We start from the raw sequence: 72,089 nt of genomic DNA, 5'->3' as shown, positions 1-72,089 counted from the left end.
TAGATTAAATGGTGTAATTAGTTGCCCAGTAGTGCTTCTATCCATAAAGATAAGGCAACATACTATTTATTGACTGAAAGGTCATGTTTCTAATGTTCTTTGCAGTCGGCAGCATTTGCTTGCAGTGCAGCAATACAGGTTACCCTTGAAAATGTAATGTATGTCATTTGCTTGCACTTTAAATACATCGGGCAAATCTCCTGAGATTTTACATAAACTACCTGAAACACTGCATGCTTCTTCGAAAAAATGTCTTAATAGTCAGGTCTGACGAGTCATCTTTGGCAATTTAGTGATCTAACCAGGATAACATAATGGCCATATCAGATGTATGTGTGTGTGTACAAAATAAGTACCATTTCCATTATGGCAGGGCTCACAAAGTTGTGCAGATTTTTCCATTACACGTTTGCAAGGCCGGTACATATTCACCACAAGTGCGGCAGATATGGGACATACATGTAATAGGAAGCAATTGCACATTTTGTGATAATAAAACGAAATAATGACACTCCATTAAAAATATATAGTGAACATTGTTTTAAGGAGGGAACTAATCTGGAATAAAAACTGCATTATGGTGGCCACCTTAGAATTCAAAATGTCCACCATAAATCATAATACTGCATGCCTAATAATCTGAAATCCGAAGGCGTAGAGGAGGTGGATTTCAATCGCCATAGTCGCGTAATTTCGAGCCAAGAGAGATTGAAAAGGACACTTTTGTAATCGATCAGTCATCTTGTATGACGGTGGCTGCCATTTATTCAAGATGGTCATCATTTATAAATAATATTGAACATATCCCACTTGACCGTTTCCAGTCTACTCTTTACCATGATAATGAAATAAAATAAAAATTCTATCACTTGGTGAGAAAGGGAGGTGCTTGGTAATGCTCTTCCAAGCAAATTAAATTCAATATATGGACATTGGCAATGGGTGGCGGTGACTCTTAAGCCTGCAACCGTGGCAGTTTTCGAAGAGAGTAGCTAAAATTGCTCATTGTCTGAAGCATATTAAGTAAGAAGTATTTGTTAGTATAAGAACATCAGCTCGTCATAACACAACAGTCGCTGGTTATATAACGTTGGTTGTAAGACGTTGGCCATGCACCTGAGTCATTTTAGTTGCTTGCGTTGTTTGCCTTTCAATATATCCAGGTTAGATGAAAGGGATTGTATTCAAGACACTCTCATATAGATCAGTGCTAGCTAGAGTAAACAATATGTATATACTGTATTACAGTACAGCAAATCCAGCATCCAGAGAGCGTAAAAGCAGACATCTACAGGGAGGGATGCTCCCAGCTTGAACGAGAGTAAGAATTTACCTGTGTGAGTGATTTTTAGTGAATCTACTAAGGAAATAAAATGTTTATTTTGTGACGAGGCTGATGGACTCTGGCTCCCTTCTCAAATGTTGTACCTTTTCCATGGGGTACAGATATACGCAAGCGTATTCTCTGGTTACAAGACATTTGTTAACTTGCCAGGCATAGTGATGGAGCTCTTATAACTTAATAAAGAGGCAACGTGCCATGTGTGATACCTTGTCGGTATTAACTTTTTGCACACCAAGGTACTTTGAATTGGCAAATCAAAGTGTGAATTGCACACTCTAGCCATCCAGCATGTGACAATATTATCGCCAAACAAGCGATCGAATGTCAACAGTTCCAGTGTTGTCATATCACACGACAGCTTGAGCTGCTCATATCAGACCATTCCCACGATGCATCACATCTGTGATATGGCTCACTGCAGGATAAAAACAAAACATCTGCACTTATGTGTAGAGTTTGCCGAGGGGAATTTTGTCATTCACAGGACCCAGCACAAGTTCTGAGAAATTCGTATATTTGCCTTAGAATTTAGGTTTTAAGTATATTGGTTGCTGATGGTAGTAATTTTTTATTATTTTTGGAAATTACGAAACAATGCCTTAATTACGTTATTTCAGCTTGGTTCCCTGTATGGAAATATTTAGTATACAGTACAGGAAATATTTCATATTCCACCAACTGTCATGGTCTTGCCCCATAGTGGACAATTGTTTTACAAATCTCTCCCACGACATAATGTCAGTTTATATTGCCGGATGAAGATGGCAAAATGCCTGACATGACAAGGTATAAAACAAATACCGTCTAAGGGTCAACTCAACTCCAATGTCTCTGTAAGGGTCGATAAAATAAATACCACTTTGTAGAAAGGTGGTCATCCTATGGAGAGATTGGCCTTGTCACAGGAAAGTAGAATTTTCAAAACTGACTCAATGCCACCTACAGAGATGAGCATGGAGACACTTTGACGTTTGACTTTAACCATTGTGCAGACATCAGTTGAGTTATAACATGCTGTTTTTGCAGTCCAGCAGAGGACGCTCTGAGCCATTGAATGCAATTTGCAATGAACAGCTGAAGCATTAGTTGGTCTGCCTCGACTGTCACAACATTCTAATTGAATCATACATTTAAATGATTTCTGAAGCCATTCCCCATTAGCCTATCATCTGTTTTATGGTTGTAATAGCGTATACTACGAATAATATTCAACTTCATGCAATTATGTTTTTTTACATCTGGAGACACGTATAACATTTTTAAAAAGTCGTGTGCATTGTCTTCATATTAAGCATAAACATTTATATTTTCATTAAAAGGAAACATAAATAGAGGATAAGTTGCTTAATTTACACGATTCTGCTTGATGATTTCACCCTAACCCCTGCCCATCCTGGACCATTTAGAAATTGTGGCATGAATAGTGATGGAATGGATGTTTTCCATTCGCCCAACAAGTGGCCAAAATAATTACTTGAATAAGGCCGTTTGACTTTATTACAAATGCTAAGACCTATTAAAGGAACTCTTATTTTGACACTATTTTCCGAGGGTACAATATATCAAACAAGCAAAAAATGTAATGAAATTTTTTTTTATTTTACCAGGTAAGGCCCACTGAGCTATTTGGCCACAAATGATAGCCCAATTAAGTGGTTTGTCATGTGGACATTTATAGCATCCAAATACTCGAAATGCATGCTCCTAAATGTGGAGGGGAAAACCGGAGGACCCGGAGAAAAACCACGCGACCACTTGTAGAGCATGCAGACGCCAACTATTCAGCCATCAGGGTTAGTGATCGAACCCACAACCTTCTGTATACCAGGCGAGGTAGTGAACATCTCGCCACCGCGACACCACTATCAATATTCTACATAACTGAAGACATCATCATACATGTAGTACTAGACTATAGTTACTAACTTCTACTTATGCCTGTTAAAAAATAAGATCACAAACACTAATATTTTAACTGCCCTTGTGATTACACATCACATGCGCTATACAGTCTGACGTGTTGTTACGCCTGCTGTGTTCAGGGCAAGGTTTCCCAATGTATATTGCTAGCGACCCACCACGCTGCGTTTTTGCCGCGTTTTCCAATATACTCCCCATTGAAATACAAATTAACTCTAGATTTGAAGCTTTCGAGATTGCAAGGATTCATACTCTTAGGTTTTTTCGGTCAAGTCACGTAGGTAAAAAAATTTTAATAATAAATGAAAATAAATCAATTAAATCACGACGTTTCGGAGGCAACACAGTTATTTTGCTGTGCCTTTTTACACCTGATGAAGGAAGCTTGTGTTGCCTCCGAAACGTCGTGATTTAATTGATTTATTTTCATTTATTATTATTATTTTATTTTTTACCTACGTGACTTTACCGAAAAATCCTAAGAATACAAATTAACTTGTTCCACTCTGCACGAGCTCGATGGTTATTAATCACGTCCCGCGTGACGCGCTACGCAATTGAATGGCGTCTCCGTCGCCTGGAGCACGTGCTCACAAACGCACGGACGTCTCAGTCTTAACTTGAATCGGCTCTAGGAACGCGGACAGCGTTAATTGTGGCGCGTGTCACGTGGGACGTGTTTAACAATCATCAGGCGCGTGCAGCGCGGAACGGGTTAGATCTTATTTTTAGAGGGAATGGTAAACGTGGAACATTGTATCGTCATGGGTCACGAGGCCTGCCGTTTCGAAAATCCTGGATTAGCAACTGTGGGTCACCATGAACTTCGCAAGTCAAAGACACGCTTATAATTATTTTGATTCAATGGAATGGTCCAATGGTTTTATTTTGATATTTCTTAAATCAGAGGTTGTGTGTCTTTAAATGTATTTTCATAGCCTCATAAAGTATACCACTGTTTATTAATACTAATATTATTTTAACTACAGGTATGTAGGAAAAACTCACAAGTCAGTCATCTCCCTGGCACGACAGTTTGAAACAATCGGCACGGGTTTTTAAAAATAAATTTAAGAGTAGGCCAAAAACTATCCAGAGAGGTTTTCTAGAGCTCCCTCTAGTGGAGGCCCTTCCGTCAGCTGTGGCATGAGCAGGCAATTCGACAATTTCAGAACTGCAACTTTCCACTTAGTTACCGCTCCATGTATCTCAAAAAGATGCAAGCACGGCATGTTTAATGTGCAGGCCATTTACCAACACAAAGTAGTAGCTGGTTTTGCAAGGTCAAGCATTTAATTAAAAATGTATTTAAGGTCACAATGAGACAACATAACAGTTTTTAAAATATTTGTTTGCAGCTCATAAGATTATGGAGAGAAAAAACTATACACACAGCTATGTTGCTAATTTGCTTTCAAGCATGCAGGCCAGCAGAGGGCAACGTTTAATCAACTGAAATGATTAATGTTGGTGTATAAGCACCAAAGATTGTGGTTTAAAGGATATGCATTCTAATTTCCTTTGCTTAGGTGAGAACCCTTTAAGATGTATTCTTTTGCATTGGTGATAGGAATAATCATAGGTATGTAGATACATTCTGTGGGTTTTTGTATTTATTTAAGTAAGTTATATACTTTTATAGGTAGATATGTTTAGACTAGAACATAAGTTTATCATTTTCAACTTTTTTACGATTTCACCAGTTTTTCAAGAAATCGTTATACTGGTAATGTTCCCACCAAAACACCAAAGAGTTTCAGGAACTGAACCTTTGACACTGTGAAAACTGACCATGTGGTGCATGTGTAAAGACGACTTGACACACTTTCTTGAGATGGTTTATTTTATTGTAGACACGTTCACTTGAACAGGCGGAGACCCCACTGCAACAGCCCCGAGTCTCCCACGCATCTCCCTATATACGGTCCGAAGCTACGCCCCCATTCCCGAACTTGCTCGCTGGTTATAGACCGCTCTCTCTAACAGCAGGCTCTAATGTACTCTTCCGTCACCTGGCCACGCTCCTATTCTCGATCATTCCCGAAGCCACCAGTCCATTCATACTGCAAGCTGACTCCCCTGTCATTACCCCCCGTGGCCACTAGTCCATTCGTACTGCAAGCTGACTCCCCTGTCATTACCCCCCCGTGCCCACTAGTCCATTCGTACTGAAAGCTGACTCCCCTGTCATTACCTCCCGTGGCCACTAGTCCATTCATACTGCAGGCTGACTCCCCTGTCATTACCCCCCGTGGCCACTAGTCCATTTGTACTGCAGGCTGACTCCCCTATCATTACCTCCCGTGGCCACTAGTCCATTCGTACTGCAAGCTGACTCCCCTGTCATTACCCCCCCCCCCCCCGTGGCCACTAGTCCATTCGTACTGCAAGCTGACTCCCCTGTCATTACCTCCCATGGTCACTAGTCCATTCATACTGCAAGCTGACTCCCCTGTCATTACCTCCCGTGGCCACTAGTCCATTCATACTGCAAGCTGACTCCCCTGTCATTACCCCCCCCCCCCCCCGTGGCCACTAGTCCATTCATACTGCAAGCTGACTCCCCTGTCATTACCCCCCGTGGCCACTAGTCCATTCGTACTGGAAGCTGACTCCCCTGTTATTACCTCCCGTGGCCACTAGTTCATTCATACTGCAAGCTGACTCCCCTGTCATTACCCCCCGTGGCCACTAGTCCACTCACACCGTCGGTTGACTCTACTGTCAATACACTTACACGATTAACAACCCTCGTCACAGTAGTAGGTTTTTACCTTTTAAACTGGTACAAAACTGACACCTTTATACAAGGCATCATGTTTGCAATAACCGCAACACAAGCAGTCAAAATGCAAACAAAAAGAAACAACTCTGATAATGGAAATGATATGCACTGTCCTTGAAGTTGATTGGTCCACACCCGAGACAGCTTTCCTTAGAGCCTAGTCTCCATTAGTGACTAACCAGATGACGCCAAAAGGCGTACAACTTAAAAACAGTGCACTATCAGAGTATTGAGAGCTCGAGGTAAGCATTTACACTATGAGACCTCCTTTACCAGTGGCAAAATATAGTAGTAGGTTTTTACCCTTTAAACTGGTACAAAACTGACACCTTTATACAAGGCATCATGTTTGCAATAACCGCAACACAAGCAGTCAAAATCGTCACAGTGAACTACCAGGCAGTTTTTTTGTCGCTTTTTCAGACATTGAAAAGGGCAGAATAGGACTACGCACGATGTTTAATGACGGCGGCGAGTTAATGTATGAATGTTCAATACTGTCATCTTTCAGAATGATGTGACAATGGTATTGAAAAATATAATTTTAAATATAAGAAAATGTGACAGTTGTTTGTATGCGCTGAATGAGTACAGAGCTGGTTGCTGTGCTTTATTTGGTAACAATATTAATTCGGCTGGTAAGCATTGTAGTTCAAGTATCTGACCCACACTTGAAAGTTGATATTCCAGTGGGTTGTTGATTCTGGCCAACATCATCCTGGGGTTGATCAAAGTAGTTCTAATTCATGAGAAATCAACAGTGACTGTCCAAATGGGGGATTTTCCACGTTTGGCTCTGAGTCACCAAATTAGTTGAGCATCACCCTGTTGCTCGTTTTTACAAGGAGACACTTTAACGTTTTCACTTTGAGAAGGGATATTCAACGAGCATTTGGTGTTCTTGGATGTAATGTCTGCTCTGATAGTAATACGTATAACACAAAGTGATAAGCGTGGAAATTATGTTTTGCCCAATATGTGTGTCATGTTAAATTCCAAAATAATTACATTTAAGGAACGACTAATCAACAAACCATCCACCCAGTTAGATAAACACTTTATTTATTTTCAGGAAATCGTAATTGCTTTTTGTATAAATAAACGAATTAAATAAATTGTGGAAAAACTATACAGTATTTGTTTAGAATTCTGCGATTCAAAACGTAACGTTCAAGTGACTCCCTGCTTATAAAATAAAACTATCGTGTAGTGCTCTTTTCTATGTTTAATCCTGAGCTAGTGTTGGAAATTCCACATTTCCATGGTAGGGTCATTTTTCCACAGTGAAAACTGTCCCGTGGTGCCACAATGTGGTATCGTTTCTATCAACCAGACAGATACTAGACTGAGTAGAAGCATGTTCAGGATTAGAACTTGCAACCTTTTCCAATTGTGGGTCATGTGCTTTGAAGTACAGTGTCACCTGACCAGATGTTTATGATAATATTATAGTGCATAGACGACGATGCTAAACACGATTAAAAAGTGGTAGCTCTGATTGCTGTGTGTGGGCCACTTTAATCAATGTAGTGGAAAATGGTTTAATGGACGAGACAGATGGGCCGACCAGTACATATTGACATTAAATAATGTTCTGTCCTGTGAGTGGTGTGAATGCGAGCTTGGGACCACGTGACCTTTTGACAGCTGGTGCCCAGAGCCACATGGGAGCCACGTGGTTGAAGCCAAAAGGTGATGATGATGGATTATATTTGATAACGCCACCCCATGCAGAAAGATGTGGCATTTATGGGGTTACATTGACCTTCAATGCCATGTAACAAAGTGATATTTAATTTGTAATTGCCGAATATTAACGCAGCCAGGTGGTGCGTTTGTTAATGTGTTTGATTCACTTTCATAAGCAGGGCTTCATTTCAGTCTGGTCTGACTAGGTCAGCGACCCGGAAAATATTTCTGCATCCAGCAAACCACATCCCGTACGCCTCTTCCAATGGTTGAGGCAACACGTCACGTACCTATTCCAGTCGAATTGCAGCGACATGGAAATTATTCAGTGAGAAATCAATCCCTGGTCATAAGGTTGTGAATTCATATGTTGGTCTTCAGCTGAATCAGTTTGCCTTTACTTCTGTGGTCAAAAGAATTATCTCCACTTTATGGTAAGTCAACAGTGGTTCTCATATTGAGAAACTGGCCCCCATCATTCTAAAGTGGATTTTTATCCAATGGCTCAGGGTTACTTCATAACTGTTGTCCTCAAACACATTTTTAATTGGAATCGGCAAAAAGATGACATTGAAATTGATGTACCATGTATCACGTGAACTCCGGTCATCCTCGCAGCGGCTTTGGGTTGGCCATCTAACAAAGACGGCCACTGCATCGTTTACTTTCAAATGCGCTTCTGTGCATCTGCCGCCGTCTGGAACGCTCTTACTTCCGATATTCGGAAGCCACGGCAGCTATGCACTTTTAAATCTCGATTTTAAAAAAATAGAACTGCTTTTTGTCTTTAGTTTGTCCCCCCCCCCACCTCTGATGAGCAGTTGGCTACGCACGGTGCGAAAAAAGCTCAACACACATCCATTCATAATGTTTGTATCTCAAACAACTTATCTTATTTTCAACGTAAAAAACATATTAACTATTAATAACTGGAAGAGGTAGTCATCATCATCAGCCATGTTCTATTCACTTCTAAATGAGAGCTTCCACATCATTGTCGCTACTCACCATGGTCCCGCAATATCACAGTCCATCTCACTCCCGCTCAATAGCTAATCTGACCACTCCATCTCCACAGTGGTTGTCCTCTAGGGCAGGGGTCCCCAACCCCCGGGCCGGTCCGTGGCCTGTTAGGAACCGGGCCGCACAGCAGCAGGAGGTGAGAGCGGTGAGTCCGCACGTGGCCCGCCCCCATTATTTTATTATTTACCACTTCCATCCGCGCCTCTTTCCCGCACTGCGCACTTGTCTCAGTCACAGTGTTGGTGAGCCCACAAGCTCTAACCCCTAGTAGCCAACATGAGTTAAAAAACAAACGTCGCTGGAGAGCTTCTTTGAAAAGGGGGAAAGACCCAATGATGACCCCCCCTGGTCCGTGAAAAATTGTCTTCCACGAAACCGGTCCCTGGTGCCAAAAAGGTTGGGGACCGCCGCTCTCGGGCATGTACTTGACTTTTTTGCTGCGATTCAGTCATCAGTGTTGTCCATGGGGCATCAACCCGTTTCACGATCTGCCCTCCTCCTGCTCACTGATGCTCCTCGAGGGATGTCTCAACACGATGTCTCTGATTTGCGTTGCTCGACCAATGTGTTGCATACTTTTCAGATGTTGCTCAGTTTCATGATGAGTTGTCCATGTTTTGATCCGTATGAAGAATTAGAACATTTAACATGATAACATTTGCAAGGAAGAATACTGCGGCAACAGTATCAATTACCCATACTCTTAGGCTCTTTCGGTAAAGTCACGTCGGTAAAAATAATAAAATAATAATATATGAAAATAACTAAATTAAATCACGACGTTTCGGAAGCAACACAAGCCTCTGTCATCAGCTATTCAAGACACGTGGAGTCTTGAATAGCTTTCTTCACACGCTACAGTATGAATCCTTGCAGTCACGAAAGCTTCAAATCTAGTATAAATTACCCCTTCCGAGTTGCAGACTTTAATGATGACTTTGCTCAACATATCACCGTTAGGAGGCTACCAATGAAGGACTATAATCATAGAAACTTTCCCATCATTTGATGAGCATGTGTCACTTCATCATTCAGCATTGTACCACTGAAAATACAGGAACAGATTATATGATGATGATGCATTGGCAATGGTGCACAAGCATGAAGAATAACAACTCAACGCATATGTCAATAACACTACCTTAAAATGAAATTTTCTAATAGGTGCAATTTTGAGCAATGGCCCTTCTTTATAGCAAGCAGGAGTTATCAAGGCCTATAATGCTTCTTCTTGTTTCTTTCGGTAAAGTCACGTAGAAGGGAAGTAATAAAATAATAAAAATAAAACATAATAAAACAATTCTCACGACGTTTCGGCTACAACGCAAGCAGCCGTCTTCAGGTGAAGAATGAGACACTACCAAACTAGGAGCTTATATATAAGCTGCATTGGGGGTTGAAGAGCGCCTTAACAAAAAGAATGTGCATGTGAAGAGGGATTTAGCATATTCATGGAAAATGCGTAGGCGTTGGGCGGGGGGGTGTCAAAGTCATATTATGCCCATGCATTATGCAGGATCAGCAGCAACCAAGGGGGGTGCAGGGATTAGCAGTAACAAAGGAAAGGAATGTTAATGATATGTAGCTGCAGTTACTCAACAACCACGTAGAAAACTAAAGTATAAACTGCATCGCACCATCAGTATACTTACTATACAGCTTATTATAGAGTATAGTAAGTATACTGATGGTGCGATGCAGTTTATACTTTAGTTTTTTATGTAGTTTATACTTTAGTTTTCTACGTGGTTGTTGAGTAACTGCAGCTACATATCATTAACATTCCTTTCCTTTGTTACTGCTAATCCCTGCACCCCCCTTGGTTGCTGCTGATCCTGCATAATGCATGGGCATAATATGACTTTGACACCCCCCCGCCCAACGCCTACGCATTTTCCATGAATATGCTAAATCCCTCTTCACATGCACATTCTTTTTGTTAAGGCGCTCTTCAACCCCCAATGCAGCTTATATATAAGCTCCTAGTTTGGTAGTGTCTCATTCTTCACCTGAAGACGGCTGCTTGCGTTGTAGCCGAAACGTCGTGAGAATTGTTTTATTATGTTTTATTTTTATTATTTTATTACTTCCCTTCTACGTGACTTTACCGAAAGAAACAAGAAGATGAATCCCTGCAGTCACGAAAGCTTTAAATCGAAAAGCCTATAATGCTGTTGAGGCCGCTACACCTAACAATACTCATAAGCATATTTATTTGCAATTGCGGCAGCTAAACTCTGGAAGTCAGGACTTCAGGACAATACAAATCTTCATATCTCTAATAAAAACACGTGTTTAAAATGTCTTTCTCTCTTTAGTTACTTTTAACAGTTTTTCTCACTTCTTCTTTACTTGGTTGTTGTCAACTTTTCTCCTCCTTTCCATGCACAGCGCCCTGAGAACGATTGTTTAAGAGCACTTTAAACATTTGTATTATTATGATAACATTTCAAAGACAATGTCACGGGGCCTGTGGCGATACTCGAGTGTCGAGGCACTTATTTGCAGATCCCAAATGTTTTGCACAATTACTCGTGTAAAATCCCATTCTCCGGAGGAGATCTTCCCTTGGCTCTTGAGCTCTGGGTGCGCATCTCCAATACCAAGTCTCTATCACAGAACGGAGGATTCAGCGACGCTTCCTTTCGGATTTTGTTTAATGGAATGAGCCCAAGCATAACTGCGAACGCCTTGAAATACAATCACTCCTCTGTCTCATTATTGCCCGCAGCTGTTGCCTGGGATTTTAAAGACAACGGGTACAACACACCGCCCTGTGTTGTTATATATATGTGGTGTGTTCAGTCACCTTTGCCTTGACCTCAATTAACAGCAGCAACGACTCACAAGAGGCAGAGCTGGCAATGTTGGTTATTACTGTAGACTCACCAAGGTAAATCAGACACACCTTGATTCATTAAGGGCACACATGCAGGGTCACCGTCTGCTCTGCATTTCACTAAACGATTCCTTGCAGTTACTGCGTGGCATGAGACCACTCGCTTAATTCCCCCGTTTCCCAGCGCGCGGTCGTACCCTGGCTTTTTCAAGTCGATGCAACAGGATCTTCTGCTTTCGAGGGAGCAGCTGGTGCAGTTAAGTAGTGCACGCTACGAGATATTAGCCAGGATGTTATCAAGGCATGCGCGAACAATTGGTGAGTGGTCGCGTGGGAAGAATGAGCAGGTAGTGGATGAAACATTTAAAAGGGCGACGTGCACTCCTTGTATGACCGATTACTCTATGCTGCTGCTGATTGCACAATAAATTGTAATCGAAACATTAATCTGCAGCACATTCTGTTCGACACGGGTGATTGCAGAGATAATTTGTTCCAGCGTTTGTAAAATATAGATAACACAATTTCACGCTTCTGCATATATTAATTAAAAGGTTCGGGTCCTCTCATAATATCAACATTATTATTTTTGCAGACAAGCCAACAACTCAGAGGCGCGGAGCCGAGCTCAGGGCTGCTTGAAAGCGTGACCAAACACAGAGGCCTTTAGATGTTTACTTGAAAGTCAGAGTGCATTTCATGTTGCGGATGTGCAAAGGGACAGAGTTCCACACCGAGGGGGTGACTGTCAGCAGATAACCCACGTGAGGTTGTAAAAATTCGACACCTTGGTGTCCGAAACAGATTTTGAGTGACGCTAAAATAAGTACCGTCATTTTTAAATACCACGCTTTATTTTGATGCTTCATTTTAAGCAGTTACGTGTGTTTAAAATATACGCAAACCCATAAAAATCACGTCAAAGCATCTCTCTCAATGGCCACAAGCCATTGGTGGAAATTTCCAAAATACCATGGAGTGGACCGCGCTGTCTTTAACAATGATAGTCCCCACAGAGTAGTATCTATTTTATCCATCCTGAAGAAATGATGGGCTGAGTCTACCTCCAACCCAGAATTTATACTTGCAAATTTAAACAAGCGCTATAATTGTAGTACCACCAATCAGATAATATAAAAAATAAAAGCACGTCAATCCTGTATGGTATTTCGTAAAGGTATCAACAAATGTATACACAAGTAGCAGTGTCTGCTGAAGGTTCGCTTCTCAATGGAGCTTGATAATGACTTATGGAATAGTAAGGGCATTTTCATTTATCAAAATGTGCCTGCTAGTTGAATGATAAGGACGTTGTTCCAGTGTTTTTTCCTAGAAAGTTTAAGCATGCTGCTCATTTTCCTAACAACACAAAAAGTTAATTTGATTACTCAACCACAATAACCACACACATTTCACACTCACGTCTGCAATATTCACGATAAGCCCCGCAGAGACATACCGTGCCGCATTAAGTTCATATCTGCCGTCTTTGTCTTTTCCACGTTAATCCTCAGTCCTGCATCCTTTCCTGACTTATTCAGCATATGAACACTTTCCTGCAGTAATACACAGCTTTATTCCATCAGATCTATGTCATCCGCGAATCTCAGACACAGTTATACCTGTGCCGTTATCCTGAATGGCATCCATCACTCTTTCAATGACAATGCAATCGACGTTGAGTCTGAAATAGTGCAATACATAGTCATTAATTATCTGAATGTCGAAAAATAGCTCAACGTCATTCATTTTTAACTGAGATTTTTTCTTATTATCTGCCAAGATTATCATTCAGCGGCAGATTGACGACGAGCTTTGTCAAATAAATGTGCACGTTGGGGCTTTAAAGACGTGTACTACACTTCAATGGGCCACGCCACTGTATACGGTCTCAGGATACAGCCTTCAAGGGTGCAATCATGCGTGGCACAATCACCAAATGTTATGGTCATTGTCTGGAGGAAACTTAATAACAGGGGTTTTCCCCTTTTTTCTGGCAACAAAACTGAAACATTTTTACGAGGATTCATGTCTGCATTAACCACAATACTTGCAGTCAAAATTCAAACAACAAAAAAGCCACTAATATAATATATGCATTGTCCTTGAAACTGATTGGTCCACACCAAGGGACGGCTTTCTTTTGAGCCTCGACCCAATTGGTGCTCGACCAGAGGACGCCAAAAGGCGTACAGCTCAAAGACAATGCACTATCAAAGTAATGAGGGCTCGGGGAAAAACCCTATTATTAAATTTTGATACTGGCAAAGGAGGTCTAATGATGGAGGAAACCTCTTCAACCCTTTACGCGTACTGCGTTCAAAGCCTTGCTGCTACCAGATTGTACCCATATGGGACATCTCGATGCTCGCACAATATATATTTTAAAGAAGCCTCACAGAAGTTAGCTTAACAATGTGTGTTTTAGAAATTAAATGAGCATATTTTTTTAACTAGTGAAATGTGCAGTTAAAATGTACATTCCATAATTGTTTATGTAATACCTAAGGTTGGGAAATACATTTTAGATTTTGTACAAGACATAATATATTCGTGCGTTCTGTTTTACTGTACACTGAATAGTGCATTATTATTGAGCCCATTGTGTGTGAAATGTAGAACAGAGCAATGGTTCATAACCTTGAAATTTTGGAATCTGAATCCAAAGATTTACTTCATATTGCAAAGCTTACTGTTACAAAGTATTGTGCAGTATTGTTTAAAGTTGGTTAGTACCAGGCATTTCACATTAAACGACCATTTTGCATAGACGGCCTGAGACTAACGAACCGATTGAATGATTCAGTAATATTTCCAGAATCTGTCTGGTTCCCATGAGGCAACATATGTCTAGAATATGAAGTGAATTTTCACTTTCGTGACTGCAGGAATTAATATTCTATGGTTCTTTCGATAAAGTCACGTAGATAGAAAAAATAATAAGAATAATTAATAAAAATAAAGTTAATAAAATAATAATAAAAATATCACGACATTTCGATCGCAACACAAACAATCGTCATCAGGAGAAAAAAGATGACGATTGCTTGTGTTGCGATCGAAACGTCGTGATTTTTTTTATTCACTTTTTTTTATTTTTTTCTATCTACGTGACTTTACCGAAATAACCATAGAATATTAAGTGCATCTTGTAGGAGTAGAAGCTTGCACACACACATATACGCACTGTAGTTTACAAACTTAAGGCTGGCACTGCAGCATTAACACTTAATTAACGGTTCGAATTTTGCAAGTTGAAATCGGGTTTTGGTATCAACTCGGCCTATCATCCATCTGGGGTTGCTAAAGTAAGAACCACTTTGTCTGTAGTCTACGGAACTCAATTTGTGTTGAAACTCCTGCCAGTGGAATGTAGAATTTTCACCACTGTCTCATGGCCATCTACGGAGATGAGTGTAAACGAATTTCTCATTTGATTTGGGAGATCAACTTTATATGAAGGCATGTATGTAGACTTTCTTTCGCACCGTACTTAGCCAACCATGCTAATCATACATGGCAAAAAGTCTGAAGATGCAAGCTTGCCGTAAAATGTAAAAGCTAATACTAGAAACCGTATCGTGTCCACAACTTGAAAAGTCAAACACGTGCGGATGAACCCATTGGCTGTCCTCACATGAGTCGAGGTGCATAGTTATTTCCAAATGACCGTGAGTGAACTCGGTCGCTCGTCTCCCTCCGTCTTGAGCCAATGGCAGAAGGCGTCGTTCACACGTCAGAGCGACGCCCGAAACGCCGGGTTCTCAACGATCGCGTGACAGTTGCCTGCCATGCATGTTGTTGTTGCTGGCTGCGCAGGTGATGTTTTGATTTATAATGTGGCCATTGGCTTTAAAATAGTCACAGCACGAGTACACAACAACAACTATACCGGTCCTACTCAGATTGCCCGCTGAAACCTTGTGGCTCTGGCCATTGTTGCTTTATTTTGGTGATTTCGAAAAGTTTACTGGTTTGGCCATGTTTGTTTGCTGTAGTACGGAGTAAGACTGATGGCCATAATCTAAGTTGTCTTGTGGTTGTTGTTGTTGTTTGACCTGCATCCCACTGGGATTTTTGCACACAGCGTTGGTGTACGGTGTTTTTTCTGCAATATTTAGCTGTCTTTTCTTGGATTTTCTGTTTGCACTTAGTCACATATTCACTTTAAGATGTTTTCTTGTTCATGTTTTTTGTTTGTTGCGGTTGCACCCGATTCAAGAGCCGAATGGCTCACAGGGCTATTCCTAATAAATGAACTTGAACTTGAATCTCGGCAAAAGGGAACAAATGTCGAGTTGGATGGCTTATCGGTCTGCAAGGAAGTATCGGCCATAAAATATTACAGCTCCGCTATTTACTACAAACTTCGTGTTTTCCCTTTGTAGACCCTTTTATTATCTGACAGATAACCTCGCCTGTATAACTGAACCAAGGATGCAAGTTTTTATTTAAAAAGCAAAAGGCATTTATGGGATGCTGGGGTTCATGTCATAAGGTCATTGTGTGATAATATAGAAGTTTAAACGGTGAAGTCTCCATACTCAAATTAACATAGGCCTGTGCTCACCTCCTTTGGAAGCCCTGAAACGATGGAAATTCCACATTTCTTCTATTCTGACTCTCCCAAGTTTCCCTAGAGGGCAACCACTGTTGACTTTCCACAAAAGCGTTCCTGATTTTTTTGTGGGACCTCAAAGGGATGACTGCTGGGCTCATTGCCAATCAGAGTCTGAGCTCACAATCTTCTGATAGTGATTCAAACAAACAATCGAACCACAGGGCAACCAAAACAGAAAATGCAACACGAATGGATATACAGTAATGTCAAATATGTCGTATGTTCAAGTCAATCTGTGGTATTGTTAATGTATAGTAATATAAATGTGGCCCAGTGAGTTTGATTCTCGGCCAACAGCAAATAGGAGTGGCCAGTTATAGCTGAACCTGCCTCCACCAACCCCCCTAACCAACGTCAGAGGAGGGGGGGGGGGGTGGGTAGTGCCAGTGGCCTGTAAATAATCGCTTTGTAAATGTTAACATGTAATAGGCCATGCAATGTTGATTTAGTGTTCCATGGAACTGTTTCGTGCAAACAAAGTGGACAGAGCATCTAATAATACCCAGAATTCTCAGAGAGCATGTGCCTTGACGAGGAAGTCAATAACTTTGCCTGTCGCCATATTTTACACTCATTTGCTTGAATTAAGTCGAGTTTCTGTCTTTAAATGGGAAAGGAGCTTTAGAATTACTTTGTTGCTACGGTGGCGAGATGTTAACTACCTCACCTGGTATACAGGAGGTCTTGGATTCGAGCCCTACTCTGTCGATGCCTGTATATTTGGAGTTTGCATGTTCTCCCCATGGTCGAATCGATTTTTTTCCGAGTCCTCCGGTTTTTCCCTCATTTAGAAACATGCGTTTAGAGTATTTGACTGCTATAAATTTCCACACAATAAGCAACTTCGTTGAGCTATCACTTGTGGCCAGGTCACTTCTGAAAAAGAGCTATATAGCTCAGAGGGCCTTACCTGATAAAATAAAAATAAAATAGTTTAGTTCAACTTGAAGGTGGTGGTAGGATATATCTTCTGTTGAAATATTTTAGAAATCTCATCGTTCCATTATAGGTATTGACTGACACAACATTCTTTATCCAGGAATAAAATGCAGATGAATGAGCATCCAGCAGAAAATCATCGTAATGAATACAACCTATCAATAAAACAGTAAAGTATAAAGTAAATAAAACTGACAACTATGAATAATATTAACCATAAATAATATTTTCAGAAGCTCCGATTGCGAAATCTGTAAATGTATTATTTCTTCCCTCAACATTTAATTTGACTTGATCATATTTATGGGTCTATTTTATTATTGAATATATTGCCACACGCAATAATAGAATAGCCCCATAGATAATAAGGAGTTTAAATTAATTATTATGTAAATATATAATACATTTCCAGATTTTTTTCAACAGGAAAAGTTTTAAAATACGTTACATAATAAGGCACATTACCTTCATGAATTAGAACATTTAAACTATGACATAATGTGACCTAACTGAATAGTGGAGCAGAATCAATTTCTAATGACATTTACAAATAAAACGTGTAAATGTTATAGATTAATTGTATTTCTCACCTATAATAGTAAAAAAGCTTTAATATACATGTATGTGGGACTTAGATTTTTTTATAGCATAAAATATAAACATTAGCACGTGTAAAAAAAGTATGTATTCTTCCGGTATTCCTAGTAACAACAAAGTCTACAGACCAACACCGTTTTCACAGATGTCTACTGTAGGTTTTCCAAGCCAAGTGGAAACAACACATTTTGAACAGATTTAGTCAACAACTAACATTCAGGTGCCTATGAATCAAGTAAAGCGCTGCACATGGGACTCGGAAAACATTGCCACCCATTGGCACGGGAACATTGGGTTCGTGGAATTGAGGGTTGCTGGTCTTTACCCATGATGTAAAAACTCCACCCCACCGCTCACACTCTATTTATATGGACAGAGGAAACATGATGGTGTGAGGATCCGTAGCGAATCACAAAAAGCCAATCTCCTCTTGGTGGCCAGCCCCCAAGGTTGTGCAACACTGACCAAAGGGGAAGTTCGTGGGTTTATCTTCTGCATCGGATAATTATCCTCCCACGCCAGCGTTTCCATGCTTTGAGCTCGTGGTTTTAGCGTGGCGTTTAAGGGCTTGCTTTAAAAGTGTTATTGTTGTTTTTCTTTCGTGTATAACACTTGTTTAGATTGTTGTTGAAAGATTATATTGTGGGAGAATATGGCTCGTGCGATGACTTAATGCTTGGCATGGACATGGAGTGGCCCGTGGCAAAAATGATTGCAATTTCAAAAAAATACATGCCAAATTATGCGCTGTGAATATAAATAACCTCCGTGCCTCTGAGTGTCAGCATTACGGAGCTTAAATGTTACATTGATATAGGGACTCAGCACGTTTCAAAAATGTTAAGCTGCACACAGCTTTTGGGAACCGCATACAACGTGTAAGCAACCCATTTTACCTTGTTCCTCCTACATCAGTGGCTTTCACCCGGCGTAGGAGATTCCACCAAGTCAAACATCGCTCAATAATTTCGAGTGCCCAACTCGCAATTGAAAGGGGTTGACTCTGCCTCTCATTCCTCTAAGGTCAAGAAAACAAGTACCATTTTGTGTGGGCACAACGGTGGTCGTCGCCATACAGAGACAGTGGCATTATGTGGAATGTAGAATTTCCACTGTTGGTTCAGGTTTTGCATTCAGTGTAAATTAGGAGCCCCATAAAAGAAATGATGCTTAACTTGTGAGTAGACATTACAAATAATCATTAATAAGGTCCATGACCCATAGGAAGGGATGTAAATGCAATGTTGATTAGTGACCTTGCCCTCATGCCCCGATTATCAAAGCCCCGACTGATAATAAAAGTGTCTCGTTCCTTCAAACGTACATTGGTGCGGTGCCCCCTTTTTTTGGCAGTACTCAGGCAGTATTGGAGATGCCACATTCCCATGGTGGAGGTCAGCTCGGCCACATTGTTGACTACCCACAAGGTGGCGTTCACTTATCCATCCTGGAGGAATGATAGGCTGAGTCGACCTCTGATTGGAAATGGAACCTGCAACATTTAGTTTTTCAGTCAAGCACTCCAAAAATACTTCTATCGAACGAAATGCATGATAAACACTTGTTGACAGTCTGAAAAGTATTTATAATGCTTTTAGCAAGTAGAATTTAAAATAATTGTATTCTAATGTCATGACACCTTTTTAATGAACCGGGTCAGATGACAGTTATTCTGGATATTGTCCTGAAGATGCTTGGTAAACTTTCAAGCAGGACGTCAAATCTAATTGCTGAATTTTGTTGTGAAAATTGCTCAACTTACCGGTGAGCTACAACAAAAACTATTTGTGATGCTTGGACACGTGACAATTTTATTTGTTTGGCTATATCGAGTGGTGGGAGATTCCTATGACAGAAATTTGGCCAGACAATTACATGGCCTAACCCAAAGATTAAAAAACCCAAATCAATTTTGAATGTATAGTGTTGTTCGGAGGTGGCTTCGAGTCATCATTGACACGACGATATTAAGCCAAGTTTGGCAGACCCTGTTCAGACACAGCTGGATTCAAGATTTTTGGATCCAAAGTTTACACAAATGTCTCTGTGGATCACACATAGACCATTGTGTGTGTCTAACGCCCACTCGATGGGAAAAATGTGGAACCAGGAGATGGCAGGACAACAAGTAGGTTGCTGGCCTATATGCTTGTGGGTTTTCTCTGGGTTTTGTGTTTTATATATGAAAGATACTCGTAAGTACAAATTGGCTGAACATTCAGAGCATAACTTTCCTGGGTGCCATTGTGATCATTTCATGTTGATGACGTAAACTTGTAGCACTTTGTGGGAAGACAGCAGTGGTGGCGAGATGTTAACTACCTTGCCTGGTATGTAGGAGGTTGTGGGTTCAATTCTAATCTTGATGCCTGTATATTTGGACTTTGAATGTTCTCTCCGTGGTCATGTGGATTTTTTTTCCCACATCTAGAAACATGCGTTTAGAGTATTTTTGCCGCTATAAATTTCCACACAATAAGCCACTTCGTTGAGCTATCATTTGTAGCCAGATCACTTCTGAAAAAGAGCTATATAGCTCAAAGGGCCTTACCTGGTAAAATATATATTTTAAATAGTTGAGTATTCTTTTAAAGAGACTGATCTCTGTCACAGATATGTAGAATTTCTATCACTGCACCAAGCCACTTTGAGCATGGAAGCACTTTCACTTTTAAATAGTAATGAATATAATAATTAATTAATTTGTTGCCCTTTCTCAATCCACTGCTGAAGTCTTTCCCACGCCACGTTGGTCATGGGGGTTGTTCGACCAGACTTTACTTTGCTGGGAATTGCAGGTTCATGAACGAGGGCTCCAGGACGAGTTCAGATTCTGCTCGCCAATGATGTTATCCACGATCTGGATCCGAACTCAGCTGCATTTGTTAAATAGTCGTGCGCTAACCGCGTATTAGTCTTTGGTTTTTTTCGGTAAAGTCCCGTAGGTAAAAACAATCAATCAAATAAAATAAATGAAAACAACTACATTGAATCACGACGTTTCGGAGGCAACACAAGCTTCCTTCATCAGGTGTAAACAAAAGGCAGCAAAATAACTGTCGAAAGTAAATTCCCACTCAGCTTGTGTTGCATCCGAAATGTCGTGATTTAATTTAGTTGTGTTAATTTATTTTATTTTATTGATTGTTTTACCTACGTGACTTTACCGAAAAAAACAAAGAGTATGAATCCTTGCATTCACGAAAGCTTCAAATCTAGAATTAACCATTTATTATTTGTCTGAAGACCAGGGCTGGATAAAACAATGCCGTGTCCTATATGTGAAGGGTTTTTGGGCACTCTTGAGAATGGCCTATGATAAAATCAGTCAGAATGACCCTAGTCTCATCAGATATTGGAAGTTTAAGCAAGTTTGAGCCTGATTAGGGTTTGGATGCGTAGTCACGATCAGCAAAAGACAGGTGCAGTTGGTGTTGTAGGCAGCGGAGGGCAGTGAAACAAACTCCATTGTTCGGGAGTGGTGAAATATAACTAACTTCACAAACTGGCCAAATAACCCTCATGCTACACAAGGTGTGGAGTAAGGCCGTCATCCAGCAGTGCATTTACTAAACGGGCTGTATATGTTGTTAAGGCCATAGACATGTGCTTGGCACGCCTGTGTATTCATCCAGCACTGTAATTAATGACCGTGCTTGTTGCTTCTGGCTTGATGTTCTCCATAGGCTTTAATTACATCAATTTAACTAAAATGCGAAATGATGGGTGGCACATCTGGATGCGATTGCCACCAAGCAGCATTGGGAATCTGTGTCAACTTTTAAATGTTTTTAAACAAGTAAATTCCCACTCAGCAGTGGAATGAGAAACACTGTCGTAGCTGTTTTTAATTCATGAACTCATACCACAGTGTCAAATTCAGTTTCATTAAACAGTTAATGACACGGAACGTTTACACTGGCAGGGCAGCGGGTCAACTATTGTGTCTGTCGCAGCCTAATCTGGAGTGGGGGCGATTAGGAGTTCAGCGAAGGTTATCTGATGGACACGTGCCCAGCAATTGCAATAGAACGCAATCTCACTGACTCGGTGACCGAAACCAGAGCCAGGTACATAGAGGTTGTGTACCCACACACACACACACGCGGGCTTTCATATCGCTGGGATTGGGCGGTTGGTTTGCGTGTGCAACTCTGCACGTTGGGTGTTAATTATAGCAGTCATAGAGAGGGCACATCTGTGCATGTTTAGCATGGTGAGCTGTGTGGCAGACACTGTGAAGTCATTCACTCTGTGGTAAAAGGGCAACGTTGTCTCCCTGCTCGAACGAGCGGTTGGGGTGGTGATTGTGTCTGAGGTAGTGGTGGACATTCCGCATTGCCAAGGTTGAGGCGAGTCTCTCCGTGGCACATCCACGATTGACTTTACACGAAGTGGTACTCGTTTTTATCGGCCCCACCACAGGGATGATGGACTCAGTCCATCATCACTCAACCACGTATTCACTACATGTTGCAGTCGTTGTATTTTGTCATCTATGTGTGTGTTGTATTTTAATAAGCCGTTTTACTTCTATGTATGCAGAAAAGCCTTGCTGAGTTCTCCGTAACATTCTCAAGATGGGTCTTGCATTACGATGTTTAGGCAATTGTGTTTTTTCACGAGTGTTTTGTGTGAGATCAAAATCGGGAGTACCCATAGAAAACAGATGCATAAGCGGGGGTGATACGGAACCATATATCTGTACATATAGGTCAGCAACCCTTTTGTAGTACTGTCAAATATTGGCTACATTGTAGTCTTGTTATTTGGTTGGATGTTAACTCCCTCGCCTGGTATGCAGGAGGTCGCGGGTTCGGTTCCGACCCTGACACCTCCTGTATATTTGGAGTATGCATGTTCTCCCTGTTGTCGAATGGATTTTTCTCTGGGTCCTCCGGTTTACAGCATTTGGCTGCTAAAAATGTGCGCATGGTAAGCCACCTTGCTGAGCTATCATTTGTGACCAGGTCGCTTCTGATAAAGAGCTAAATATCTCAGTGGGCCTTGCCTGTAAAATATAAATAAATACCGTATGCACATTTTTCCTATGTAGTTAAAATAATTAGTAAATACTCAAGTACATTGAATGTGATATATTGTATGCTTCCTGTCTTGGTGTGGTCAGGGACTGCTCTTGCTGTTGTTTTTCTGTCTTGCCCAAACGTGGGAATTGGTATACTTATGCAATTCGGACCTATATACGTAATCTATTTTACATATGTATTCATAGAGATTTGCTTTCCTTTCCTATACTTTGTACTCTGATCGTAACATTCTGACCGGCTCCTACTGGACATCTGTGAAAAAGAGCTTTACAGCTCATTGGATTTCTCCAGGATAAATAACGATTTTCATTCTGATGTACAGAACCATTTAGACAGATAAGGAAGTATATGTTTTACTTAACTGCTCAAGTCAATTGTACGATTTATCTTTGGAATACATTTGGACAATTTGATAGATTGCATTATTTATCACATAGCCATGCTTACATCTTTCAGCACAGCCTTAACCATTTAGTCCTACAATTGGTATTTATTACTCAGTGTATGAAAACAACTATTGTTGTCTTATGGGGACCCTGGTCCCTGTCGTGAAAATGTGGAATCTCCACTTTTGCTCAGGGTGGAGATATGGGGTGACAATCATCCCCCTTTAGTTGCTTTGAACCAGTGGTGTAAATTCCACAATCCTATGGTAGGGGCCAGATCATCCGTAGTGTGTTTTTGTTATTACACAAGTCACCTACTTGTTATGACCATTCCTATTTAATTTCAGTTCACATTGCTGATTCATTTAAAATTAATTTCACATTTATAATACGCAGTAGTTCTTTTTGTCAATGCTCATTACACTGTATATTGCTAAATCGACAACTATTGGTTTGAAAATGATTTTACCCATGAATGTGCTCATTTTGCAATGTGGCAGTGGGTGAGACGGAGGTATGAAGAGGAGGTCCAGCAGCTAGACGGGGTCACAGGAGCCACAATGGAGAGACGCTTATGTCGCGACACACATTTGGAGTTCGGTTCACACGCCAGACAGCCATAATTAATTGACAGGATCGTGTAAGCCCAGGATTTTTTGTTTGTTAGACATATCCAAGTCAAGTCAAAGGGTCTCCCTGCTCAAACCAGCACGTTTCAGCACTCATTCGTTTGCGGGCTTGATCCAGCATTGGAAATTCCACATTCCTATGGTGAGCCCCAGGCTATGCAATGGACAGCCTTTGTTGACTTTTCACAAAAGTGGTACTAATCACATTGACCCCAAAGGAATGGTGGAATCTTTGTCAGACTGTTCAAGATGTTTACTCTATGTGTTCATGATTAAGAAATATATTAACGCACAACTGCGCAAATGAACATATGTAAATATACGCTGCCAAGCCTGGTGATGTTGATTCAGACGCTGTCTTTCCGACAGACCTGTTCTTCACCTGAGGACGGCTGCTTGCGTTGTGGCCGAAACGTCGTGAGAATTGTATTTTATTATGTTTTATTTTTATTATTGTATTATTTCCCTTCTACGTGACTTTACCGAAAGAACCAAGAAGATATGTACACACAGTTACATGCACGTAGGGTGTATAAGATGGTATACATATGCACGCTCGTGCGCATGTGAAATGTTAAATTTATGACGATTTGTTCAGCTGGAATGAATGTGGAACTCGCCCTTAACGTGCGAGACTGGGGAAGGTCTGTCTGGTAGGGGTGGAATGACTCTAATGACGATGAATTGTCACTGTTCAAGATCGTAATTCAATTCATGAATTAAGTATTGTAGAATATTGCAGTGAGGTAGTAGCACCGATAGTGGCAGTATGAGTGATGTACAGTTATACCATGCATAATGTAGAAATGTAAACATGGTCGGTTCTTGCACACGCGTTTCAAAGTATGTATTGTGATCTTAAGAATCGATATTAAAGGGTCACTGCGTGGTACGTTGGCAGAACCTAATACAATGTGCCTACAGGCATGGGCTAGCTTTCTCACCAACTAATCTATGGCTTTCATATTTCTTGACTGGTAAACCCGAGTTTTTTATTGGTGTTTTCAGAAAAATACATCGTATTGAACACTTTTATTGCATTATCCTTTCTGATGATTCTGAGTCCATGCTTGGTGGATATTTAGTTTCATGAGGCTCTGATGGTTGAACTATTGTTTTTTTACATTTGATCGTTAGACAAATGCTTAACACATCCCACTCAGCGGGCAGGTTGATACCAGGCCCGGCTCCAGCTCCTCCAGGATGGGCATGGGGGGGCATCATGAGCCGATGTTTGTGGGGGGGGGGTCCCAAATGAAAGTGATTCACATCACTAACCAGAGTGAACTTGAGGGGGCTCAAAAGGACATGTGGTGGTGCAGGGCCCACCCCAAACACCCTCCTAGCACCGGCCCAGGTTGCCACCCTCTGGGGGGCCTCATGTGCCTGTGCTGCTGGCAGGAATGCAACTGTGGGGAGAGGACAGCTGGTTTGCTTTGGATGCGCTCGTTGCGCCGGCAGCCGGCCGAATTTCTCCCTGCTCAGCGTTAGATTGATTAGCTGGAATCCGACACTGCCGCGCTGGACCTGAGATGTGAAGCATGTGTGACGCGAACCCTCGTGGCGACCGAGCCGCGGCACCCCCAGCACGTTTGCACCAGCCTCATTGCTGGTGTCCACGTGTCGCCCGGGGTGTACGCAGAGGCCGGCCGTCAGGGCCAGCAAGGCCTTTCTCTGCTGGCCTAGAGATTGTCAGAATCAGAAAATTATATTTTTTAAATTTCGATTTAAAGCTTTCGTGACTGCAGGGATTCATCTTCTTGGTTCTTTCGGTAAAGTCACGTAGAAGGGAAGTAATCAAATAATAAAAATAAAACATAATAAAATAATTCTCACGACGTTTCGGCCACAACGCAAACTTCCCTTCTACGTGACTTTACCGAAAGAACCAAGAAGATATATATTTTTAATTTAATATATATTTTCAATTAATGCTGTATGTATTTTACAAAGTTCGTTCCCATCAGAATATGAACGCCATTTCATTGCTAATCTCGCCCTCAGTTGCACTGCTTCCAGTGCAGCTCATAAATTGGAGCTTTTATCCAATCGGAGTTTCCACCTGTGCTGTCTCCGCCTCTCAGGGTGAAAAATCTACCCTGAGGCCTTCAGAATGTCGAGTGAATCCCCTCTGCAGTTGAAGCAAATGGGGACGATGTTGTTGATTGTCATTCTTTAAGCAATCAGATTTCGAGTTTGCCATGTTGGGCAGTAGTTCTTTGATACGCTGGAGCCTTCTAGCTGGCCTAGCCGCCTACGTTAGCATTTTTCGTGTATTGCATTGTGTATTATTATTATGCAACTGACAAACCACTGGGATTTTGAATGTCTCAGGAAGACTTTTCAGGACGGCAGCTTGTTAAAAAAAGAGAATGATCCAGCAAAAACCAGTACAGGTGGCAACCCTGACTCCAGGCCATGTGTTTCGACATAGGTGTGGCATGTTTAAATTTCATAAAAAATAATATTTACAAACCATTGCCTACGTAGCGCCACTCTGTGCCGATGGTTCACTCAGACCATGACTCACAGAGTAGCCTCTCCCAATAGAGCTTTCATTGACCATGTGAGTGAAACATGAATTTAATATCATTTCAATTTTAAACGATCTGGTATGTCCATGTTGCTTCACACTGACACACTGTTGTGGTTTCAGACAACAGACATAACCACAGTATACGAATACAATTGACGCGTTTCATTAATCTGTTATTAAACGAGGTTTCAGACTGATTTTGCAATGCGTTTTAATAGTGTTTATAGTGTGCCAAGGAGAAGACCTTGCTCAACTGCTCATGAGACACAGTCACACCCGTTCCGTTGTACAGTAAAAACAAATAAAAAGTGGTGTTTATATTTTCGATTGTTATTGTAAACGATTGGCCTCTGAGGTGTTGGCTGTGCTTGTCTTACAGATCGAATTCTCGTGCTAGAATATTAAGCTGGTATATTTCTGTGTCTGCGTTTAATTTTCACGGGTGGAATAAGCAAAAAAACAGAGTTTAATAGATGCAGTCCAGGTTCTGATGATTGTAGGTGTCCATGGCACATGTTGACCACTCACATTATTGTTCATTCAGTTTCAAATAGTATCGTTTGTTGTTGCCTAAATAACAACAAAATAAGTCCCTCAAAGTTTTCATGGGGCGTCTTTAAACCGCATTCTTCTTCATAAAAGACGAATTGGGTGAAATGTTCACATCTTGACTTTCTCTCAGGTGACAGAAAAACATGTGTTTTTAATGCTTAGCTTGCTATTGGGTGGAGTGGTGGTGCAGTTGTTAGTGCACTGCACCGAGTAAGTGACGTGAGCCTCGCCACGGCTCACATCAGTGGCGAGCGATGTCTGAACCGGTTTTGTACACCCTCTTCACCGGCCGACACTGACCAGCATGGTGAAGTGTGGTCATACAACCCCAACCATAGGAAGGCCTTCATCCAGCAGTGGATTGATAATGTTCCATGAAAATAGTTGTTATATACAGCGGATCAACAATGGCAGTTGTCCTATAGAGATATTGTCTTTTGCCATCTGAGTGTAGAATTTTCTCGGTTTGGCGAGAGAAGTTCAACATACATGACCACTACCAAAAGCTAATTTGAACAAGGAGACAAATCTGCAAGCTACCTCCCTGTATCACTCTGGTCGGCGACCTACAAGTCGATGGAAAGCAGCCGACAATCACGCCTTGCACCCCTGATAGAGGCTAACTTCCCGATCGAACAGGCAAGCAGGCTTGTTACATGTCAGTTTTGCGAAGTTACTGTTTCCCTTCCGTTACAAAGTGACATGCATGTAAGGGTAGGTCTGCAGATCTCGAGCAGGTAACGTTTCATTTTCCTGGGCTCATTTGCATCGCAATATAAATACATTTATTTAAATGTGATTTGCTGGTTAGACTCGCAATGTTTAAAACATTCCAAGCATTATTTAAGTGATGTGTACAGAACAGGAATAATATATGTCATCTGTTATAACAAATGTGGCTTTCACAATCATAGCATGCATGTGCTGCATGACCACCTCGATATGTCTCACTTCCCGATGTAGATTAATTTTCACTTCTCTTCAGAGACCTCTTTATTTGTTTTTCAAGAAGTACATTTGGTCTGCTACTCATCCGAAACCACAAATTGTAACACAGCACGCATTCTAACAGTGCGTGCAACAGTGACGCGTCCTGAAGACGAAACATGGGTGCTGTGGACAAGACAGGCATCGAAATAGTACGCACAAAATACTCTAAGCAACGATAGTGAATGTTTCAAAACAAAAAAACACTCATAATGTTAAATATTTGTTCAGATAATAAATAATTGTCAACAGTAAAGTATCTGCTCGTTCAAACAATTGTTGTACAATGGTCATCATTATTAGTGGCCCTTAGGTGTGAAATTTCTACATTCCTATAGCAGGCACCAGTCTTGCCAGATGGATATTTTTTGTGGATGGGAGGGGGGGGTGCAGGGGGCCAAGATCCATTTAAATATCGCGAGTAACTGCTGTTAACCATGGCTGGGAATAGAGCCTGGGCCACCAGGTGGCAGGTGCGCAGTGCAGTGCTTTTGAGAGAGAGTAACATTCTAACAGGCGGTGTGAATAAGAGAACCTATTTATAAAAGGACGTTTCTCTGTAAACGTTGCAGACCATACACGTAATAGAGACTTATAGCAATCAAATGGAACAATTAAAGAATTCTTCATTCTATTAGAGAATCAGCTGATGTAATGTCAGCTACCGATGCTGAATGAAACATTTAAAAGATGTTCAATTGCATGTTATGAGAACATAAACATTATTTAATAGTCTTCTTTATTTTGGAAAATTTGAATGAGTCTCAGAATAATTTTGGGAAGGTCCTGTATTCGGATGTTTTACCATTTACATTTTAAGCAGTGGGAGGAAACCAGAGGATCCCAAAGAAGACCTCATCATATAAGGGTAAAACACTCCAAGGTCCACACAGATGGGGTCATCAACCAATTTTTCTGTACTGCCATCTTCTGGTCACCTCCCAGTCCAGTGTTTGTTTGGGACTCTTACACATGTGTGATGGCTTTGCGTCTAACCTTCGCCTTTGTCCTCCAATAATTTCCTCCCACCTTTTCATCCGTTGCCTCCAGATGACCAGCATGCCCCACCAAGTCCACCTCATTCTCTATAGGGCACAGGACCGCCACTGTGGTCGTGAGTGCAACTGTGACCTTGATTGTTGGTAAAATGCAGTCGGCATCATTGCCGAGCACAGTTTGCAACATTGAATTATATGCCAAGGGTCACCAAATGCATTTACAGACGGGGACAGACAACAATGAAGTCAAAGGTCCTGACAGATGAACGATCAGAGGTTTCATAATTTATGTTTGGGTCAGATTTCGTGAGTAAAATGCCAGTGGGTATCGTACACCTCTCCTCTGGAGAGTGCATGGCACACGGTGGCATTTTTCTCATGCGATCTGACCCAGCAAAAACTATAAATGATGGGTCATAATATTGGTTGCGATCGCCTAGTGTTAAAATTAGATGTTTGATTGACATGTCAGGATTGGCCAAGCAGCGAGAGCAGGACATAGGCAGACAGTGGGCAGGCTGGAAGACAATCTTGCCGGCAGCCAGACAGCAACAAAAATACACCTGATGTTCCAGCATGTGAAAGAGATTATGACCAGGTACGTGTGTGCATAGGCGGAGTTTGACTTCTATATTTGGGGGGGGGGGAGGCAGGGGTTCACTTTGCCCCTCACATTTGGAAGAGTGGGTGCAAATAAATAAATAATCAGGCTTTAATCATTAACGTTAACGACTGAAAGTAAATTAATAAAAGTGTCAAGAATATTTTTAGGGCATTGCCCTTCCCGTGCCCCCCCACCCGCCCCAAGCTCCGCCCATGCGTGCAAGGCCATAAGTTCAAATCTCGCTGGAGGACTGACTCGTTCCAATTCCCCTTGAGGACTGATAAAATAAGCACCACCTTGGGGAGCACAACCAGTGCTTGTCCTGTGGAGAGACTGGCTCCAACCATTAGAATGTGAGATTTCCACCTCTGGCTCAGGACAGCCAGTGTAGACACGCAATGCCCAACACTATTTTGAGTATTGGGGGGGGGGGCAGATCCACTAATATCACTGCCTACCAGCTATTACTTTTCATTACATCTTGGGTAAGGATGTGTATATACGGTAGACTCTCGATTATCCGTGTTAATGACGGGGAGGACGGCCACGGATAATTCTAAATTGCGGATGATCCAAAAATATACATTTTCCCTGGATCTCTATGCCAAAAAAACACTAATATAGGAATACAGTATATTTAAGTTACGTGACAACCCTTACTAGTTGGCTGTGTCGGGTGGTGGCGGGTTTTAACGACACATTTATATATTTACGCGATGTAACCCAAACACCTCTATTATGGATGATACTGATCGCGAAAGCCTACGTGTTGAACTAAGACCAGTGAGTTTGTTAATAAACAAAACAACAAATTGTAGTTAAGAATGTGTTGTTCTTGTCTACTTACAAAAGTCCATGAAACACACACACTCACTTTAACAGGTTGGAAAAATCCTAAAATTAATTTCTGCTTCAATGAGCTAGCTTCCCTTTTTGCTACTTGACGTTGTTAATCGACGCAATACCAATTTGTCAGAAAGGAGCGCATCATTATGTCAAAATCTCAGGTGCGCGGTTATTCCGCAAATCGGATAAACCGCACACGGATAATGGAGAGTCTACTGTACATGTGTAGTAGAGTTACCCACTCGATATTCACAAACAGGGAGAGCTAATCGTTGACAAGGGTTTCCCGCTCAAACTAACGGTCAGGGTCTCACAAGTTGTGAGAGCTGACCGTAAACAAGGTTTTCCCGCGCGACCTAACGGTCAGGGTCAGATAGGGTAAATTGGGATCGAAAAGCAGATTGGGAACGACCAATCACAGGGTTCCACAAGGTGGCCGGGGATTGGACAACCCGGCCACGAACGAGTATAAAGCCAGAACGCTCAGAGCTCTCGGGGAGTTCGACGACACGAAGACCCAAGACGGCGGAAGAAGCATAGGACCCTGGACCAAGCCCTCCAGCCCTTATAAGGGCTAGGGTTCAGAGTAACCAGTGGTCAGGGAGACATCTCCCTAGGTCCAGTCAGAGGACACTGAAGGAGCGGGGTATGATTAGCCTGTAGGCTTGTACGTTCGGAGTGTAATGGGTGAGGGGACCGTATACCCCTCAGTGCATAGGGACTGTATTCACAAATAAAGTGTGTGCTACTAAAAGACGTTGAAGAGTCTGTCTGTACAATACTACATTTGGCGTCAGAAGATGGAAACAAGACGAACGAACCGCACGCGAAGTCCCGATGATGCAAGCTCCGACTCACCCGTGGGGGCTGCGGGCGGGGAGGAGCGGCCGACAGCGAGCGTCCCCGCCATCGCAAACCCGGAAGAGAACGTCCTTCCCGCCGATGGGTCACGTGGGGGCGGAAGCCAAGTGCATGCTGGGACCTCCGGGGGCCAATCACGACACACTGCGTCATCAGAGAGCGATGCTGCCTCTGCAGGACACTCCAACAACACCGCGTCATCACGGCTGCGACGCCGTACAGTACATGTTGTCGACCAAGCCATCGCTGCGTTCGGAACCGAGTCCGAGCTTGACGAAGACGACGACACAGCTGCTCTACAGCAGCGACTGCCTGTCTTTCGCGAATTCTCGTCCACAGGGGGCGACTGGGCAGCATTTCAACGTCGCTTCCTCAGCCACCAGGAGATGGTGGGCTGGTCGGATGCACAAGCACTTCGTGCATTGCCAGCCACCTTGGACGATGACTCTCTCGCTGCACTCATCTCCATTCCCAAGCGACAAAGGGCGACACTACAAGCAGCACTTCAGCGGCTGTCTGATGTCTACGGACCTCTTTCCGCCACACGCCACCAATTCTACGAGAGACGGTGCAAGCCAAGGGAGTCGCCATTGGCGTTCCGCACCGCGCTACTCGCCATGGCAAGAGCGGCTTACCCCCGCATGGACGATGAGGCTATCGATGCACTCGTCCTTCAGAAGCTGCTGGAGATGGCGAGGGGGCTGCGCCTTGTCATCCAGGCCGTGGATGACGAGGACATGTGCTCACTGCGAGCTGCCCGGAGCATTCATGCTCACTTAATGCTGGACCTGGACGAGACCATCACCGCTTCGGCTACGACATCGGTGCCTGCCAGCAGGGACAACGCTCGCTCTCCTGATCGAGTCTTCTCGACGTTCAGCGCGACGCCCCAGCGATCACCAGATCGCACCAGTCGCCGCAACGACTGGGAGCGGGGACGGCCCTTCCCCCGCGGCGACGCGACGTGTTTCAACTGTGGCCGCCGAGGCCACTTCTCTCCCGACTGCCGTGCACCTCGCCGCCGCTCCGCCGGATCCCGAGACCGGGACTACAGAGCTTCCAGAGCAGCGCAGCATAACCAGGCAAGTCGCGGCACCCCACACGCTCGGTCCTCATACACACCACAACACACCATTGACTCCGCTCGGAACACGGCGTATGATGCGCGGCGTTTGGCCGACTTTTCGCGACCACTGCGACCCGGGCAGTGGTCAGAGCTGGCCCATAGAGTGGTTGCAGCGACGGCGGGTTCCTCGGTGGTCGTTGGTTCGATCGAGGGGGTAGAGGTGCGCGTGCTTGTCGATACCGGTGCATCGGCCACTATCATCTCTGAGTTGATTTACAATATACTGCCCGTGCGATGTCGATCTTTGGAAAAGGTTTCCGTTCCGTTTTTCGCTGCAAATGGAAGTTCCCTGGGGATTCTCGGCCAAATTCGGGCGCAAATTGCCATTGGAGATATTAAATTGGCCGGCCCTGTTTTTGTGTCTTCTTCCCTTGCGGTGCCGTGCCTTCTGGGAACTGATTTTCTTGCCAAAATGCCCATTAAAATCCTTATCGATCAGGGATGTATTGAACTTCCCTCGGGCCGCCGGATGGCATTTTTACCCGCGGCCACGCATTCACGGACGGAAAATGTTTCCGTACAGGCTTTTGCAGCTTGCGCTGTACGCATTCCGCCAGGGGCACAAATGCTCGTACCCTTACGGTTAAAAAAACCGCTCGCTCCCACCGCCTCGGTAAATGGCATTTTATTGGGACCTTCCAACACAGCAGTTAACAGCCTTTCGTTGGTGGCCGCACAGACTCTTGTAGCGGGCGACAGGGAACCATTTATACAAGTTTTGAATGTCGGTCTGTCAGACACCGTCATTCCACAGGGGGCAGTGCTCGCTCATGCGACAGTGGCGCCTCTGGGAACCGGGGTTGTCGGACACGTAGCGAACAGTCAGCAGCCTCGCCCTCATAACGTTGACGAGGGATGGATTGACGCTCTCTGCGCGGATGCCGGCGATTTATCCGGGTCACAGCAGAGTAAATTGCGGGCTCTTTTGCGGGAATTCTCGGATGTGTTCAGCAAATCACAATTTATATTGGCTGCACCAAGCTGCTGCGTCACCACATTGACACTGGTGACGCTGCCCCTATCCGCCAAAACCCGTTTCGGCTCAGCCCTGCGGAGAAACAGCATGTTAAATGGGCAGTTGACGACATGCTGGCGGCTGATATCATTTCTCCTTCCAACAGCCCCTGGAGTGCCCCGATAGTGCTGGTCAAAAAGCACGATGGCAGTCTTCGATTCTGTGTAGATTTTCGGCGCCTAAATAAAATTTCTGTGGCTGACGCATATCCTCTTCCACGTATGGATGAGTCATTGGATGCCCTGGCAGGGGCGCGTTATTTTTCCACTTTGGACCTTCTGTCAGGGTTTTGGCAACTCCCCCTCGACGAAGCGTCAAAGCCAAAGACTGCTTTTCGGACACCACAGGGCCTTTTCGAGTTTAATAGATTGCCCATGGGGCTCCACTCAGCTCCAGCGACGTTTCAGAGGCTCATGGAGCTGGTCCTCGCTGGGCTCCAGTGGGACTCATGCCTTATCTATCTTGATGACGTTATCGTCTTTGGCCGCACGTTCAACGAACACATTGAACGGTTGCGCGCTGTTTTCGAAAAGATGCGAGCTGCGGACCTTAAATTCAAACCGCAGAAGTGCCACCTTTTGCGTGAGTCTGTGCGCTATCTAGGCCACATCGTCAGCCGCTCGGGTATTTCCACAGACCCTGAAAAGACTAAATGTGTCAGCCAATGGCCTACCCCCACCTCTGCTGGGGATGTTCGCAGTTTTATCGGGTTCGCGTCGTACTACCGACGTTTTGTGGCTGGTTTCGCTACAATCGCCAAGCCACTACACGCTCTTACAGCGAAAGGGCTGAAATTTCATTGGGGAGACGCGGAACAGGCCGCATTTGACTCCTTACGGAATGCTCTTGTAGCAGCACCGCCCCTGGCTTACCCCGATTTTGCAAAGCCGTTTATTCTGGACACCGATGCCAGTAACACCGGGATCGGCGGGGTGCTGTCCCAAATCATTGAGGGCGTTGAGAGGGTAGTTGCCTATGGAAGCAGAGTTTTGTCCCCTGCAGAGCAACGTTATTGCGTAACCCGACGCGAGCTGCTGGCCATTGTTCACTTTATACAACAATACAGGCCATACCTGTACGGTCAACGGTTTACCGTGCGTTCCGATCACTCTGCGTTACAATACGCTTTGCGCATTGATCAACCGTCTGGCCAGCTCTCCCGATGGCTTGAAGTCCTCCAGGACTACAATTTTATGGTGATTTACCGCAAGGGTACACAGCACAGTAATGCGGACGCGCTATCTCGCCTCCCGTCAGAACAATGCGCCTGTTTTACGGGTTCTGGCCGGTGCAGACCGCAAATAGTACGCCCGGTTGCACCTCTTGAAACGGTTTCTGCTGCCCTTCCTTCCGATCCTGCGCCGGGTGCGGACCACGAAAATCCGCCAGCAAGTGACGACTTGCTGGGGATAACGTTGGACGAATGGGGTCGGCATCAAATGAACGATGCGTCATTGTTGCCTCTGCGTCGTCGCGCATGTGATTCGTCCTCACGTTCAAGTAAATCGAACTCTTTTGCCATGCGCCGCGGTCTGCTCATGCATTGGGATGCTGATTCTTGCCAGTACAAAATTGTAGTGCCATCGGCTTTGCGGTGTTCGGCTGTGTGCGCAGCACACGAGCGATTGTCGCACCTGGGTGTGCATAAAACCATTGGGTTGCTAAGATTACAATTTTATTGGCCGGGCATGCTTCGCGACGTAACTGATATTTTAACGGGCTGCACCCAATGTGCGCAACGTAAACCTCCAGCGAAGCCGGCATGCCCACCGCTGCAGCCCATCACGGTATCCCGTGTGAACGAGCTGGTTGCTCTCGACATTTTGGGGCCTTTCCCTACAACGCCTCGTGGTAACAAGTACCTGCTGGTTGGGGTGGAGTATTTTACACGGTGGCCTATGGCCTGGGCCCTCCCCAACCAGTCGGCAGCAGCCGTGGTGGACGCCTTTGTTCAAGGCTATGTGCTGGACAAGGGCGCTCCAGAACGGTTGCTGACCGATCAGGGAAGAAATTTTTCCAGTACCCTGCTGAGTGAGGTATGCCGCCTGTTGGGCACTAAGAAGGTGCGCACCTCGCCCTATCACCCCCAAACAGATGGCATGGTGGAGCGGTTGCATAGAACCCTCACCTCTATGCTATGCCATCAGGTTGACGAATCCCACTTAGACTGGGACCTGCAGATCCCAGGGGTCCTCGCTGCTTACCGCATGGCGCCACATGCAGCGACAGGGTTCTCCCCATTTTTCCTAATGTATGGCAGGGAGGCCATTCCCCCCGCTGATGTGCGGCTTGGGATAGAGCAGCTTCCACAGTCATCGAAGCTCACTGACCATTTGCGGTTCAACCTGCAAAAGCTGTCTGAGGCTCGTGATGCGGCGATCGAAAATTCCGCTTCCCGCCAGCGGGCAAATTCGAGGTTGCAGGCCCCTCGCACGTCCGTGCATCGGTGGGCTCCAGGTGATATGGCGTGGCTTCATTGCCCCCAGGTGCCGGTGTCCACATCGGCTAAACTCCTAAAACCATGGCGAGGTCCGGTCGAGGTGGTCCAGGTAATGCGCCCACAGTGTGTTAAGATACGTTGGGGACGACGGCGCTGGTCCGTGCACCCCTCTCGTCTGAAGCCATTTGTTGCTCCGCGCGGCTCTGCGTCACACTCAAAACACGAGGACCGAGCGTGTGATATGCCCGACGAGCCGGATGTCGCCCCGTTGGTACCTAACCCACAGTGCAGACGTCTCATTCCTCCTGCAGATGATGCGGGACTGAGGGAGCCGTGCGAGCCACGAGTCTCTGCACGAAGGCCCCGGGAGCCGCCCAACATGTTTGCCAGGATGCCTGACCCGTCTACAACAAGAGTCTCTGCAAAGAGACCTTCTGACCCACCCAACATGTTTGCCAGAATGCCTGACCCACCCAACATGTTTGCCAGAATGCCTGACCCGCCCAACATGTTTACCAGGATGCCTGACCCGCCCAACATGTTTGCCAGGCTGCCCGACCCGTCTGCTCCAAGGGTCCCCGCAGAGAGGCCTCCTGCCCCTGCTGACATTTTTGCCAGGATGCCTGGTCAGCCTGCAGCCCGGAAAGGGGCACCCATCCCCTACGACGGGCCCGCGAAATACACACGGGCTAGATCGCGTCGCTTTTCTTGATTGCCCATAATTTTTTTTGCGGCAGCTGGATGCTGCATGCGTTGTGCGTCGCGAATGTCGTTATTTGTGATTGGTTCTGACCATGTACATATGTTGCGTTGTTGATGGGGGGGTATTTGTAGTGGGTGTTCCTGTTCTTGTTGGATGTACCTGTTCTTGTTGGTTGTGGCACACACACACACTTTGATTCATTGATGGTGATTTTCTGCTTGTAACAGCCGGGACGGCTGAGGCTTCCGAAGGGGAAAGTGATGTAGTAGAGTTACCCACTCGATATTCACAAACAGGGAGAGCTAATCGTTGACAAGGGTTTCCCGCTCAAACTAACGGTCAGGGTCTCACAAGTTGTGAGAGCTGACCGTAAACAAGGTTTTCCCGCGCGACCTAACGGTCAGGGTCAGATAGGATAAATTGGGATCGAAAAGCAGATTGGGAACGACCAATCACAGGGTTCCACAAGGTGGCCGGGGATTGGACAACCCGGCCACGAACGAGTATAAAGCCAGAACGCTCAGAGCTCTCGGGGAGTTCGACGACACGAAGACCCAAGAAGGCGGAAGAAGCATAGGACCCTGGACCAAGCCCTCCAGCCCTTATAAGGGCTAGGGTTCAGAGTAACCAGTGGTCAGGGAGACATCTCCCTAGGTCCAGTCAGAGGACACTGAAGGAGCGGGGTATGAGTAGCCTGTAGGCTTGTACGTTCGGAGTGTAATGGGTGAGGGGACCGTATACCCCTCAGTGCATAGGGACTGTATTCACAAATAAAGTGTGTGCTACTAAAAGACGTTGAAGAGTCTGTCTGTACAATACTACATTTGGCGTCAGAAGATGGAAACAAGACGAACGAACCGCACGCGAAGTCCCGATGATGCAAGCTCCGACTCACCCGTGGGGGCTGCGGGCGGGGAGGAGCGGCCGACAGCGAGCGTCCCCGCCATCGCAAACCCGGAAGAGAACGTCCTTCCCGCCGATGGGTCACGTGGGGGCGGAAGCCAAGTGCATGCTGGGACCTCCGGGGGCCAATCACGACACACTGCGTCATCAGAGAGCGATGCTGCCTCTGCAGGACACTCCAACAACACCGCGTCATCACGGCTGCGACGCCGTACAGTACATGTTGTCGACCAAGCCATCGCTGCGTTCGGAACCGAGTCCGAGCTTGACGAAGACGACGACACAGCTGCTCTACAGCAGCGACTGCCTGTCTTTCGCGAATTCTCGTCCACAGGGGGCGACTGGGCAGCATTTCAACGTCGCTTCCTCAGCCACCAGGAGATGGTGGGCTGGTCGGATGCACAAGCACTTCGTGCATTGCCAGCCACCTTGGACGATGACTCTCTCGCTGCACTCATCTCCATTCCCAAGCGACAAAGGGCGACACTACAAGCAGCACTTCAGCGGCTGTCTGATGTCTACGGACCTCTTTCCGCCACACGCCACCAATTCTACGAGAGACGGTGCAAGCCAAGGGAGTCGCCATTGGCGTTCCGCACCGCGCTACTCGCCATGGCAAGAGCGGCTTACCCCCGCATGGACGATGAGGCTATCGATGCACTCGTCCTTCAGAAGCTGCTGGAGATGGCGAGGGGGCTGCGCCTTGTCATCCAGGCCGTGGATGACGAGGACATGTGCTCACTGCGAGCTGCCCGGAGCATTCATGCTCACTTAATGCTGGACCTGGACGAGACCATCACCGCTTCGGCTACGACATCGGTGCCTGCCAGCAGGGACAACGCTCGCTCTCCTGATCGAGTCTTCTCGACGTTCAGCGCGACGCCCCAGCGATCACCAGATCGCACCAGTCGCCGCAACGACTGGGAGCGGGGACGGCCCTTCCCCCGCGGCGACGCGACGTGTTTCAACTGTGGCCGCCGAGGCCACTTCTCTCCCGACTGCCGTGCACCTCGCCGCCGCTCCGCCGGATCCCGAGACCGGGACTACAGAGCTTCCAGAGCAGCGCAGCATAACCAGGCAAGTCGCGGCACCCCACACGCTCGGTCCTCATACACACCACAACACACCATTGACTCCGCTCGGAACACGGCGTATGATGCGCGGCGTTTGGCCGACTTTTCGCGACCACTGCGACCCGGGCAGTGGTCAGAGCTGGCCCATAGAGTGGTTGCAGCGACGGCGGGTTCCTCGGTGGTCGTTGGTTCGATCGAGGGGGTAGAGGTGCGCGTGCTTGTCGATACCGGTGCATCGGCCACTATCATCTCTGAGTTGATTTACAATATACTGCCCGTGCGATGTCGATCTTTGGAAAAGGTTTCCGTTCCGTTTTTCGCTGCAAATGGAAGTTCCCTGGGGATTCTCGGCCAAATTCGGGCGCAAATTGCCATTGGAGATATTAAATTGGCCGGCCCTGTTTTTGTGTCTTCTTCCCTTGCGGTGCCGTGCCTTCTGGGAACTGATTTTCTTGCCAAAATGCCCATTAAAATCCTTATCGATCAGGGATGTATTGAACTTCCCTCGGGCCGCCGGATGGCATTTTTACCCGCGGCCACGCATTCACGGACGGAAAATGTTTCCGTACAGGCTTTTGCAGCTTGCGCTGTACGCATTCCGCCAGGGGCACAAATGCTCGTACCCTTACGGTTAAAAAAACCGCTCGCTCCCACCGCCTCGGTAAATGGCATTTTATTGGGACCTTCCAACACAGCAGTTAACAGCCTTTCGTTGGTGGCCGCACAGACTCTTGTAGCGGGCGACAGGGAACCATTTATACAAGTTTTGAATGTCGGTCTGTCAGACACCGTCATTCCACAGGGGGCAGTGCTCGCTCATGCGACAGTGGCGCCTCTGGGAACCGGGGTTGTCGGACACGTAGCGAACAGTCAGCAGCCTCGCCCTCATAACGTTGACGAGGGATGGATTGACGCTCTCTGCGCGGATGCCGGCGATTTATCCGGGTCACAGCAGAGTAAATTGCGGGCTCTTTTGCGGGAATTCTCGGATGTGTTCAGCAAATCACAATTTATATTGGCTGCACCAAGCTGCTGCGTCACCACATTGACACTGGTGACGCTGCCCCTATCCGCCAAAACCCGTTTCGGCTCAGCCCTGCGGAGAAACAGCATGTTAAATGGGCAGTTGACGACATGCTGGCGGCTGATATCATTTCTCCTTCCAACAGCCCCTGGAGTGCCCCGATAGTGCTGGTCAAAAAGCACGATGGCAGTCTTCGATTCTGTGTAGATTTTCGGCGCCTAAATAAAATTTCTGTGGCTGACGCATATCCTCTTCCACGTATGGATGAGTCATTGGATGCCCTGGCAGGGGCGCGTTATTTTTCCACTTTGGACCTTCTGTCAGGGTTTTGGCAACTCCCCCTCGACGAAGCGTCAAAGCCAAAGACTGCTTTTCGGACACCACAGGGCCTTTTCGAGTTTAATAGATTGCCCATGGGGCTCCACTCAGCTCCAGCGACGTTTCAGAGGCTCATGGAGCTGGTCCTCGCTGGGCTCCAGTGGGACTCATGCCTTATCTATCTTGATGACGTTATCGTCTTTGGCCGCACGTTCAACGAACACATTGAACGGTTGCGCGCTGTTTTCGAAAAGATGCGAGCTGCGGACCTTAAATTCAAACCGCAGAAGTGCCACCTTTTGCGTGAGTCTGTGCGCTATCTAGGCCACATCGTCAGCCGCTCGGGTATTTCCACAGACCCTGAAAAGACTAAATGTGTCAGCCAATGGCCTACCCCCACCTCTGCTGGGGATGTTCGCAGTTTTATCGGGTTCGCGTCGTACTACCGACGTTTTGTGGCTGGTTTCGCTACAATCGCCAAGCCACTACACGCTCTTACAGCGAAAGGGCTGAAATTTCATTGGGGAGACGCGGAACAGGCCGCATTTGACTCCTTACGGAATGCTCTTGTAGCAGCACCGCCCCTGGCTTACCCCGATTTTGCAAAGCCGTTTATTCTGGACACCGATGCCAGTAACACCGGGATCGGCGGGGTGCTGTCCCAAATCATTGAGGGCGTTGAGAGGGTAGTTGCCTATGGAAGCAGAGTTTTGTCCCCTGCAGAGCAACGTTATTGCGTAACCCGACGCGAGCTGCTGGCCATTGTTCACTTTATACAACAATACAGGCCATACCTGTACGGTCAACGGTTTACCGTGCGTTCCGATCACTCTGCGTTACAATACGCTTTGCGCATTGATCAACCGTCTGGCCAGCTCTCCCGATGGCTTGAAGTCCTCCAGGACTACAATTTTATGGTGATTTACCGCAAGGGTACACAGCACAGTAATGCGGACGCGCTATCTCGCCTCCCGTCAGAACAATGCGCCTGTTTTACGGGTTCTGGCCGGTGCAGACCGCAAATAGTACGCCCGGTTGCACCTCTTGAAACGGTTTCTGCTGCCCTTCCTTCCGATCCTGCGCCGGGTGCGGACCACGAAAATCCGCCAGCAAGTGACGACTTGCTGGGGATAACGTTGGACGAATGGGGTCGGCATCAAATGAACGATGCGTCATTGTTGCCTCTGCGTCGTCGCGCATGTGATTCGTCCTCACGTTCAAGTAAATCGAACTCTTTTGCCATGCGCCGCGGTCTGCTCATGCATTGGGATGCTGATTCTTGCCAGTACAAAATTGTAGTGCCATCGGCTTTGCGGTGTTCGGCTGTGTGCGCAGCACACGAGCGATTGTCGCACCTGGGTGTGCATAAAACCATTGGGTTGCTAAGATTACAATTTTATTGGCCGGGCATGCTTCGCGACGTAACTGATATTTTAACGGGCTGCACCCAATGTGCGCAACGTAAACCTCCAGCGAAGCCGGCATGCCCACCGCTGCAGCCCATCACGGTATCCCGTGTGAACGAGCTGGTTGCTCTCGACATTTTGGGGCCTTTCCCTACAACGCCTCGTGGTAACAAGTACCTGCTGGTTGGGGTGGAGTATTTTACACGGTGGCCTATGGCCTGGGCCCTCCCCAACCAGTCGGCAGCAGCCGTGGTGGACGCCTTTGTTCAAGGCTATGTGCTGGACAAGGGCGCTCCAGAACGGTTGCTGACCGATCAGGGAAGAAATTTTTCCAGTACCCTGCTGAGTGAGGTATGCCGCCTGTTGGGCACTAAGAAGGTGCGCACCTCGCCCTATCACCCCCAAACAGATGGCATGGTGGAGCGGTTGCATAGAACCCTCACCTCTATGCTATGCCATCAGGTTGACGAATCCCACTTAGACTGGGACCTGCAGATCCCAGGGGTCCTCGCTGCTTACCGCATGGCGCCACATGCAGCGACAGGGTTCTCCCCATTTTTCCTAATGTATGGCAGGGAGGCCATTCCCCCCGCTGATGTGCGGCTTGGGATAGAGCAGCTTCCACAGTCATCGAAGCTCACTGACCATTTGCGGTTCAACCTGCAAAAGCTGTCTGAGGCTCGTGATGCGGCGATCGAAAATTCCGCTTCCCGCCAGCGGGCAAATTCGAGGTTGCAGGCCCCTCGCACGTCCGTGCATCGGTGGGCTCCAGGTGATATGGCGTGGCTTCATTGCCCCCAGGTGCCGGTGTCCACATCGGCTAAACTCCTAAAACCATGGCGAGGTCCGGTCGAGGTGGTCCAGGTAATGCGCCCACAGTGTGTTAAGATACGTTGGGGACGACGGCGCTGGTCCGTGCACCCCTCTCGTCTGAAGCCATTTGTTGCTCCGCGCGGCTCTGCGTCACACTCAAAACACGAGGACCGAGCGTGTGATATGCCCGACGAGCCGGATGTCGCCCCGTTGGTACCTAACCCACAGTGCAGACGTCTCATTCCTCCTGCAGATGATGCGGGACTGAGGGAGCCGTGCGAGCCACGAGTCTCTGCACGAAGGCCCCGGGAGCCGCCCAACATGTTTGCCAGGATGCCTGACCCGTCTACAACAAGAGTCTCTGCAAAGAGACCTTCTGACCCACCCAACATGTTTGCCAGAATGCCTGACCCACCCAACATGTTTGCCAGAATGCCTGACCCGCCCAACATGTTTACCAGGATGCCTGACCCGCCCAACATGTTTGCCAGGCTGCCCGACCCGTCTGCTCCAAGGGTCCCCGCAGAGAGGCCTCCTGCCCCTGCTGACATTTTTGCCAGGATGCCTGGTCAGCCTGCAGCCCGGAAAGGGGCACCCATCCCCTACGACGGGCCCGCGAAATACACACGGGCTAGATCGCGTCGCTTTTCTTGATTGCCCATAATTTTTTTTGCGGCAGCTGGATGCTGCATGCGTTGTGCGTCGCGAATGTCGTTATTTGTGATTGGTTCTGACCATGTACATATGTTGCGTTGTTGATGGGGGGGTATTTGTAGTGGGTGTTCCTGTTCTTGTTGGATGTACCTGTTCTTGTTGGTTGTGGCACACACACACACTTTGATTCATTGATGGTGATTTTCTGCTTGTAACAGCCGGGACGGCTGAGGCTTCCGAAGGGGAAAGTGATGTAGTAGAGTTACCCACTCGATATTCACAAACAGGGAGAGCTAATCGTTGACAAGGGTTTCCCGCTCAAACTAACGGTCAGGGTCTCACAAGTTGTGAGAGCTGACCGTAAACAAGGTTTTCCCGCGCGACCTAACGGTCAGGGTCAGATAGGATAAATTGGGATCGAAAAGCAGATTGGGAACGACCAATCACAGGGTTCCACAAGGTGGCCGGGGATTGGACAACCCGGCCACGAACGAGTATAAAGCCAGAACGCTCAGAGCTCTCGGGGAGTTCGACGACACGAAGACCCAAGAAGGCGGAAGAAGCATAGGACCCTGGACCAAGCCCTCCAGCCCTTATAAGGGCTAGGGTTCAGAGTAACCAGTGGTCAGGGAGACATCTCCCTAGGTCCAGTCAGAGGACACTGAAGGAGCGGGGTATGAGTAGCCTGTAGGCTTGTACGTTCGGAGTGTAATGGGTGAGGGGACCGTATACCCCTCAGTGCATAGGGACTGTATTCACAAATAAAGTGTGTGCTACTAAAAGACGTTGAAGAGTCTGTCTGTACAATACTACACATGTAAGAAATGAAATATAACATGCTGTCGATTGACTTTACAAAACAGTGCTTGTTATGAAAACGTGGGTCACTTCATAGGTCACCAATAGCATGCTGTCCTTCACGCATTTTCCAGTGAAAACAAAATGTTTGTGCGAGACAGACCTTCGGTGGAGACACGAAGATCAAAATTGTTACATCTAGCAGACCTGCCTGTTTGCATCACGAAGATCATTACCGTCACGGACATTGTGCTGCATCTATGTAACTCGAATGTAAAATATTGCAAAGCCTCCCCCATCAGCTCATAGCTTTTGCTTTTATTATATTAATGTATAGCCCCGTGTCAATCCACCATTCAATGTCAATCGTGGGGGATGTTTAGGGGGTGGCAAAGATTAGTTCGGATTTTACTCACCACTGATGTCAACTGAATGATTCAAATCAGTACTGTGTATTTTTTGACACATTACAGGAGGGATACAATGTGACGCTTATTCGCTATGCAATCATGGCGAAGTCGTTATGGTGCAGTCCACGCTGTTAGGGCAAATTTTTTTGTTTAAAAAGTGAAAGTTTCTCTCTAGGGACCGTCCATAAATGATGTCACGCGATTTTGGACGATTTTTGACCCCCCCCCCCTCCCCTCGTCACACGGCGTCACAAAAAGTCCGACCCCCCCTCAAATATGACGTCACAAAGCTCTGCCCCCCCCCCCCCAAATAAAACATGCTTCAAATCGCTTTAAACTATTGTCATTGTAGTGCGCATTTAATGTACCGCTGCACTCTGATGTTGTAGGAGAAAACATTTATTAAAAAGTCTATTTAATTAAGTAGAACGTGTTGTCTATATTTATTTAAAGTTGCTAATTTTGATGTGACGTCACATTTTTCACCCCCCCCCCCCTCGTCACACATCGTCACAAATGTCTGACCCCCCCCCCTAGGTGCGTGACGTCATTTATGGACGGCCCCATAAAGCACCACTCCATTTCTTGAGTGGGATCCTTCTCTCTTTGACCTGCCTTGAATATATTTCACCACTCAAACAATCGCTCTTCAAATGATACCTGGCCCGAGCATGAATGGAAATAACTGACCAATGCGGAACGTAGGACTGGATGTGCTGAATGGGCTCTCATGGAAAGTCACCGGTGTGTGTGTGCCAGGGTGAGTCATGAGACTGCCAGACTGCTTTGTGCCTCTGCGCGCTTATGTAATAATCACGTGCGTTTTCGAATCGAGTGGCTCCCAGCATGGGCTCCATCCGAAGACAAAAATCACCCGTATAACCTTAACAAACTGTTGGAGCAAGTGTTGTTAGCGAGTGTCTATGATGGCACGGCACACGGTCAACCCATGTATAGACTGAGTGCTGCCATGGGAATGTGGAATTTATACAAGTGGCTCAGGTCTTCCAACGAGAGTGAGTGCTCGCCCAATGTTTGAATGAACACGAAGGCATTTTAAGTTTCCATTACATTCATAGCAAAACATGTTTTAAAATGTATTAAAAGCCCTATGTCAACTGCTTAGGTGAAGATGTTTCCATTCCATATCATGAGGATTGCTAGACCTTATTTCTTCTAGATTTGAAGCTTTCTTGACTGCAAGGATTCATATTCTTAGCTTTTTTCGGTAAAGTCACGTACTTTTATTAATTTTAATTTTTTACCTACGTGACTTTACCGAAAAAACCTAAGAATATGAAGACCTTATTTCACCAAATTTGTCCTTGCAGATTGGTAAAGGTGGATGGGATTAGGTTTTGGACCAGATCAGATATCACTCACCACTGATGTCAACCGTGGCCAGGAATTTAACTCAGGTCACCAGGTCCAGAGCTCAGTGAGCAACCATTTGGCCACTGCTCCACCATAATTCATGTAAAATGTGACCTATTTCCTAGAAATGCCCCCTTTTACCAATAATATAACAAATGCATTTCACCTAAAATAAAAGTATACTGTATTCAACAAACATTCAACAGAGCACAAGCGTATGTTTTATGACAATCTATTAATCGAATGCCAGTTACTAGTCAATTGACATCTTTCAGGTATGTTTTTGTTTTCCGTTTTATTTCAGTACAAAGCCAGAAAGCAAAACTGTGCAATATTCCATACACGCTGTTGACAATGTTGACGTTGTGAAATGTGTTGACAGAAATTGTAACATTTGTTTCCAGGAGCTGCACGAAATAAATGCAAACAGGCTGAAGATGCAAATTATTCATTAGTCTGATGCACAGATGGTATTGTAATGATGTACACACATTGAGAAAGTGAGCGCATTTTGTAAATATTTTCTTTATTAAAAAGGGATTTTTTTTTCTAATTTGCAAACTTATTTAAAAATGAGCAATGGAATTGCAATTGTACGTGATGACCTTTTAATACAGGGCAATTCACTAAACGACGAGCACATCGATTCAATGTGATTAATCACCAGACTAGATAATGCCCCCTCTGTTGATTGGCCTCACTAACCAACCAGGCTGGTAAAAACGTGTGCACATGAATAAGGCCCAATATGAAACAAAATTAATTATAAATTGTTAATTAAATCACACGTGATAATTTGATCACGTGTTTTCTGGCTAAGAACACATCTTTATGGAGACTTTGTGAAATGAGTGAAACATTTTCAATGCATTTTTTAATAGTATTTGTAACATTACACATTGCGCTTGGAGCTCCGGTGTTTGAGCGCTAACAGGAGTGTCTTTTAAAAAAACATGTAATTGCCTGTCACTATTATGAAAACTAAGAATAGGTTTTACTCCTTTCTGGCAATAAAACAGGTGTGAAGATGGTCAAACACCAAATATAAACCATTTGCAAGGAATTACGTCTGCATTAACCACACGTACTTGTGGTGAACATGCAAACAAACATGCTCTGATAATTATATATACATTGTCTTTGAAACTGATTGACCTACACCAGAGGCAGCATTCTGCCGTTCACTATTCATAGACAAAGGAGATACTGGCTATATGTGAATGCTTTACTTTGGCACAAATGGTACTATTGTGACAAACACACAATGAGCGATGTGGCTGCAGGTTGCACTGTTAATTGTTATTTGCAGGCAATGCCCCTTCGCAGTGAGGAGACGCAACGCAGCAGTTCCACGGTACATCACAGCAAGTCCAATAAGACCCGAACGGCGTGCGTTTGCATATATTTCATAAAGCTTCTACCACACCGCTATGTGGACAAACATCACTTCACGGTTGCAAAAAAAATTTAAATACACTTTTTTCTGCAAGCAAATAATTGTATTACCATTAATAGTCTTTGAAGATAAAATCGTTTATTTTAATATCGTTATGTGCCAGCACAACCATTGGCCATGTCAAGGTAAGGATACAGTCCATATTTTCTCATTTATAATTCAGTGCATGCAGTTAATGTACATTGTTTCACATCGTTATTAGGAATGTGCACCTAACTGGACTTGAACAATAGTGACTGACATAGGAATATGAACTGTCTGTAGCCCATGGAAGCCTTCAAGGCATTCAAGCAAAGTGAACAAAGACAATCTTAAGAAAGAAATTCATGTCGGGTTGTAAGAATTAATTTGATGGCAGATAGCTCTTACGGTGAATGCAACACTATACTCAAGAAGGGAGCTCAAGGCCAATTGGGAGGCATGACCAATCGTAACGTGCAATGGTGTTAAATGCAAGATGATGCTCGATTACAAGTGGAATTGTTGATACTGACATGGAGAGGGGAGGCGTCATCGAGTGCTGTGTTTGGCTGGCAGATTCTGGTTGTCCACGTTTGCAATGCCAGCCGCCACTCATCAGGGCGGTTATTGGAATTGCTATACCTGTACTACGGCAAATGTGTTTGGATATTTGAAATATGTGATGTCCGTGATCAAATAGCATTTATATCACATTTACTTTGACTGCACCGGGAGAAGTATTAATGAATAACATTAACATTGTGGCCGAACACTATGTTGGCTGATCTTTAGCATTTCGTACCACAATTTTTAATCAAGCATTAATTTAACAAAATAAATTTCAGTATAAATGAATCAAGGTATTTGATAAATCCAGGTCCTTGTTGCTGTTAATTAATACACCAAATTCGTTAAGACTGTTCATTCATCGATATCTGATTCGTATATTTTATTTTTTGCAATTGGTAATCAATATTTTGCCGACACTGTAAATATGGGCATCACATAATTTACCAACTTCTTGGTTCTTTCGGTAAAGTCACGTAGAATGGAAATAATAAAATAATAAAAATAAAACACAATAAAATAATTCTCACGACGTTTCGGCCACAACGTAAGCAGCAGAGTCTTGTCTGTCTCCCCGACAGCCCTGTTCTTCACCTGAGGACGGCTGTTTGCGTTGTCGCCGAAACGTCGTGAGAATTATTATGTTTTATTTTTATTATTTTATTATTTCCATTCTACGTGACTTTACCGAAAGAACCAAGAAGATGAATCCCTGCAGTCACGAAAGCTTTAAATAGAAATATAATTTACCAAGTCAATTTAAATACAGCACAGCAGCCTTCTTCATAATAAGGTGGTTGCTCAATTGGTCTGGTGGGGATGATTTGTTGAAATTATTCTGCCTCTAAATTATTAAAAATTGACAGTGGCTTGGCCATTCCATTTAGACCATGTTTGCCTTTTGTTCTGCAAGCTCACATGAGTGAGTCTGCCCCCTTTGCCTGCGTGTCATTGGCACAATGTAATTCTGCAAATGAATAGGCAGACTCAATATAGTGGCATATTGATTAATATCTGGCTGTCCTTACTTAAGGCTCCAGGTGTGTGTGTATGTTTATATACATCCGTTCAGTAACACTATGCTATGCTAGCCATGGGCAAAGCGGTTCAAAGTAAAAATGCAGTTTAATTTTGATGTTGGCGAGTCTTTGGTGGTTTTCAAAAAGGTGTGCCGTGCTCCCGGCAGGGTTAAACCCAACTTGACCTCTCCGTGCCGTGCATTTTTTCTCCATTCTTCACTGTGAGCCTCCTCAGTTCGTGTTTTCTTGGATGACATTGAATCTCTCCTTCAGACAGATCTGAAAGAAAATAAAGAGCAGAAGTTGAAGCAGTATTCGGGGACTTCTCTCCCCACCCCCCCCCCCCCCTACAAGGGTGGCTAAACACCGACAGTCAAAAGAGCAAAGTCAAAAAGTCGTTCTCGTTTATATGAACAATAGGGTGGCCACTCATCTCTGTTTGTGGCCCTGGGCTAGTGGCAAAAAGCACACATTCCCATAGCTGGGGCCAGTCTCTCAATTGGACATATACAGTGAACTTTCCTGAAGTTGATCCTCAATGTGATTTGAACTCACAACCAACCAATGCTGATTCAAGCTTTACAGTTATATATGTGGCTTTATTAACATATTAATGTGAACAAACCCACATATATACTTTGTATGCTTACAATGTAAATGCAGCACGTTATGGGATCTACCTGATGGGAAATAAATGTGCCGGCAGCTCCTGTTTGCGAGCGCATTACAATGTCGCATATCGGACCAACACATGTCCACCCTAACCAAGAAACTGCCCACACCTCGTGGAGTATTTGTGCATGGTGAAAATGTCACTTTGTTTAGATGTCCACAAATATGACCTCAGATACAGGAATGTATTCTTTATCTGGCGTACATTTAATTTATTCTGTAGTACAGGAAAGCATGTTCCCATATTTAAAGCAGCTCACACTTAATTTTGTCCAGTAACCTACTGATACATATCTAACATTTTAACATATACAGCTGTCCCCAGCGAGTCGGACATGCAACGTTGTTGTGTATGGATGGATGTGAAAGCTGTCTCATCACCTGGCATGCCGACGGCGAGGCCGATCCAACTCCTCTCGACACCTCTGGAAGGTCTGCTCCAAATCGGGACTCAGCTCCACTTTGTTGAAGTCGCTTGAACAGAACGCTAGCCTGTGAACACGCGACAAGTTTGAGACCCAATGTCTGGAAGGAGCACGAACCTGTGCTCTCAAACATTTTTTAGTATGTAGGGTCAAAGTTTGATTTCAAACTCCAATTACCACTAAAGTTCTACATAGCAACCAGTTATCAAACTCAGATCGCTGGGACCAGAGTACAGTGCCCTAAACACCATAATACGTTTAACTACACTGTCAGTTATGAGGAAAAGAAAATCTATTCCATTCCAGTTACATGGTGGACGTCTATTTCCACATTGGCAAGTGACACAGTGGAATTAAACTCTTGGCTGCCGGCACGTCATCCGCTCGCTCACCTCTGCTGCGATTCGCCCGACTTGACGCGAATCTTGCGCAAGAGCAGCTGGTTCCCGTAGTTGCCCTTCCCTTGCGCCCACGGCAGGAGAACTTTCATCTGATGCCAGACACTGCCCCAGGTGCTCGTCTTGTCCCAGCGTATGCGGATTTGCAGCAGATCTCCCACCTCCACGTCCGTCGTCACAAGGAATGAGTAGGTCCGGTTCGGACTGACCTTCTCTACCCTGGGGGTGCAGAGACGGTAGAAATCAGTTAGCTTAGACCAGATGTTTCACTTGTCAGCACGTATGTTGAACTTCTTTCGCACCATATGTAGCCAACCATGCTAATCGGAGGTAATGATCAGGACCACCACAGGTGGAAGAACTTCCGTGGTTTTAATTTCTTCGTGTGGTCAATAACCGTGAATGATGTGATTGCCATTTTAAATGAGACGGTTACCAAATGACCCTCTCTCTTATTGGCCGTGTACATACATCGGCGCGACTAATGTTCTGCGCACCTTAGGTAGTACCGGTTTCTGCTCTGGCCCATGTACGACTGCGAACGTGGGTGATGTGACAGCAGCATCATTGTCATCGTCACCGTCTTCCTCGAGATCGTCACTCGCTGGCTATGTACAGCCGTAAGCAGCTATGTCATTGACTCCGTTTATGGTAGTACTCTACTCAGCAAGCATCACACTGACTTTGAAATGAAAGTGGGATCTGTAATGATCGATGATCCGATGTGAATGGTGTGGGGGGGTAAGGGTGGGGGAGGGGGCAAATAAAAAATGGCAGTCTATCCATATGCTCTTTGTTAGTACTCTCGGATATGGATACGAATATATATTTAGCGTATACAAAAGGTATCACAATAACAAATCTAAATCTATTATAAGTGAAAAGAATTCCATCTAAATAAAGTTAGTTATGTGAATATTTATGGCATATGGCACTGTTGAAAAGCTGCTCAATAAAAGTCAATGTTCACAGTTAATTTTTCCACTTGATGAGTGCACACAAATGGGTCCCACAATGCCTAGGCTCTGTGTCCTGTTCTGCAGAAGAACACGATGTGGCCATGTGCATGCACAGTCCTTTATCTAGTCCACTGCTGGATCAGGGCCAGTCGAATGCTACAGTATAGTCACACAATGAAATCACTGCTGCTTTAACATCAAATAAACAGGCTTAATACAAATATGTAAAACGCCCTGCCTCGAACAGTGTTCTTCATTGCAAGGCCCGCAGGCCACCAACGACCCCTGGTGGCCTTTAGTGCGGCCCCCGACAATACACGAACACGTGACAACACCCCCCATCGTTGTGCCGTCAAAGCCGACGATGGTTTGAAATGTGTGGCGGACTTCACCCTGATATCATATCGGCGAAAGTGGCGCCCCGAAGAAAATTATTGAAGAAAACTGTCCTCGAAGCTGTATCCGGTATAGCATGTCAGATTTGTATTAGTAGATCACAGAGTAAGATGGAAATAGTAATTTGACCAAGGGCAAGTTGAATGGTAAAAACGTAAACAAAATACACAACTAAACCGCACGAAAACATCTCTTGAGGATCAAAAGTCCTCCTTTGCTGCTTTGTCACCTGTTTGCACAGAATGTACACTGTACAGACAATCACATGAAAGCTTCTACTAAGACGTGCATTTGCAGAATGTCTTGCAAGTACATGGTTGTTGATGAAGGCAATCGAGCGAGTCACTACGTTACTTATGAATGCCTAGCTCGTGATGTGGTTAGAGAACTCGACCCACAATACACGATTACAACTGTGCGAATAAGAAAATAACAGCAACAGTGGTTGCCCTATGGAGAAACTGGCTACCACCATGTGAATGTGAAATTGCCATCACTTGCTCAGGGTAAAAACAACAGATACGATTGCCCTAGGGAGATTCAGATGTGACGAGTTTTTGTGTTGATTTAGCCACCGTCACACGAGGATCATTAATGACGAAATCAAGGCATCGTAACCTTTGCGTAGGCATTTTCTATTCACGACAGAATGGAACCTGCCATTTGCTACTGCTACTAGGCCCGTGCAGCTCTGGAATCGGTCAATTATTTCAATCAGTACATTTTTCTACAGTCTACACTGGTGTGCGAGAGCCATGAATGCAGCATCCCATGATGAATGCATGAACCTGTGAAATAATGTATGGATTAGTGAATGCTATAAAAAAAATTAACACATCAATTACTGTTAGCAGTGATCCCTGGGGTTATTGTCGTGGTAATATTGTATTAAAAAAGGGCTTTAAATTATGATTATATTGGCTTTACATTCATAGTTAAAGTGAAAGTGTACCAATGTTCATAATAAACATAAGCAAGTAGTAATTACAGTGGTGGTGAAATATTCCACATTCCGGTTGCTCAGGATCCACCCACCTGCTTCCCTGCATATAACACGGAACTATGAGCAAATGTATCGACTGCAGAACAACTTTTCGCCTCCGTCGAGGACCCAGTAAAACTATTGACCGATCGTCTTTAAACTCGCCGTGGCTTCTGTTTAGAATGGAAGCAGGAGACGTTACATTCTTCTTTCGTACAGCTGATGTATTAGATGCAGAGCGTACAACGACAATTTCCCATTTAGGTGGTCAAGCCAGATAACTGCATCAGGAATAGCGGAGTTGTATCGCTGGGATGTCTCCTTCGTATTTGTGGATCTGTAAGTGTATCTTTATATGCTGTGCGGTCTGTTCTGGATTACCACAGTCGCGCACGGGAGAGTTTTCCATTTTCCATTTGTGCATCATCACGTATCCACATCTGCCATCGTTTGTGCTGATGCGGTTTAGGATGGACCATGAGCTTCGTGGAAGGTCAAACGTGACACTGATAATAACGAGCCGGACCTTCGAGTGGCACGAGTGGTCTGACCGCGCGCTTATTTTCTACAAAAAACGTACGTGGACATTTTGAGGTCGTTTGCCTCTCCTTTGGTGCCAAAGAGCGAGACGCTCAGCGCCGGTTCCAAAAACTCCTCGACCTTCTCGGTGAGCCCCATCAAGTGAACCTTCAGCTGGTAGTGATAAACTGGGAAATAGGCACAACATCGACGCACGTTATCGCAGACAGCTCGCACGTAGGAATGATAACACTAACATTGACAATACTTAGCAATGCGTTCCAAAGCAAGTCACATTGCCGCTTCTTCGGTGCTAATATGCAGTTTAAGTAAACACAACGAGGAATTCTGTGTTTTTACGACAATGTTACTCTTCTTTCTTGAATGTTGCAAAATATAATTGCGGAATGGTTACAAGTTGAACTGCTGTAACCCTGAGCTCAATAAAACATTCGCTTTTTCAAAGTTGCAAATATGTAGGTACAATCGTCGTTGTGTTTGGGGCATAACATTGCATGTTTAGTACACTCTCGAGAACACACTGTGATGTTTGCAAACGATATCACGTCAAAGGATACATGTCCTTGTGCTGTCTACTTAATAAGCAGAATTTAATTATGTATCTCCATAACACACCTCTTTTTAGTCTAGCTTTTTTGCTTTCCAGAGGAATATTAACAAGCAGCATTTGTTTAAGCAAGCAAACCCGGGACCGGTTTTGACCTTCTGGGTCTAATCAGCATAGTCGGGCATGTAAAACAAATGCGAATGGATCACAGGACGTTATTGGCAAGCGAGCTTCCTCTCAACTATGGGACCCCATTACATTCACATCGCAGTTACAGTATCCTTAACAGCATATACGTGCAGCAGAAGCACACAGCCGCAACACGACGATGTGTTACCCCATCAGCCCCGGCGTAGTCCAGAACAACATTTAATTCACTAAGCATGTTCGTGATTATGACTATCATAAATGCATTGAATCCTGTGTGACACAGAATATATGAATGGCTGTACAGTGTATGCAAATTATATATCATACATTGGTGGCAGTGGTTAGTGCACTGCACTATGAACTTGAGTTTAATTCCTGGCCACGGTTAACATCGGTGACGAGCCATATCTTATCGGGTCCTAGGTGCACTGCCGAGTAAGGCGAAGTGTGGTCAGACGGCCGCATAGCTGACACGATGCGGGGAATCCTTCATCCAGCAGTGGATGGACATTATTTTTTGTTACAAAATTTTATCACGTTAAGGGAGCAAACAAAACCGTACAATTGAGACGAACTTTTTAAAAGAATACTGTGCAGTTAAAATTAAACTAAGAAAATAAGAACGTATTCTTGGATCAGTAGACACATTTCTGAGTGGGTGACTGCATCACTACTTAATTGCCTTATACAGGATTCACATTGGACTAGGCATGAATCCTCAACTCGCATTTCTAAAGGCTTGCCCTATAAAATCCCAGTCGGGGTTTCTACTCAGCCAATCATCTTTCCGTGGTGAGTAAAATGATGAGAAGTCCACAGCGTTCACTCTCTACAGAAGCCTGTCCCCAGCCATTCACTTCAGCAAATTTTCTCAAGTTGCTCAGGGGGTGCCACATTTGAGCAGGGCGACACCACAACTTTGGACTTGAATGCTAATTACATCCAACTCATTATCAGCTAATGCACAGAGAGTGATGCGCACGAGTAAGCTAGGTTCCAATTTACTCTCATTTGAGTCAGTCTATCGCAATTGCATTAATGTGGCCCACTTCTGTGATGCACAGTGGATATTATTATTATTATTTAAGCAGCTTCCAAAAAAAAATCTATATTGCTTGCCTAGACGCAACAGAGATAGCTTGCCAGGGGGTGGTATGAGTTTGGCACAACTTGTATAATTTACTGAGCATATACACACGCAGCTGCATCTCCAGACGCTGCACATATTTGTGGGACATGTTTGATGGTGAAAAGGGATGCGTGTGTGTGTGTAGCGGTTAGCGCTGCACTACGAACCCGACGACCCGAGGTCGATTCCTGCTCACCGCCAACACCGGTGACGATTATCTGAACCGGTCATGGGCCTCCCCTAGATCGACTCAGCCTCAAATGAGTACCTGGTGCGGTGTGTAAAAAGTATTGCCACTGGTGAGACAAAGGCGGTCGGGCATGGTGCTGGCCACCCACCCCCTCGTGTACCGTGCCGGTCTTCATCGGTGCTCGCTAACAGCACTTACACCAATGGTCTGTTAACGCTATACGGGGGATCTTTGTCTTATATGTATATTTTATAAAAAACAAAAACATGAAAGAAACAAAAACAGCCAAAGGCAGTAGAGTAGTAGTGTACAGTGTTGGGAGATAACAATGACATTGTCTTAGACCATTTGTTTTAGTGTATCCCCACGTAATGCATTAAAAAACGGAACTCGTAAAGATCTCAAAGATATTTTACACCGCATGCCTGCGTATGCCCTCGGCTGCACCTCTGATATTATTGTTTATAGAGCAATCATCTACCTGAGAGCGTTAAAAGTGTTACTTTCCCAGGCCCTCTCCTCCCCCTCCCCATTGTCTATGGGTGTGGGGTGCGGAGTAGAACCCTCGATTGGGTGAGGTTACCTGCGGGTGGCCCGCAGGAACTCAATCTTTTTTACGGCTTGCCTCCGTTTAACTAAACTACTCAACTTTTTTTTTTACCAGGTAAGGCCCACTGGGTGCAGGTCGGGTCATGTTCATTGCGTCGTATCCTCCACGCACCCGCAACAGCAATCTGTAAACACCACTGAGCTACGACCAGCTTTGCGGGCCACCCGCAGGTATCCGTGAGTATCCAACCCGATGAAGGGCTCCAGGGGGGAGGTAGGATGAAAGGTGCTGCAAAAGTTGTGGTGACTCCAGGTACAGAGGAATTCAGAGGCAAAGTATCTTACTGAGCAAACGAACACGGCGCATTACTCATCCCCAATAATGATCCCTAAAGCAGTGGTGGAAATTCCACGTTCCTCTAGTTGTTCGTTAGTACAACCACTCTTGACTATCCACAGAGTGGTACTCATTTTGTCAACCCTCGAGGCATTCTGGATTGAAATGACAGGCAATAAAAAATATTATCATTAAATATTCGGCATGTAACAATTTACCTGCCAAGCGATTTCTGATGTGGGGATGCATTTAGAAGCTATATACATCTCAATTGTACTGTCTACTCAAGGTTACTGAGATATGCCACCATCATCACTCAATATTTAGACCGCGCCTCCTATGCAGTACATTTTGAGGTGCCCCGAAGCAGGAGACCGCCCCCCCCCCCCCCCGGTGGCAGCTTTCCCTGTGAGGCACATGTTGAACACAGCACCAGGCTACAAGTTACTCTGCCAATAGTGGGTTGCTGTGGAGCTCGCTTGCCAACTGTGAGATTCATATAAATAGAAAAAAACGTTCCGCCCCTCCAAAGCACAAATGAGTGACCCCAGTACACCCGACGGTACGGCCGTGCAGATCCCAGCGGACGTACCCTTGAACGGCATTGCGGCACTGGTGCGCAGGAAGAGCCTGTGGCTGCGCCTGGGCCGCACGCGCTCCACACCGTAGCCCATTCGGTTGCAGCGGTGTCCGCCGCAGCTGAGGCACATGCCGCGCTCAAACCGGCCCATGTCGGTGCAGCGATAGGCCATGCTCTGCTGGTCGGGGTGCAGCAGCGAGTCGATGAACAGGTGGATGGAGCGCTCGTGCTCACACTTGACAGTCTCCACGATGCCTGGGATGGGGGAGGGGGGGGGCGCGGTTGGGAAATTTTAAAAGATTCGCCACTGGAGCTACAGCGGTGGTGATAGCTACAACGACAATCGAGCCCATGGAGTACAAATGTCGTAGAATCATCACCATTGAATTGCATAACCAACGACTGAAAAGGGTAAATACGTCTTTTAAACCACAAATCCGTAAAAAATACACAAGAAGTACAAGTTCATAAAATGCATGGATGCACATTGAGTCCTTAATATATAGAACAATTCATGGAAGGTAGAGCATGGGCAGGCCGAAATTGAAATAGAATATGTACAATATATTGGGAATCATGGGACACTAACCACCTTCAACTCTGTAAAATCTTTCCACAATAATAATATAATTTCTATGTATACTCGGAGTTGGTTTTACCTAAAGTGTGACTAAAAAGTCAAAGTATCTCCGTGGTGACCCTGAGCTAGTAGTGTCAATTCCACTTTCTTATGGTAGAGACCAGTCTATCCACAATTGACATTCCACAAAGTGGTACTTTATAGTCCATGGAGAGATAAAGCGGGCAATGTGGCACTCTGCGATGGTGTCACATGGTTGATCTAAATTTCCACCGCATAATTCTTCTAAATGCTTAGTAAATCTCTGAACGAACCTAATTCCTTGACTGCTTTCTCTCCCAAAAATCAAATTGGATGTGCACGAAGTTAATGCCCTAGACAGAATGACTGAAATCACAGCACGGCTCTGCTAACATCTGCTTCCTCTGCAAATGAGGCAATGGTGCCCTCACAGAGTGTATTATAAATGTGCTCACAATATCGGTTTGGATTTCCCCAAGGATGTACTGCATGGCAATATATTGTTGACGATATTTGTTGTTGCTTTCATCCGATAAACGGGACAACATGTTTGTAATCCGTGGCTGTGAGATGGCACAACCCCAAAGTTATGTTACATAACCATCATGAGGCTATCAGTGGTCAGACAAACATTTTTAAATAACACATTTAACTTTCGCCTCAATTAAATTCGAGATACAATGTTAGTTTTGCGTTGAGTGTTCTTGGCAATAACAACTGGTAATCTAGCAGCATTTGTTTATCAAGCCTGACTCTGATGAAGAGGCCCAGAAATGTCAAAACTGATCCAGAGTTTGCTTTGCCTAAACCAGTGCTGCTTAATACTATTGGGCTAAGCCAATATAAGCAGATTAACTGACTCTTTTATTTATTTTTAGGTGGAGACACAAAATGGAACTGTTTATATTTTAATTCCAGGATTGCAAGTTCCCCATGTAATGTGTTGCTGTGTCTCACATACAACATTGCAACCTAACTTTTGCTGTTACAATGCGCAATTTGTACCTTTCATTCTTGATTTGAAGCTTTCGTGACTACATGAATCCATTCTCTTTGGTTCTTTCGGTAAAGTTACGTAACTACGTAACTACGTGACTTTACTATGTGACTTTACTTTACCGAAATAACCAAAGAGTGTGTGTACATTTCACTCCAGCCAGGTGGTGCTGCCAGTTTGACTCACAAATGGAAGGTTGCAAGATTAAATCTTGGTCAGGTGTTGACTCAGCCCCATCATCCCTACCAGGGTTGACAACATGTAGAAAGCCAACGGAGGTTGTACTATGGACAGACTCACTCCCCTCATCGAAGGAATGTGACGTTTGTGGGAAGGGATTCATCCAGCAGTGGATTCCTCATGGCTAATGATAGCAAGAAACCTGATTGAAAATATGCAATACATAATGATAAATAATTATTCTGGTTGAAAAAAACCCAACAATACAGCGAGCAAAGGCACGGTGGTACCGGCGTACCCATGAATCCCATGTCGGCGATGTTCTTGTAGGCGTTGGTGAACACGCAGCCCGGCTGGAAGTGGCCTCCGTTGGGGTAGAAGTCGGCGTGAGCCACGGGCTGCTGGATGCCGATGCTGAGGCCCAGGGTGCCCCGCGTGAACGTGTGCACGGCGTCCACGAAGTGTGCGTCGTTCGGGGACAGCCGCTCGTCGTCGAGCATTCCCTCGAAGGCCGGCCCCGCCGGGTCCAGGCCTGTTGTGGATGGTGCAGAGCGCGGAGTTGCGAAAGCTGCACTTTAAAGCAAAAGATAAAATGGGCAGCCCTGAAACTGTTTGCTCACGCAACTGCTGGCGGGAGGGCCTCCGTTGGAGGGAGCTCTGCGGAGATCCCCTCTAGAGGGTATTTTGGGCTACTCTTGCCAGATGGCCAGATGTCTTCAAAGACTTGGGAATATGCACAAGAATACATTGCTATATGTGAAAATGTTGAACCATCTATTGATGTGAACATTTATGGAAATGACAGCTACAACATTCACACATGCAGGTATCCCTCGATTTACGAAAGGGATGCGTTCTTTAAAAAAACACGTAAAACGAAATTTAGTAAATCGGAATGGCTTTTCCCATTAACTTAATATAAAATAATTAGGAATGTGTTTCGGACAGTTATTCCAACTCTACTCTGAACCTAAAACTATACCTTCATCACTTTTCACAATAAAACAATAATAATAAAGAACATGGTGATGTGAAGGTGTCACTGTTGCACTGTAGCAATACCGTCACACTTTAGTGCATGGTTCTTGTTTAATCTCATGGCGTTTGCCGTGCGAAATTTCGTTAACGTAGACATTCGATTTCGTTAATCGAAAAGTATCCATAATTTGTAAATTGCGTTAATGCAAAATTTATCGGGGTAAAACAATATGTAATGGTCGGTTGTGTGACGTTTAGTATCATAATTTGCATGAGAAACCTGCTTGGGATGTAAGTCAATATTTTTTTTCCTGCAGAAACGGATGCATCCATAGATATTACATTCAAACCTTGTACCTGAATACGAGGTCCATATTTGCTGTCATATCTCCTATGGCCACCTCATTTCCCTGCAAGTATGTGTGTCAATCTATGACTCAATTTAAAGTTGAGAGTGATGCAGCATGGAGCAGTGTTATTTCCGTTGGTGGTAGAATTTCTACCTTCCTATGACTGAGTCCAACATATCTATCGACCAACCATTGTTGATTGCTCACAAATTTAAAAATGTATTATTACAAAATCCCAAAATACAGGGTATCCATAAAGGTATCATTTGATATTAAATTAGACAGCTGTTGGAACTACATCTGTAAAAGTACTCTCACACAAATGTTTGGTGTCATGAAGATTTGATCGAATGAGTCTCATCCATTTAAACCTCCACGGGTCCACATCGTGTTGAGATTAGAGAATCATCGAAGGTGGTCATTTCAGTCGCATTGGGCTCGAATGTTCCGGCCATGTCCTCTCGAAGATCACTCGGGTTTTTTTTGTTTAAACAACTCAAGAATGCAACATATGAAAACACAATATAAACATAACATATTACACCCAACTGCTCGCTCATATAAGTTTTATATAATGAATACCTTTATAAATACTGCATAACTCTGCCTGTAGAATTCCAAAAATATGTTTTTGCTTTCAATTGCCTGTGGAGGAAGATCAACTGTGTATGCTTACGTGCATGTGTTGGATTGAATATGTTGCACATGCCCGTAAAGAAGAGCTGTCTAACAATAATCCGCGCTATTAACACAAAGTCATGCACTTACCACAATGTGCCCCAAAATTTGAAGTTCTAAGTTGTGCGATTGTATTTGCAGATAGCAACATATGGTGCACATTACGTAAATATATTTTGAAATGTGTTCCATTAAATAAGAGGAAATGTCAAGTGGGGGAATATTCAATGATCACATCATGTGCACCCTCATGCAGACACACTTCCAGATTAACATTCTCACATTCAGTCATATCCATGGATAAACTGCCTTTGTAGAACCAAATAATGTTGAGTGTAGGGTGGATTCAGCAAACTGCCTGATAGACAGTGGTATATTCTCGAAATAATCCCATGCATATTCATTGGGTCTTTCGGTAAAGTCACGTAGATAAATTTCGATTTAAAGCTTTCGTGACTGCAGCGATTCATCTTCTTGGTTCTTTCGGTAAAGTCACGTAGAAGGGAAATAATAAAATAATAAAAATAAAACATAATAAAATAATTCTCACGACGTCTCGGCCACAACGCAAGCAGCCGTCCTCAGGTGAAGAACAGGTCTGTCGGTAAAGTCACGTAGAAGGGAAATAATAAAAATAAAACATAATAAAATAATTCTCACGACGTTTCGGCCACAACGCAAGCAGCCGTCCTCAGGTGAAGAACAGGTCTGTGTGTTGTGGCCGAAACGTCGTGAGAATTATTTTATTCTGTTTTATTTTTATTATATTATTATTTCCCTTCTAGTGACTTTACCGAAAGAACCAAGAATCACGTAGATAAGTTAAAAATATATTCAAAACGACGACGTTTCGATCGCAACACAAGCGGTCGTCTCCACCTGATGACGGCCGCTTGTGCTCGGAATTCAATCTTGTGATTTTATTATTATTAGAGTTGCCCTTAAATGTGCTAGCATTTGGCACTCTGCCAGAAGCCCTTCATTTAGGGCACATCTAGTTCTTGACTTGAACGCAGTGTTCTCGAACTTACAATTACAGGAAGTGAGTACACATGTTTGTTGTTGTTGTTGTCTTATTATGTTAATTTACGTGTTCCTAGATCGTCAATTATTCCATAACAAGCCTAAAATCTCCACTGCAGCTTAGACACAATTCCCCAAACCCCCAAATCTACATTACGTTAGCAAGCAACTATTTTGCGCAGAGATTGTTTTATATATATAACAGCATTGATACTACAAACACCACCAATTATGTATGGCATCACGCAGTATTGGCATATGGAAAGTGTTATTAAGTGGCAGCATATGTTTGTGTGGCAAAATATAAAGTGCAATTTGTGTTTACAGTGTTCCTTGAGAAGATAGATAAGTTCAACTTTAGGACAAATACTTATCATTGAAATACACTTAAAATAATAATTAAGACATGTATTACCTTGTTCAGACAATTCCCAATTAATGTCATCCTAAGCATCATTCTGCTTGGGATTTATATTTTTCTACATGGGAATAAACCAGGGTGCCCAGAGAAAAACACTGAAAACTCCGTGGAGATCAAATAATTATTTGATAATTATTATAATTAACCGAATTGCTTTACTGCTTTATACTGGCACCTTGCTAATGCTGCATATGTTGGTGCTTTAGAGCTCAGCCCAGAGCTTTGTGCAGCACATATAATTAAAGCAGTCAGTGGTATCCAATGTTAATAGCTCACGTTCGTATGCCTCGCTACATCTGACTTTCGAGCAACACTGACCTTGGCACCCACCTCAATCACAGTCCTTTATATCCGTGAAATATCGTGTCCATGTTATAAATTGCATTATTATAATATATGTGTAAATATTTACAAATTATGTGATGTGTAGGTTTTCACTATTTAAGCAAACAGTAATTAATAATCCGCATTCCTTTGAAAGGGGTGAGTCTATAGAGGTTAGCCAGTGTTGACTTTCCACAAAGTAATTCCTATATTATCCACCCTGAAAATATGGATAAAATGTTCCATTGATTCTTGATGCTTATTAAGCCTTTCTTGAGTAAAAGAAAAAGACAACCACTGCATAAATGTTATCATGCAAAAGAGTGCAGAGAGAGGTGCTGGTCATTGAGATGGTTCCTTTGTCAATAGGTGTCAAACAGGAGTATCATCAGACAGCCTTACCAGTAATTCGGCCGATTTTGCCGGGGCTTGTGATGAAGCTGCCAGCAAATCCGGCGACATGAGCACCAAGGCTGTACCCCAGGAAGTGTATTTTCTCCAGCGACACGTTGGTCTGCTTCTGTGTAAAAGCCACCGCATGGCGATCACAGAATCCATGCGCACACAGACAAACACAAGGCAGCGTGAGTACAGACTACGGAGCATCACATCTCATTCAACTAGTGGGCCATTTCGACACTTCATAAATGCTCCACTGCCATTGGGAAAACCACATAGCTAGTGGTGTCAAAGTTCACAATGAGACAATTACAAACTGCTGATGAAAATTTTCTCTGTAAGGGGGCCTGCAATAAGTGGCATTGTAAAATTCGAATCAGAATGTCACATTGACATCCAACATAAAACTTGTAGGGGGTAGGATGGGGAAAAACATTTATGGGGCCCCTGATGCCTCTGCTTCCCCCGCTTATTTAGAATTGGCAGGAATCTACGGCAAAGCAAGTTGCCAGCATTATTTGTAACTTGGCATCAAAATTGAGCATATAATGGGGAATTGCACTGTACTAAAATGGTTTTTCCCCTTTTTCTGGCAACAAAACTGGCAATTAGTTACTCGTACAGCACATCGGTGTGTTGCAGAGCAAATCCACAACATTTATAATCTGAGTACAGTACGTTTCTCCAGTAATTGCAACTAGCATCATGAGGTGGACAAAAAAAAACCTAGAATGTTTTATTGTTATGTTTCTCATTTTTTACGAGTCCCTTGTACAGTTTTGTTTACTCCCTTACCCAACTGTAATTTTACGTAACATTCATTATGGCTATGAAGGAGGGCCATTGCCCAACATTTTTCCTTTTAAGGCCGCAGCATTGTTGATGAACGTGTCGAGTTTTTTGCTAATTGTTCTTGTGTACCACTGCCAATGTAGCATCGCCAAATTATTTTGTCAAATTGTAACATTCGCGTTTTATCTGCATGTAGGGAGCAAAAATTATATTATCGCGCGCACAATGTGATGCACGACCACTGTAAAAAACATTGTTTGCAATCGATGATGATTTGATGCATCGTTAAGCACCCAGTAGCCTTCATCAAATGTTATAGAGCGGTCGCCATAATTGCAAGTTAAATGACAAATGTGCAACTAGTTAGACTACAGTGGTCTTGTGCCATAGCATTGCAAAGGCCATGACGGGTCAGCTCAGCAAGAAAATGTGTTGTGACACCCTCAGTGGATGTCTGCACGTTCTCTCACAGTCACATGCATGGTTCATGGTCTCCACTTTATGACCTTTAATGTGATTTATTCTTTGCACAGCTGTGAAAGTATGACACAATGTCATACCAGAGCCAAACCAAATCCACACACAAGATGAGGCAGACTCTCATATTAACCTCAATTGTAACCACTCAGCTGTTAACCATTCCTTTAACAGCATTATATTTTGGAGCTTTATTAAGCACGTAATGATGCACAGATCGATAGATTATTACCGATTCTCAAAGATTGTCAAACAAGGCACGGAATCGTGTGTGAGAGAATCAGTCATGTGATTTATGCAAATGACAGTATATGCGAATTACACGCTAATGTTATCCTTAGGTGAATGGAGTTAACAACATTGCACGACTGCGACGGGAAATTTTTTTGTTAGAAAAAAACAGGAGCTCAACAGCGGAAACTGGACAAAAACAAATCATGATTTGTTTAATTGAATCGCGACCCTGAATCACGGTAACTCACTGCTATGAGGACGTCTTGTCACACGCTATAGTTTGTATCTAATCACAAAACCCAAAGCTGTCTATGTACTGTATCTGACTATTCCCTCCGTTGAAACAAAGTTTAAACAACGAACTCTATTCTGTTGAATATGAACTCATGACTCACTGTTTGGCGAGTTGAGCACTCAACTAAGAGTGGCATAGCTCGATTGATTCACGCATGGCCTCAATTTATACTCACTCTAGCCTGTTGTAAGAACCCCTTTTGGAGGGGCCATCTATGGAGCTAATCCCTTTACTCACATCGATATTGGCAATAGTGTGGCTGAGTGGCAATAATTTGATGAGGACAAAATGCGGAGTATGTCTGTTATAATAATCTCGTTAATAGATGTGTTTTAATTGCAGTAATAAAATCATCATCATGAACATCTTTTTTACGTGCAACTCACGTATTGTCTCATATATTGTCTCAAGTTTTTTTGTGGATATCACTTCTTTGCCTGTACATTCCTATGGGTTCAACAAATTTCGTGCAATTTTGTGGGTACTCGGCAGTGGATGTCCGGTGGAGAAACTGGGTCCTACTATAGGAATGTGGAATTTCCACCACAGAGAATAAGGTGCCAGCCCAATTGCTCATTATCACATGGAGTACATGCACAGTCCTTTGTTGATTGACTGCTGGATGAGGACCAACCCCACGCTGTGCAGGTCATGAAGGTTATGTCGCCATACTTCACCATACTGGTCAGTGTGTGGAGCATAGACACAGGAGCATGTGAATACAGTGCAACAATGGATTTTGCTGCATTGCCTACTACTGCTCACATTGTCGCCCCGCAGTAGCCTATAACACCTGCTACGCACTAGAGTTGACCTTCGAAGTGGACCGCGACCCTCAAAGGAACGGCACCACCCCCTCGGCGGTCACCCCCCGTGATGCGTGGGATCAAACAAATCACTCGATCGAGACACTGGTATGACAGCAAGAGCAGTCTGTGCGAATGCTGTCGCAAGAGGTCACACGTTTGGCGCAACGGTCCTCCGCTGTGAACAATGCGTGAACAAACCAATGCACGGTGCTCGACCCATCCAAGCAAGCACCTTTCAGGCTCAAACTTGCCGAATGAAGAGGACCCCCCCCACCCCACCCCCCGCAACAATTCCATCGCTTCACAGCAGCTGGAGACACCACGAGTGGGTGGACTCATGCCCCCCGTCTCTCCCTCCCTGCGTGCAGCAGGTAGCTCACGTGCAGCCAGTCGACGAAGGCGGCGATGTCCTTGCCCACGACGCGCGTGTTCTGCACGGCCAGCGGGTAGTGAAGCCGTGCGCGCCCCAGCCACTCCACCACCACCACGTTGGCGCTGCGGTCGATGTTGTAGAGCGCCACGGCCAGCTTGGGCACCCACGGCTCCAGCACGCCGCTCATCTGGCGACCAGACAGCGGGAGATCACAGAGCCGTCAAGACAAAGGGTGTTCAAACAAGCCCCCCCCCCCGCCCCCCTGGGGGGCTCATACCAGACTCATATTGACAGGGGCCGGTACTGACCTGTACTGCTAAGGGAGGCTGGAGGGGGCTGAGCCCCCCCCCCCCTCCCTTCCTTCCTTACTCAAGGCTCAATCACCCGATTGAAATGGCTGCAGTGAAGCCAAAAAGTGTTGGTGCAGTACTGAACACCGATGGTGTTTTTTATTCAGCCTTGTGTCATTTACGTCGTGGGTGAGAGCTTAACATCTGCTTAAAGTTTGTCTAAAATGTATAATATTGCCCCTCCCTCCCCGCCTGGGTTTCTGTATGCCCGCTACTAAAGGAGGACGAGAGGTCACCTTAAAACAAGGTCATGTTGCAAAGCTCAACCAGTAAGTATATCCCTGGTGGCATGGTGACAAACAGGTTAATGCACTGCGCTATGGACCCAGCGAAATGAGTTTGATGACTCAGCTATGGCTAACATTAGTATCGAGTGACATCTGAACTGGTCCAGGGTCCCCTTACCCTTCACCAACCTGCACTAACTTGGGCAGTGAAGTATGGAGGGGTAAAAAAACATACGCCCAAGGCCGACACGGTTTAACTAACGGATAAAAATAATACTTGTATTATTAATCTCAATTAGGGCTTTATGGGCTGTATGAACACCGTTGACTCCTTGTAAATTGTCACTCATGTCAGTGACGCTGAAGGGACGTTACGATGAAGGGGACGGACCAGCTGTGAGTCGAGTGCTCTATTCATCAGCCTCTGGAGCCAGGGAATGTGGGTTCGAATCTCCTTAGGGTCTTCTATTTAAAAAAAAAAGAAACAATACCATGTATTTATATACAAGATGATGCATGTTTAGATATGCAATCAATTTACTTTATTCTCAATGCTTTTTAGTGTAGCTATGTTGGACAAAGTATACTCGGAGATTTTTAAAGGATTTAATAAGTTTTCTTGAGATTGGTGGAAGACATGTAGAGGCTGTGAAATAAAATGTTGACATTCTCTACAATTTATTCCCATAATTTATTGGGGATATCTATAGATGGCTCACCATGTATACCCGGTGATAACAAGCATCACACACTATAGTCATGCCCACGTTTTGTGAGAAGTACGATTGCAGAGAGGAAAGACAGTTTCTGGGATAAGTTTTGAACTGTTAATGTCAGGTGCAGCCAACCCTGATATATTTTATAGTGCGTATGACAGAATTATATTTAAACGTCAAAATACACACGTTTGCATAAATCCAATCAGCTGCACCTAACCATGGCTCTCTGCCATTAGTAACAAACATGGGCAGCTTGGCAGGTACACATCGAAGTTATTTCTATCCCCACATGTTAGTGGCACTCATAGTGGTGCGAAAGGAGCCAACACATCTTCCTATTCAAATGAGCAATGGGGTTGTTCTTCTTTCCATTGATAGCCCAAAGCCACTGGTGGAAATTCCACATTCATCTACAGTTATGTATTATGCAATTGGCAAAGTTAGGAGAATTAATCCATTAACGCAATGACAGATTGTTTTAGGCGTATAAAAGAAAAAAACACATTTAATTACTTGTGACTGCAACTCTACTAACAGCATCTTCAGTCCTTTGAAGTGAGATGTAATCATTTATGTTAGTTACATTATGTTGGTAGTGCTGCAGTACATTACTGTCAAAGATGAAGACATTAAATAAGTTAAAGAGCGCTTTTTGGTGGAAAGACAAAGTTTTTTGTAACAATTATATTGTAACACCATTTTTTGTATAATTACATTCTATTAAAACATGCAATGATAACAATAGCTGTCATAGGTGGTTTAATAAAAACATAACATTGTAAAATAAAATATAACTCAAAGTGTGTGTGGGTGTGTGCTATATTCAAATGTATGAATGTGTGGTTGAGTTAGCAAAATGCTTGCATATTTCAATGTCACACTGCAGACGTCAACTTGACCACTGATGGATATTATCCCAACCACAGGATAAACTCTAGGATTGTAATGAAGCTATAGATGGATGTTTCAAATACTTTATTGCAACCAAAAATTAGGTCGTTACAATTATCAATCTGCATGTCACTCATCACCAGCCCTTGACAGGAGGAATTGAGTGGAATAGTAAAGGATATAGTTAGGAGATGAGGGATTTGGATCCTTTCATCTTGACATGCAAAAGTAAATTTCATAGAGTATAAACCACAATGTAATACAGTTATTGAAATACTTTAAGTGTTGTGGCTTAACTGAAGTATGGCATTTAATTCAGATTGTGTCATTGTGGCTGAGGTGGGTCCGTAGTGAAAATGACACATTAACATGGCAGGGGCCAGGCTCTTTATAGGGTGGCCACTCTTCAGTTCCCACAAAGTGGTTCTTATTTGAGTAATCTCAGTAGGATGATGAGCTGTGTGACATTAATAATGGGGTTCAACTCATCTCCTACGTGTACATGTGCAGTAAAACTCATCTTATCCATGGCCAAATTATCTGTTTTTTATTATTAGAAAGTCTGAGCTGATCACAGATTATTTCTGTAAAGAGCTTGCCAGAATTTGCCACTGATAAAAGCAGTCCTCATAACCAATATTAATATTCTAGATTTGAAGTTTTCGTGACTCACTTGATACAGTAATTTTGCTGTGACGGTTCCACCTAAAGGCGGAAGCTTGTGTTGCCTCCGAAGCGTCGTGATTTAATTTATTTACATTTTTTACCTACGTGACAATATTCATATTTCTAAAATGTGATTATTTGGCCATGCCAGAGGATTAAATATGCCACAATTGTAAACGCTATAACTTAGTTCTATGATGGCTGAGGCTGTATATACGCTTTATTCATATATACGACTATCAAAGGATTTTTTTACATGGAAATAATTTTTGTTTTTCTTTTGCAAGGTTGCACATTCTCTGATGTCATATAACTGCCACCACTGCCAACAATATTGGGGTTTGGTCGTTCTTGTAAAAGAGCTGAAATAGCAACTGAGTCTAAATGGAGTGGAAAATTCATCCTATTATCCACATTTATACTCGGACAAGAGTCACTCAGAAGTGATTTTACAAAATTAATCTTCACGCACATTTTTTTGTATCACGAATGACAGGAGTTGCATGGAAAATGAATCATATTAGCCACAATCCCTTTTAACGTAGGATTGTTTTATCATGGATGAGAGTTTTACAGAGATACTTTAAATAACTACCTTCTACAGTAGAGCATCCAATTCACCCAAAGTCTACCGCCGACAGACACAGTTATGGATGAGGATCGATCTAAGGAAAGATCGTAGTGAAATGTCGAGAAATTATCTGAGGCCACCCACCGACCACCCGTGAATGATGAAGAAGGTCTTAGCCGACGCGTTGAACTCGCACGCATCAAGGGACACAGGGTTCTCCAGCACGAGGAGGCAGCCATCGTCCTCCTCAATTCCTCTCTTCAAAAAAAAGTTGGTGTTCGGTTCGGCTGGAACACCGATGATGCTGCCCATGAACGCCGGGGCATCTGGGAAGAGCTTGGTCAAGATGCCTGCATCATCAGAAGGGGTTGTTGGGAAAGGGTGAAGAGAATTGAAAGCCTGAGACGAGGGAGCTCTATGAGATGTACAAATGGCACATGTTGTTGGGCTGATGAAGAGTCAGCCACGCACATATCCAGTGGCATCCCTGAGTCAGTGGTGGAAATAGTGAAATCCCTTAGGCAGGGACCAATGTCTCCATATGACAACCACTGTTGACATTCTGCAAAGCAGTGCTCATTTTATTCACTGTGGAATGATGGGTTGTGCCAATCCCTAACCACATATCTAATTTTGAAGGTTGAGAATGACACTTGACTTTTTCAAGGTTATAAGGAATTTTAAAACCGTGCTCGTATCGTGGGAATGAGTAAAACCAGACCGCAGGCTCGACGCAGTCCACCTTTACATGTCACTATTCCAACAGGTGCACGCCTGTGCTTGCCATCCTGTGGGGAACAACTGAGTGGAGGCGACTGGCTGGCAAAGTGATTTTATTAATTTCCTGTGCAATGTAATATTGACCACAATAAACCAAGAAATATGGTATAAGACGATTACATGAATCGGTTTATACATATTTTAAGAGAATAAAACATGGTTTTAGAATTTGCAGTTGGCATCATCACAATTAACAGTGATACAAACATTGTCTTTGTTATCACCATAACTACTATATCTTTCATCATCATATTAAATATACAGTATTCACCATCATCATGAGTATCTCATTAGGGGCAAAGGCATGGTCCCAATTTAAACAAATATGTCAATGCAATTAATTTTGATATCTAAAATATTTTAACACGTTGGCCAAGATATCGATATTATAAATAAAATATTATATGTCTATGAAAATTACTATATTTTCAGCTCACTAATCAAGCATTAGTCATTATGATGGTATAGATGAATTTGGCAACACTTAATTGCCTGAACCATAAAATTAACCCATAAATGTAATCCTGCGAACACTAAACTACAGGTCATAGAGTTTCACCAATTATAAAAAAGGGTTAACGTGTAACCACACGTCACATATATTACTCAAAACTGCTTGTACGTCATAACTGAGCCGAGCCATGTCTTCAATGATGCCTTTCATGGCTTCTGCAATATGGGTAAAAACTATCACCATCACAGAAAACCTGACTGTAGAATACTACACAAACCTCTTTATCACAGCAATTAAATGCTACGCAAGACATCTTTTCACAGCAAGTTGCCAATCTTAAAAATAAAATGTGGCTTTCAAAACAACACAAGCATTTTATTTCCTTTAAATGTTACATAACACTTTGGTTTTCGAGCTATTTATATATATTGTGCATTGCTATAATAGATAACAGACGATGCATGTAAATACGATTTATTTTCTTATATTTGACATATACCGTATTTTTATTAAAACATGATACAAAAGATATAGTTTTCCTTGAAATGTCTTTGCCTACAAAGTTACAATATTAAGACTAGTATTCTACGTTAATTTACACAATGAAAACTGTATTGTGTGTATGTACTCCCATTGTATATTAAACGACTTAATGACACTATGGGAACCTTTTGGCGTCATCTGGTCCAACCCATGTGAGACTAGGCTCTAAGGAAAGCTGTCTCGGGTGTGGACGAATCAACTTCAAGGACAGTGCATACATTATCAGAGTTATGTCTTTTGTTTGTATTATGACTGCAGGTATTGCGGTCTATGCAAACATGACTCCTTGTAAAAAGGTGTCAGTTTTGTTGCCAGATAGAAGGGTAAACAACCAATTATCAGACTTAATGACAGTTTCAAAAACGGACACAGAAGCATGCACACATACCTGAAATTCCCGAGGCACTGCTGTTCACGTTTGCTGTCCCGGTCTTTAATAAGCAAAACAAAAATAAACACAACACAGTAGTCCTCGTGTTCATCTTGGAAATGTTAGTCTTTTTGATGATTTAGTAAAATTCAAACTAATCGTTTGCAATGTATTGTGGTTTTTTTAATAACAATGTATATATATCGTATGGCTTGTGTTCACTTTAATTCGGCAATACTATGAGTCGTGTGTTACACTCGGGCGGGGGGGATTGCTTTGCGTGATGTTCCAAGGTGAGAGCACGAGTGCATCTGACAGCCGGGCCAGAGAGCTGTGGTTTTAGACACCCATCCCAAGAGAAGAGAATCATCAGACCATTCGTACGGGGCACTTGCTTTGGGGCAACGCTACCATTGGATTAGAGCTGTGGGTCTAGGGCGGTCCAAAAATATGAACGATAGTAACCCTCTCTCTCTGTGTGTGTTTTTTAGTTGATGCCAGTGTTGCCACATCACAGGATTTACCTCTGAATGTAGAGCTTTAATAATACTTCCCTTAAGACAAGCCACGTGAGGGCACACAAATACGACTCTTTTATACGAAACACGTTTGGAAAATAAAACACATAATAGTAAAGCGAAAAGAGACGACAATACATACAGGGTATGTCCTCTATATAATAATGCCCTTTACCTGGGAAAGTCACACTGAGTTTCAATACCTTTTCAGGAGGGCCCTGCAATGCAATGTTTGGATAATTTCTTTGTGAGCAGTGTTTGGCTTCTGGGAGGAAATTGGATTATGCAGTGAACACCTATGCCTACAAGGTGTTAGCACTCAAAGCGCAGCACGCAGCTTCAATCATTAATTGTTGTACTGGCATCTCTTGGCCACACGTATATGTTCTTAAATCATTAAAAATGTGTAAGTAAGAAATTACCAGATTTTTTTGATGAACACAAATAATATATATAATATTTATGTAACAATATATATTTATATTATATAATATTTTCTATAGAAATTTTTTTTTTAATATTACAGTTTAATTATAAAAAAATCCTTAAAAATAAAAATGGCGTTAAACAGGCACCACTCATCGTTCTAATAAACGTATAATACGACGAGTAAAAACATTCAAATATTCAGAACCCTTTAGATTGCTTTAAATGTTAGTCTTATCATGCAAACCAAAATTTAAGAAAACATGTCTCTCTGCTGAAATTGTACTAATCTCGATTGATAGGCCTGGGTCAGTGATGAAATTTCCACATTCCCATAAAGCAGGCGTTGGTAACCGAAAATTTTTGCCATTTTTTTTAATTTGGTGAAAAAAATCTATATTTCAAGAGGCCCATTGAATGTGAATGAATATAAAACGGTCCTCAATAAGTCGTCTTTAAAGAGCTGCAGGTTGCTGACCCCTACCATAGAATGTGTTCCTCTCATAGAACAGCGACCTTCGACT

General features: G+C 44.1%; 1 protein-coding gene across 1 annotated transcript; it reads right to left on the bottom strand.

Moving 5' to 3' along the window:
• Positions 1–45,540: 45,540 nt before the first annotated feature.
• On the bottom strand, positions 45,541–70,998 carry LOC133346471 (hepatic triacylglycerol lipase-like). The gene is made up of 10 exons (XM_061558080.1): positions 70,640–70,998; positions 68,619–68,824; positions 65,058–65,237; positions 62,074–62,191; positions 58,196–58,429; positions 56,132–56,374; positions 52,678–52,804; positions 49,755–49,979; positions 49,319–49,429; positions 45,541–48,544 (listed from the first exon to the last, which is right to left on the bottom strand). The coding sequence occupies exons 1-10, from the start codon at positions 70,731–70,733 to the stop codon at positions 48,535–48,537; spliced, it is 1,548 nt and encodes a 515-aa protein (XP_061414064.1). The 5' UTR covers positions 70,734–70,998; the 3' UTR covers positions 45,541–48,534.
• Between the last annotated feature and the right edge of the window lie 1,091 nt (positions 70,999–72,089).

Source organism: Lethenteron reissneri, chromosome 24 (assembly GCF_015708825.2).
Source record: "Lethenteron reissneri isolate LAM-NWPU_2019-01 chromosome 24, ASM1570882v1, whole genome shotgun sequence".
Classification (NCBI taxonomy): Eukaryota; Metazoa; Chordata; class Hyperoartia; order Petromyzontiformes; family Petromyzontidae; genus Lethenteron; species Lethenteron reissneri.
The sequence above is the reverse complement of the archived record's forward strand: the minus strand, read 5'-3'. Positions and strand labels throughout refer to the sequence as shown.

Coding starts and splice junctions, on each gene's coding strand:
- LOC133346471 (XM_061558080.1), bottom strand. CDS start 70,733: ATGAACACGAGGACTACTGTGTTGTGTTTATTTTTGTTTTGCTTATTA. Junction 52,805..56,131: donor TGCCGCAATGCCGTTCAAGG/GTACGTCCGCTG, acceptor CCTATTTCCCAG/TTTATCACTACCAGCTGAAG. Junction 49,430..49,754: donor TCGGGCGAATCGCAGCAGAG/GTGAGCGAGCGG, acceptor GCGTGTTCACAG/GCTAGCGTTCTGTTCAAGCG.